General features: G+C 46.2%; 2 protein-coding genes across 2 annotated transcripts in view; both read right to left on the bottom strand.

Annotated features, from left to right (window-relative positions):
* LOC117039550 (semaphorin-4D-like) overlaps nucleotides 1–2,368 on the bottom strand; it is a 12,829-nt gene extending 10,461 nt beyond the window's left edge. The window contains exons 1-2 of the mRNA XM_033136704.1: nucleotides 2,235–2,368; nucleotides 1,786–1,962 (exon numbers count right to left, since the gene is read on the bottom strand). Of these exons, the coding sequence (XP_032992595.1) occupies nucleotides 1,786–1,962; nucleotides 2,235–2,360 (303 nt within the window). The 5' untranslated portion in view covers nucleotides 2,361–2,368. The remainder of the gene's footprint in view (nucleotides 1–1,785; nucleotides 1,963–2,234) is intronic.
* A 22,879-nt stretch (nucleotides 2,369–25,247) lies between these two features.
* On the bottom strand, nucleotides 25,248–49,616 carry SUGP2 (SURP and G-patch domain containing 2). The gene is given in 18 exon segments (XM_033136580.1): nucleotides 25,248–28,497; nucleotides 28,699–28,819; nucleotides 29,955–30,097; nucleotides 32,229–32,290; nucleotides 32,415–32,689; nucleotides 32,691–32,807; nucleotides 33,877–33,988; nucleotides 35,371–35,802; nucleotides 36,192–36,320; nucleotides 37,762–38,025; nucleotides 38,028–38,349; nucleotides 38,351–38,440; nucleotides 38,442–38,644; nucleotides 38,647–38,928; nucleotides 38,931–39,068; nucleotides 39,071–39,223; nucleotides 47,454–47,575; nucleotides 49,535–49,616. Coding segments are annotated over 16 exon segments (2,958 nt in total). The 5' UTR covers nucleotides 47,569–47,575; nucleotides 49,535–49,616; the 3' UTR covers nucleotides 25,248–28,497.
* Nucleotides 49,617–71,390: the final 21,774 nt, after the last annotated feature.

The raw sequence follows: 71,390 nt of genomic DNA, 5'->3' as shown, positions 1-71,390 counted from the left end.
CAGTCCTTCTTCATACAGCACACATTTAAACTATGAAACTGCCTGCCACAGGAGGCAGTGACGGCTGCCAACTTTGATGGCTTTAAAAGAAACTCACGGAGGAGAAGGCTATTGATTGGTCCTGGCCCTGATGGCCAGGCTCTGCCTCCAAATCCAGGTGCTGGAAAGTACAGGAGGGGAGAGGGCTTTTGCAGGGGCGTAGCAAGGGAGGGGGGAGTAGGGGGCGTACCGCCCCATGTTCCATGTGACAAATTATCAAGGAACAATCACTGCCCTACTAGGGCGGTACATAAAAAACTTTTTTTTAAATGCCTGCTCCAAAGGTCTTATCTTACTATACTAGGGATTATATAGCTATATATGAAATTTCATGCATATTGGTTAATATCTTGACCCTCCTCCAACAAAATAGCTGTTTACTAGGCTGTTTTCCTATGTTGTGAAGGCTGAAATTTCAGTTCAGAGAACACTTACTGTTCCCAACCCTAACCCTGTGGAAAGCCATCTAATTAGACTTTAATTTGATTTTGAGATGTTTTTAGGAGGTAATTTAATTATTGTTTGATTTTATACCAATGTTATGTATCTGATGTTAGCCAACCTGAGCCCGACTGGCCAGGGAGGGCGGGATATAAACAAAAGTTTTTTTTATTATTATTACTTGTTATTACCGTATATCGCGGCGTATAAGACGACTTTTTAAGCCCGAAAATCTTCTCTGAAGTCGGGGGTCGTCTTGTACGCCGGCAACATCATGACCCGGAGTTCCGCCACCGCCACTGGTTGCATGGAGCCTCTCCCCGGCGCTCCAGCCGCAACCGCTGCCTCAGCCGCCATGGAGCCCGGGCTGGGCGTGGGCGGCAAGCGCGGAGGCTTCCTGTGCGGCGACGGGGAGGTTCTCCCCGCTGCCCCAGGCGTCGCTGCCGACGCCTCAGCAGCCGTGGAGGCCGTCCTGCGCTTCAGCAGGAAGCGCGGAGGCCTCCTTTGCGGCGACGGGGAGCTTCTCCCCGCTGCCCCAGGCGTCGCTGCCGACGCCTCAGCAGCCGTGGAGGCCGTCCTGCGCTTCAGCGGCAAGCGCGGAGGCCTCCTTTGGGGCGACGGGGAGCTTCTCCCCGCTGCCCCAGGCGTCGCTGCCGACGCCTCAGCAGCCGTGGAGGCCGTCCTGCGCTTCAGCAGGAAGCGCGGAGGCCTCCTTTGGGGCGACGGGGAGCTTCTCCCCGCTGCCCCAGGCGTCGCTGCCGACGCCCTCAGCAGCCGTGGAGGCCGTCCTGCGCTTCAGCAGGAAGCGCGGAGGCCTCCTTTGCGGCGACGGGGAGCTTCTCGTCGCTGCCGCCGCCTCAGCAGCCATGGGGGCCGCTGTGCGCTTGGGCGGCAAGCGCGGAAATCTCCTGTGTGGCGCGGGGGACGCTCTCCCCGCCGCTGCCGCCGCCTCAGCAGCCATGGATCCCGGGCTGGTGAGTATACCCCAAACTCTGTTTTTTCACATTAAAAGTTGGGGGGTCATCTTATACGCCGAGTCGCCTTATACGCCGCGATATACGGTATTCCTTTGTAAGAAAATATGAAATAACGTAAAATCATTTTTGGAGGGGGGGAATCAATTGGGGGGGGGGTTGACAAGAAATTTTCTGCACCGGGTACCACCTGACCTTCCTATGCCTCTGGGCTTTTGTGCTCAGGTCCTCCATGAGGGCTTCCCTTTGGGGCAACTGTTTGGCCACTGTGAGGAAGGATGCTGCCTAGCAGCGTTCTTCTTATGTTCTTACGGCTGTGAGAAAATCTTACCACATGCTGGGTGAAAATCCCATAAAAGATGCTTTCCTGCCAGTTGGTTGTTTTGATCATGAAGACAGCGTGGAGGACATTGAACTGAAAATCTGATTCAGGAGCTGAGCAGACAAGGGTGGCCTTTAGAAACGAGGTCCACTTTTTCTTCAGGGTGCGCCTCCTACCGAGATCACCCTGTGGAAAATAACCCAACAAGATAGCAGCAAGCAACTCTTCCCCTTCCCTCTGAATGAGGGCCTCATTCCCTGGGCAGGGCTGGGGGAGCTTCATGCCAATCGTGGGCAAGGCCAGAGCTAAAGTGAATGGGGCCAGTCCTTTTCTTCCTGGCACCCCCTTTTCCTCTTTCTCCCACCCCCTTCCACACAGAACTTAAGTGCCAAGTTCTAGCCTAGGGATGGGGACCTTTTCCCACAGTGGTAAGACAATCAAGGGGTCCAGGTACGCACTGTACAGATCTGGGCTATCCGCGAGACCAGAAGTTTGTCGTAGAATTCAAACTCAACCGCCGCTTCTGTGAAGAAAACATAAACTGTCCGAGTCGGAGCCTGCCCCATTCTCCTGCACAAGATCATGTGAACGAAGGTGGCTCTGAAGAAGACAATGACACAGGGTTATTGTTCAATGTCAGGGCAGAGATCTTGCCACTCAGACTTCCAAACATCATGATTCTTTTGGGAGGGAATCCACCAAAATGGGGAGAGGGGGAAAGAGTTCTGCAGCACCTAACAAAACTGATTTTATAGCATCAATATATCGTCCCAAACCAGTTTGAAGTTCATATTGTGATATCAGTTTCATAATTTTTGACCTGGCAATATATAGTGTTGTATGTGTGTGTGCGCGCGCACGCATGCATGCATGCACAAAAATCACAATGGGGGAAAATTGTGAAGCCAGACAATGCTTCTACATAACTCCATTCTTATTTCAGACATTGGGATATATCAGCATATCGTGATGTTTAGCTGCTGATATATCACGAAGCTGAAAACAGCTCCATCCCCATTTCAGACATTCTGATGTATCAGTATATTGCGATGTTTAGCTGGTGATATACCGCGATGTTGAAAACCAGATATCACCCAGCCCTAATCAGTAGTGATAGCCACCAAACTAGATGGTTTCAAAAGAAGATGAGGAAGCCAAGTCTATCCATGGCTACCAGTCACGATGGCTCTGCCCTTCCTCCACTGTTGGAAGCAGGCAAGGGAAACCTCAGGAGGGGAAAGTTGCTCTTGTGTGTCCATCTTGCTTGTGGGCTTCGTGTTGGGGCACCGTGCGCCCATGGGGATGGGTAGGGCGGAAGTCAGGGAGCCCAACAGTAGACTGGTAAGACTCCCTGGAAAAGACCCTGATGTTGGGAAAGACTGAGGGCACAAGGAGAAGGGGACAACAGAGGACGAGATGGTTGGACGGTGTTCTCGAAGCGACTAGCATGAGTTTGGCCAAACTGCAGGAGGCAGTGGAAGACAGGAGTGCCTGGGGTCAAGAGGAGTCAGACACGACTAAATGACTAAACAAAAAAAAAGAAAAAGAAAAAAGAAACAAACAAGAAACAAGGCAGGCAGGTGGGGAACAAGTGAGGGAAGACTGAGGTTGGTAGGGCAGCACCCTATTCCTAAATGGATCATGTGAACATAAGAAGTGTATGTTGGATCAGCTCAGGCTCTTCTTACATTCCCAATCTCTTATGGAATGGAACACATGAAAGATCCCTCCTCTAGACGTTCTGACTCAGTGCAAGACTCCCAGGGCAGTGTACAGAAATGCAATAAAGCGCAATAAAATAACAATAAAACAGCGTGCAGCAGTCATCAAGTAGAAAAGGGGAAACATACCGGTAATCGTTCCATGATTTTCAAGAGGCCCTGAAACTGAATGAAAGCAGGGAGATGAATTCCCTATTTTAAAATTTTAAGTGTTTTGTGCATCCTTGCTTGGGTCTCTCTCCCCAAGCCCCTTCTGTGTTGAAACTTGCAAAAAAGCAAAAATCAGCATAGATTAACATCAGGCATCCAGCGGTACAAAGAAACCAAGGACGGTTTGTTATCACTCAGGCTAAATGAGAACATTCTTGCCCTCATTTAAATAAAGGGGCCATTTATAGAAATTAATTAAATTGCCTTGCATCTCCTTTCTGTTGCGACAAGGCAGAGTGAATAAAGCCTCTCTGATGGCAAGGAAAATGGGTGAAAATAAGCCTGTCAACAGATTAAAGAACTTTATTTATGGATTAATTATCTGATTTGGAAGCGCTTAATCACGGGGAGCACGTTTACAAATTGCAGAAACATCAGTGACAGAGCCCCCTTGGGAGGACCTTGATTGCAAGTTAAAAATTTAATAACAAAATTTAATAAGCTGAAAGATGGCACATTGTTGAGACATGAAAGGTCATCCATATTGTAGCATGCTTATTTGCAGCAGGGAAGCCTGCAAAGCTGATCGGCTGAGAGGCTGTGATAGCATCCATAGGTGGTTACATGGAAAGCAAACCCATTTGTGGTGTTTGTGTTTGTTTATTAAATTTGTATATTTCATCCTTTGTTCAAAGTTCACAGGGTGCTTTACAACATAAAATGCAAAACGAGAACACTAAATACATAATATAACAAAAACAAACTCATAGTTCTGTTAAGAATCATTCTGCAAAGAAACAGAAAAGGTGTGTGTAGCTTTAAGAACTGTTGCTGTTAAGTTCCGTGCTGTTTTGTGTGTTGTTTGTGCTGAAGGAGCAGTTTGAATTTGCCTGCAGGGAGATAACACCTACTTGCTTTAAGTTTGTTGTAATAAACCATCATTTAAGTCCAGTCTCGCTGCTTCGTGGGTTTGTTCTCTCTTCTCTACCACCTAAAAACGATGCCATCTAATAAATTCCCCATCCCACAAACAAATTGAAAAGACCATAGAATGTTAATCAGCCAAAGACCTGGTTATAGATACCGGTAAATGTTAAAGATATGTAATGAAGGCACAAAGTGAGCCTCCCTGGGGAGAGCATTCCACAAATGGGGAGCCACTGCAGAAAAGACCCGTTCTCATGTGGCTGTCCTCTGGACCTCTCATAGAGGATGAACACAAAGAAGGGCCTCAGAGGTTGAACACAGGATCAAGGTCAGTTCATATGGGGAGAGGTTGTCCTTAAGCATTGCAGGGGGTTGGACTAGATGGCCCTCAGGGTCCCAACTCCAGGATTCCACGCAGAGAAGACAGAGAATGAGGCCAAAGTGAAATGAAATTAGGAAGAAAGCAGGGTGAAAAATAAGGAGAGCCTTAGCTTTTATAATAATGCTCGGTGCTTTTACAAGTGCCTGTCCTTGCCAAACTGCTTTGTGAGAGGTGCAGCTGGGAAGAAGCTGGGTGGGTGGGGAGGCGATGGTTGTGGCTTGGGCAACAGGCAAAGGAGCCAGCCCAAATTGACTTCCATTTGCTCCAGTGTGCCTCTGTGACCTCATTAGCCATTGCACCAATTGCTGCTGTCACCTCAGCCCTATCTGCAGGGTTAACAGCATATGCACCATATGCACAGTAATGGGGCATAAGCAAATGTCAGCCGACTGTGGAGGACACAGTGACAACACGTATTTACTCACCCCAACCCAAATCTTTTCTGAACCAAACCTGTGCATCAGTTCCCTGGATCTCTTTCAATCTAAGGACTAGGATACTGTATTTTAAAACATGGACTTGTGCTACTTTTAACACCCCTCTAGCACTAGCATGGTTTGTTGGTTTATTTTGTTTTTTAAAGATGTCCCTTTAACAAAATCTGTTTGGTGTTCTAATGAAAACCTGCTTTTTAAGCTACCATGTAAAGAAAAGCTATGCATAGCATTTGGCTGCTGCGCTGCTTTCTCACCAGATGACGCTGAGGCAGGGTGTGTGTTTTCCAACAATGGCAGATTTAATTGCATGTGCAAAGTGCCCAGTACATGACAAGAGGCAAAGGCGGGCAGATGCTGCCACAAGATTGAAATAAGCACTGCAACTCCAAGCTCCATTAATTGGCAACATCTCTTTTTAAAAAGAGACTTACCGTTAAGCTATGACGCTTTAAATTCCGTCCTTAAAGGATTCCTCAAACTCCGTAGTATAATTGGCTCCGAACCCAAAAAGTTGTTTGAAGTGGCAGAATAAAGTGCACCGTCTGGGCAGGAGAATAAAGAGACAGGCTTTTAAAAAAATCTCTTGCACAAATTACAGAGAACAGGCAAGTATATTGTGTGTGCATGACAGGCCGATGGCTATACTCAGAAGCAGGACAAGCGAGTACATGGGCGTAGCCTGGGGGCAGCTGCCCCCCATCAAGTAAATAAATAAAAATACTTAACTAAATGTATAAATAACCAGAATATTTGAAATAATAATTTTATTATTTATACCCCGCCCATCTGGCTGGGTTTCCAGCCAAATGTTTTGACAGATTTTTCTGAGTGCTTGGGGTCAGAAGAAGACATTTCATTCCAAATCTGCTAGACAGAGCCAGACAGAGGATGATGACGGTGGGTGTCCTGCCCCCCACCTAACATAAATCCTGGCTACAATCATGACCCAGAATCATTCAAAATCTTAAGCACCCAAGAAGGAAGGATTAAAGGTGGGTGGAGCTGGAAAAATGCTGTTAGCATCTCAGAACTGTATCCAGTGTTAGCCCTACTCAGGGCAGATCCATTGAAATGGATGGACGTGACTAACTTTGGGAAAAGTCCACAGTTGAGGGGGGGAGGCTGGCTTTATGCAAGCAGACAGACTGGGCCGTGTGTAACAAAATAAAAATAAATCGGTTTTCTGATTGCCCTTTTCAAGCCAGTCTTTTGTTCAAGGCCTGAAATGACACACCAGATCCAAAATATCCCCAGACACATAATTGGAACAATTAGCAGCCATGACTAAGTGGGAAAGATCTCAGCTCCCTCTGTGGTGGTGTTGTGACAATGAGAAAACTCACCAACTACCAGAGACGTGTGTCCTCGGCTCAAAGGGGCATTTTCCCCGGCTTTCTACCACCTTGGACAGCAGCTTTAGCTTCCTATTGTCCATGACCTATTTGCAAACCAAGCAAAACCAAATGAGCGGAGCTTTTCTGTTTAGAGACAGCAGCCAGGGTGAGGCCCACATTCCCTCAGGGGGCCACATGGCAGGGATGGAAGGGGCAAGAGGTGAGAAGGCGATGGGCCAATAGATGCAGGCCTCTCTGTTCAACCATCAGGACTCTCCTAGGTTGCCCCAGCCACTCAGGGCAGCTACCGGCAAAACATAAAAACACAATAAAACATCAAGCACTCCTGCTACTGAAAGCTTTGCTCATATAACAGGGTTTTAGCTGCCAGAGCACTTTAATAGTCAAAACCTAAGAGAAGTTACTCTGAAGTAGACATATATGCTTTAAAGCAACATAAACAAATAAATAAGGCTTTTAAGGGGAACAGAACTCACAGATCATGGAACATAGAATCATAGAATTGTAGAGTTGGAAGGGACCCCAATGATCATCTAGTCCAAACCCCTGCAAAGCAGGAACAGAAGACCTCTTGGACCATAAGGGGACTGAACCCATGACCTTGGCATCATTAGCACCCTGCGCTAACCAACAGAGCTAACACAGGAAGCTGCTTTTGACTGAGGCAAGTGGTCCATCTGGCCTAGTATCACCTGCACAGACTGGTAGCAGCTACCCAGGGTTTCAGACAGGAAACTCTCCCAGCCCCAGCTGCAGGTGCCACTGGCGACTTGAACCTGGGGACCTTCTAAATTCAAGGCAGTTGCTCCCCCATTGCGCTATGGCCCTCCCCCAACTACACTATATGAGAAAGGGGAGTTGTCAGGGTGCGGTCGACAGCTCCTGGCTGATTGCCCAGGAAAGCAGAAAGACAGAGAAACACAGGCTTTTTAGTTCTTTTTACTATTATTCCAGGTGCCAAGGCAAGGCAACCAAGCAACTTTCAGTATCTAACCTTGCTCTGAGTGAAGTTCCACACCCCCTCCTTTGTACTTCCCTATTCATCAGACTCCTCCCCTCTCCTACAGTTGCTGTTGAGGGCCACCTACCTTCAAGCCCTCTGCTCTGCTATTCTCAGTGAACACCTGGTTTTGGGGGAGGGAGTCTCCCCAGTGACAGCGTGTCACTCAGCTGCTGCTCGGGCTCTGCCTGCTCAATGCTACCTAGATCCTCATCTCCCATTATTTCCCAACTTCTTCCCTCTAGTTCTTTCTCTGGGGTGTGCCCTGTGTCAAACCAGTCCTGTAGACCTACTATCTGCCCCTTCCTCTGGAAGGCTCCTGGGAGGTGGTCTCCTCCACTCTGCCCAGTCCCTGACAGTAGGACACGATACTTATAAGTGTTCCACGAAACGTATTTTGCAAACTTACCACGTAACGACAAGCAGGATAAAAAGAATTGTTTCCTCAAACATATAAGCTGGTGGCGTTTATCTTATGCAGAATGAGGATGTAATTCTGGCAATCTGCCTTAAAAAAAGCACACAAAATGAAACAGTGGAGGGAAGGGGAAAACAGATCAAAAGCACATTGCTCAGAAAGCTATTCTGCTACTGGAGTTAAGCAGCTAAGTCTAGCAGGGATTTGTTCATTCATTCAAAGACTCAGCAACTCCCTAAGGGAGATGCCTTGTATAAACCCTGGACAGCCGCTGCCAGTCAGGGTAGATGATGATGATGATGAGAATAATAATTCATTACTTGTACCCCAGCCCAGCATCTTAAAAAGCAGAGATATCACCTTGCCGACAAAGGTCCGTATAGTTAAAGCTATGGTTTTCCCAGTAGCAATGTATGGAAGTGAGAGCTGGACCATAAAGAAGACTGGTCGCCGAAGAATTGATGCTTTTGAATTATGGTGCTGGAGGAGACTCTTGAGAGTCCTATGGGCTGCAAAAAGATCAAACTTAAAGAAATCAGCCCTGAGTGCTCACTGGAAGGACAGATTCTGAAGTTGAGGCTCCAGTACTTTGGGCACCTCATGAGAAGACTCCCTAGAAAAGACTCTGATGTTGGGAAAGTTGGAGGGCACAAGGAGAAGGGGACGATAGAGGATGAGATGGTTGGACAGTGTTCTCGAAGCGACTGGCATGAGTTTGGCCAAACCGCGGGAGGAAGTGAAAGATAGGGGTCACGAAGAGTCGGACACGACTGAACGACTGAACAACAACAAAACCCCAGCCATCTGACTGGACAGCTTCCAAAAGAATAAAAACACAGCAAAATATCAACATTAAAAACTTACTGATATCCCTTTCAAATATCTTGGGTAAGTCTTATGGTTGTTTATTTCCTTGACATCTGATGGGAGGTCGTCCCATCTCGCCACCCTCCACCCGGCTCCCTGTAACCTTACTTTTCGCAGTGAAGGAACCGCCAGAAGGCCCTTGCTCCTTCAGGTCTACGGGCCGAGGCCTTTATAGGTCAGCACTAACACTTTGGATTTTGCTAGGAAATGTACCAGGAGCCAGTGTAGTTCCTTTAGGACTGGTGTTATGTGGCAGCTCCCAGTCACCAGTCTGGGTTAGATGGACCAATGGCTTGACTTAAGTGTATAAGGCAGCTTTCTAAAACTGGTGAGGGTCTTATCTTAAGAGATTTGCAGCCAGAGATCCCAAATCTGCCTCCGGAGAATTATCATCTCCAGGGAGGGGGAACAACAAGGCAGTTGGAGTCCGTGGATTGCACCCTGTTCCTGGACAGAGACCACATTGCTAAAGTGACCCAGAAGCACCACAGCCAAGACCTACTTTACTCTTTCCTCGTCGAAGGCACTCAAGCTTCCTGTCCTCTGGGGCAAACCAGGCCTCCTGGGAACCCAAAAGCAAATGAAACATTAAGATGAGTGAACGGAGACTGCAGACCAATTCCATTTTCTACTTTATAGTCACTAGTGTTTTTAGCTGAACACTTCCGGGGCTTACTTTTGGGGGCAAAGTGCAAAGTTGTTGAGCTTTTTTTTTTTTTTTAGCCCGCCCATAGATGCTCTTCCGGCGGCTCACCTTGCAAGGGGGCTCACTCGCATGCCACAAAGGCAGAAGGTTCTAATGGAAAAAAATAGCTGGGAACTGAACTAAAAGGTGCAAAAGAAGAACTTACACCCCAGTTAACAGTGGCCCATTAAAGTATGCTTCCCGCAGAGTTAAAGAATAAACGCAACAGAAAAATTAACTTGACTGAAGCAGGCACCAGAGGAAAAAAAAGGAAGGCTTTCTCAAACTAGCGTTTAATTTACATAAACAAAGTAAAAAACTCTCTGTCAGTTTCTAACCTTTTTCAGAGACGCTGTTACACTAAATCAACTGTACTTTATCTTCAGAACTTTCACTCCCATACTCCCAACCTTCAAACCCCCACCAACGCCCTAGGAGCACTAAACGTTTTGCAACGGAGCCTTATATACACAGAGTAACGCCCACGCTTCAGCCAATTAAGAACAAAACTCCGGCACCTGTTTCTTCTATTTCTTAAACAAACAGTACTGACATCAGACCGCCTTAGGTATAATTTCAAACCCAACAGGTTCCGTGTTCAGTCCCCGTCATCCCCAGTTAAAAGGATATCAGGTTAATAGGAAAGACATTCTCTCAGTCTGGAGAGCCACTGCCAGCCAGGGTAGACAATACTGCATTAAATGGACAAAGTTGTCTCACCCGGGGTGCGGCAGATTCCTATTTTCCACCTCCCAGCCCTGACATAAAAAGCTTTCAAGTTAGGCTTTAAAAAAAAAAAAGTAAAAGAAAACAAGGGTCTAGAAATAATCCGACAATTTGGTTTATTTGCAAAAAGTCTCCTGAAAGACACACAAGCATGAATATTTTAAGCACAGAAATAATATTAAATTAATTAATATTACATACCCTGGTTATTTCTTTAGAGATATCACTCAAGTCCAAAGCAAGGATATAGCCTTTGGCTCCCACATACAAAATGTTGGTTTCTTCACTCAGGAAGAGGGTGGAAAAATGGGACAGTCCTCGTTTCCAAAAAACGTTAAAATTCTCAGCTATAAATGGAAGAGAGAAGGCCTAAACATGACTTGAAAACGACTATTTGCATTCCTCTTTCCCAACAACGTTGAGCTCAAAATGGCTTATAATAATAGCGCTAAAAATTAGCAAACATTACTGTCACTATAATCATAATGATCTGATGTAGAATTATATAACTATATACTATATAATAATTCTATCTGCTGCAAAACAGAGATTTACTTACATAGTTTCTCTTGCATTGCTTTCTTTTGGGGGTCTACTCCGTGTGGAACAAAGATCCAACCCTTTGCTTTTCCATTTTGTTCCCTGCCAGGGGCATTTTAAAGTGGTAAATTGATCTATAAGTGATGGGTTGAATCCAGACTAAGTGAGCTGTCCCAAGTTTCTCATGGAAATGCACGGGACTCAGGTTCTGCTGTGCCTAAATGTTCACATTGATTTCGGTGGGGCCCAAGTTCAACAAATGCAAGTCTCTGGATTCAACCTGATGTAAATAAGTTAACTTTAGAATACAGAAGGGGCAATACCCTATGTGGCCTCCAGCCTTTTATGGACCCAATCTTGTGTGCCCTTACAGCTTTCTCACCTCAGGAGGAGCTTGTCCTTCCTATACTCCACCTCCAGCAAACATTTCGATTTCAAAAAGTACAAATTTTCCTGTTACATCACACCCACCACCACCTTGGCAACTTGCCAATTCTCTGACCACTCCTGGGGGAGTAGTTGTTGTTGTTGTTCAGTCGTTCAGTCGTGTCCGACTCTTCGTGACCCCATGGACCAGAGCATGCCAGGCACGCCTATCCTTCACTGCCTCTCGCAGTTTGGCCAAACTCATGTTAGTAGCTTCGAGAACACTGTCCAACCATCATCCTCTGTGTCCCCTTCTCCTTGTGCCCTCCATCTTTCCCAACATCAGGGTCTTTTCCAGGGAGTCTTCTCTTCTCATGAGGTGGCCAAAGTACTGGAGCCTCAACTTCAGGATGTCCTTCTAGTGAGCACTCAGGGCTGATTTCTTTGAGAATGGATAGGTTTGATCTTCTTGCAGTCCATGGGACTCTCAAGAGTCTCCTCCAGCACCATAATTCAAAAGCATCAATTCTTCGGCGATCAGCCTTCTTTATGGTCCAGCTCTCACTTCCGTACATCACTACTGGGAAAACCATAACTTTAACTATACGGACCTTTGTTGGCAAGGTGATGTCTTTGCTTTTTAAGATGCTGTCTAGGTTTGTCATTGCTTTTCTCCCAAGAAGCAGGCGTCTTCTAATTTCGTGACTGCTGTCACCATCTGCAGTGATCATGGAACCCAAGAAAGTGAAATCTCTCACTGCCTCCATTTCTTCCCCTTCTATTTGCCAGGAGGTGATGGGACCAGTGGCCATGATCTTAGCTTTTTTGATGTTGAGCTTCAGACCATATTTTGCGCTCTCCTCTTTCACCCTCATTAAAAGGTTCTTTAATTCCTCCTCACTTTCTGCCATCAAGGTTGTGTCATCAGCATATCTGAGGTTGTTGATATTTCTTCCGGCAATCTTAATTCCGGTTTGGGATTCATCCAGTCCAGCCTTTCGCATGATGAATTCTGCATATAAGTTAAATAAGCAGGGAGACAATATACAGCCTTGTCGTACTCCTTTCCCAATTTTGAACCAATCAGTTGTTCCATATCCAGTTCTAACTGTAGCTTCTTGTCCCACATAGAGATTTCTCAGGAGACAAATGAGGTGATCCGGCACTCCCATTTCTTTAAGAACTTGCCATAGTTTGTTGTGGTCGACACAGTCAAATGCTTTTGCATAGTCAATGAAGCAGAAGTAGATGTTTTTCTGGAACTCTCTAGCTTTCTCCATAATCCAGCGCATGTTTGCAATTTGGTCTCTGGTTCCTCTGCCCCTTCGAAATCCAGTTTGCACTTCTGGGAGTTCTCGGTCCACATACTGCTTAAGCCTGCCTTGTAGAATTTTAAGCATAACCTTGCTAGCGTGTGAAATGAGTGCAATTGTGCGGTAGTTGGAGCATTCTTTGGCACTGCCCTTCTTTGGGATTGGGATGTAGACTGATCTTCTCCAATCCTCTGGCCACTGCTGAGTTTTCCAAACTTGCTGGCATATTGAGTGTAGCACCTTAACAGCATCATCTTTTAAAATTTTAAATACTTCAGCTGGAATATCATCACTTCCACTGGCCTTGTTGTTAGCGAGGCTTTCTAAGGCCCATTTGACTTCACTCTCCAGGATGTCTGGCTCAAGGTCAGCAACCACATTACCTGGGGTGTATGAGACCTCCATATCTTTCTGGTATAATTCCTCTGTGTATTCTTGCCACCTCTTCTTGATGTCTTCTGCTTCTGTTAGGTCCTTTCCACTTTTGTCCTTAATTGTGGTAATCTTTGTACAAAATCTTCCTTTCATATCTCCAATTTTCTTGAACAAATCTCTGGTTTTTCCCATTCTGTTATTTTCCTCTATTTCTTTGCATTGCTCGTTTAGAAAGGCCTCTTGTCTCTCCTTGCTATTCTTTGGAAATCTGCATTCAATTTCCTGTATCTTTCACGATCTCCCTCGCATTTTGCTTGCCTTCTCTCCCCCGCTATTTGTAAGGCCTCATTGGACAGCCACTTTGCTTTCTTGCATTTCTTTTTCATTGGGATGGTTTTCGTTGCTGTCTCCTGTATAATGTTACGAGCCTCCATCCACAGTTCTTCAGGCACTCTATCCACCAAATCTAAATCCTTAAACCTATTCTTCACTTCAACTGTGTATTCATAAGGAATTTGATTTAGATTGTATCTTACTGGCCCAGTGGTTTTTCCTACTTTCTTCAGTTTAAGCTGGAATTTTGCTATAAGAAGCTGGTGATCTGAGCCACAGTCAGCTCCAGGTCTTGTTTTTGCTGAGTGTATAGAGCTTCTCCATCTTTGGCTGCAGAGAATATAGTCAATCTGATTTCAATGTTGCCCATCTGGTGATGTCCATGTGTAGAGTCGTCTCTTGTGTTGTTGGAAAAGAGTGTTTGTGATGACCAGCTTGTTCTCTTGACAGAACTCTATTAGCCTTTGCCCTGCTTCATTTTGAACTCCAAGGCCAAACTTGCCAGTTGTTCCTTTTATCTCTTGACTCCCTACTTTAGCATTCCAATCCCCTGTTGGGGGAGCAGACAATTCTTAATAGCTCAGTACCGTATTTTTCGGTCCATAAGGCGCTCCGGACCACAAGACGCACTTGTTTTTTAAAGGGGAAAAACGAGGAAAAATATTTTCCTGGTTTTCCTCCTCTAAAAAAACATGGAGGGGAGCGCTGGAGGGGAAGCCCCTTCTCCCTTCACAGCGGCTCATCCCCGCTTCCTTAAAGGGACATGGGGACGAGGGGAGAAGGTTTCTCCCCTCCTCCCCATGTCCCTTTAAAGCAACAGGGGATAAGCCTGCTTTTGGCGTCGGGGCGCAGGGTGGTGGAGAAAGCAGCAGCATCCCCGCTGTTTCCTCCACCATCCCATGCCTTGCACCGATCCCAAAAGCCTGCTTTTGGGATTGGCGGGCAGCGCGTGGGGTGGTGGAGGAAATCCTCTACCAACTCCCTGCCGCCCACCGATCCCAAAAGCAGGCATCGCAGCTGCCTCCCCCCACCTCCCGCCGAATACTGCGGGGGATGGGGGGAGGCAGCAGAGATGTTGGTGGTTCGTGCTAGCAGCTCCGTTCACGGAGCTGCTGGCACGATCCACCAACATCCCCTTCGCTTCCCGCCGCCTCCATCCCCCGCCGCGTTCGGCGGGACGTGGGGGGAGGCGGCAGAGGTGTTGGTGGATCGTGCTAGCAGCTCGTGAACGGAGCTGCTGGCACGATCCACCAACATCCCCTTCGCTTCCCGCCGCCTCCCCCCATCCCCCGTCGCGTTCGGCGGGACGTGGGGGGGCGGCGGAGGTGTTGGTGGATCGTGCTAGCAGCTCCGTTCACGGAGCTGCTGGCACGATCCACCAACATCCCCTTCGCTTCCCGCCGCCTCCCCCCATCCCCCGTCGCGTTCAGCGGGACGTGGGGGGAGGCGGTGGAGGTGTTGGTGGATCGTGCCAGCAGCTCCGCTCGCCGAAAGAAGCTTCTTTCGGTGAACGGAGGTGCTGGCATGATCCAGCAACATCGCGCTGCTCCCCCCACCTCCCGCCGAATGCGGCAGGGGATGTGGGGAGGCAGTGGGAGTGAAGCCTTCGCTCCATAAGGCGCACAGTGATTTCCCCTTCCATTTTAGGAGGGAAAAAGTGCGTCTTATGGAGCGTAAAATACGGTACTTGGTTCCCCATTGTTCCTTAACAGCTAGCCTTAGCTAGCCTGGCCAGGTTGGTTTGGATAAACTAACCCATTAACTCCTTGCCTGGCACAATTCTGAAGCTTGTATTTTCCCTTCATATACAAATATTATCTGAATACTACATTTTATTAGTTTCTAATATGCACTGTTACCCCAGCTATAACAATAATGAAAATGATCCCTTCTAAGAAAATAATAAGTTGCCCTGTTGTATCAGATCTCCCTAGCCCTGACTTCGTCAGCTGGTGCCCTCCAATTGATAGTTTTAGTCCAAAACCTCTGGAGGGCACCAGGTTGACAAAGGCTGACAGAGTCCGGCAGGCTGCCTCAGCACCCTTTTCATTAACGATTGTTGTGGGACACCCACAGTGGTACACCATCGTTTTTCTTGGTATACAGTCCAGAAGACCCTGCGTGTTGTTGAGTGACCGGATCGTTCCCCAGAGGGCAAGAAGGTGAAAGAAGGCTGTGATGACGTCCAGCATTTCGTTGCAGAGCCCTGGAATCTCTCCCGCGTTGGCTCAGTGGCCTTTAACAACCTGAGGTGCAAAAGACGGTTTCAAAGGTTTCATACGGCATCGGCAATGTTTGCAGTCTCTACAGTGGACTTTACAATAAACCCTAGACAATTTATTTCTTACCCACATTTGTATGTAAGCTGTGCATGGTTCTGTCCTGCCCCCCGTTTTATGCTCACAAGAACCCGGTGAGGCAGATTCAGCTGAGAAACAGTGACTGGCTCCAGGGCAGCTAGGAAGCTTCATGGCTGAGTGTGGATCCAAAGCCACGTCTCCCGGGTCCTAGCCAACCTATTATTACCTTTAGAACAGAGCCCTTACACGCATAGAAATACCAATCACCACTTTTGCTTCTTAAATTGTGGCGTCCAGAACTGGACACAGGACTCCAGGTGTGATCTGATCTGCAGAATGGAGCAGGATTATGACTTCCCTTGATCAGGACACAAGACTTCTGGTGATACAACCTAGAATAGCATTACTTCCCCCACCCCCTGCTGCATCACACTGTTGATTCATGTTCAGCTTGTGGTCTACTAAGACCCCTAAATCCTTTTCACATCTACTACAGGCAAGCCAGGTGTCCCAGGGCTTATATTTGTGCAGCTGGTTGGATACCATTTTCCAGAAGTGGAATCCAACAAATTCCAATAATAATAGTAATAAATGATTAGTGGGTGGCGCTGTGGGTTAAACCACAGAGCCTATGGCTTGCTGATCAGGTCGGCGGTTCGAATCCCCGCAACGGGGTGAGCTCCCGTTGCTTGGTCCCTGCTCCTGCCAACTTAGCAGTTCAAAAGCACATCAAAGTGCAAGTAGATAAATAGGTACTGCTCCGGCAGGAAGGTAAACGGCGTTTCCGTGCGCTGCTCTGGTTTGCCAGAAGTGGCTGTCATGCTGGCCACATGACCCGGAAGTTGTACGCTGGCTCCCTCGGCCAATAAAGCGAGATGAGTGCTGCAACCCCAGTCGTCCGCGACTGGACCTAATGGTCAGGGGTCCCTTTACCTTTACCATAATAATATAATAATAATAATAATAATAAAAATAAATATTATACCCCATCCACTCTGGGCGGCTTATACTCGGAACAGACCCATAACATGGTTACAAGTGCCACATAAAACTCCTTCCACAGCTGTAGGAAGACAACAATTTTAGCATGGCGGCACCTGCAGGCAACTCCACTGCACTTTTTTTGGCACTTGCTTAAAATATTTTTTTGTTTAGGCAAGCTTCTCCAGACATGTAGTTACATGCATCCTTGTTTTTAGCGCTACTGTTGATTTCAATCACCTTTGAAATACCTGTTTTTAATTGCTTTTATTGATAATCTAATTTTTCTTTTTGTGAACTGCTTTGGGGCTCTGTCATAATGAAGTTGTGCATATAAACCTTACAATAGCCTTGTAAAATAAGCTGACAAGATAATGTAAAATATTTAATGTCAGATAATGCTGACAAAGTGTGTTTTAATCTCTTGCTGTTAGTATTAATTACCTTTTGAAAGGTTTTAATTAGTTGTTTGGAACCGTGCTTTATTGATCATTTCAAAAAAAATTGCAAACCACTTAGAGGTTATTCTTATTATTCTTTGTAAGTTTATAAACTGGGCTACGTTGTTGAATTTCATCTGAGGAGGTCTGACATAGGAGACAATCCTTGAATCCTACTGTTGTGAGCTTCTTGCCAATCAGAACGTCGGCAGTCCGAATCCCTGCGGACGGGGTGAGCTCCCGTTGCTCTGTCCCAGCTCCTGCCAACCTAGCAGTTCAAAAGCATGCCAGTGCAAGTAACCCTAGCCCCCCCTCCAAAAAAATCACTTTGAGGTTTTGTTTCTTTGTCCTGTAATGACTCCCATATATGTACTGTACGTGTGTGTGTGTGTGTGTGCGCGTGCACACACACACACAGATCCTCAGGACATCTCCCCTCCCCACCAAATATCCCCATATTAACTCTCCATAATTGTCCCTCTAATGCCCTTCCTAGGAAAAGACACCCAAAATATTCCTCTCAGGAAACCCCATCCCTGGTCTTGAGTTGCAGCCTCCCCCTGCCCCCATAATTCTCCTCAGGATAGCTCCTCCCCTCCAATTTTACCAGGTCAAACACACACCTACACCCCAAATTTTTCTCAGGATACCCTTATTTTGGATGGGGTTGGATATCATGCATTGCAGGGGGCTGGACTAGAGGGCCTTTAGGATCCCTTCCAGCTCTTCCCCCCTATTACATCCCCCTCCCCAATTTCACCCTTATCAACCCCACCTTTTTATTCCCCTGCCACAACCCCCCATTTTCTAGGTGCCCTCAGGACGCCACCCCACTTTATTTTCAGCCCTCACCCCCCACCAAATTTTTAAACTTGCCAATATTATTATCATTACTATTATTCCCCTCACGAATCCCCCCCCCATATTCCGTCCTTCCCTCCCCGCCCCCCTTTCCCCTTCAGGTTCTATGCTGGCTTTCTCCGCTCCCCGTTCCTCAAATTACCTGGCGTGGGAGGGGGAAACGGCCGGGGGAAGGCGCTTTTATACGCCCACGTGACCTGCGCACCCACACTTGGCCCCGCCCCTCCCGAGCTCCGGAACGTGCGTCGCTCGAGGGGCTTCGGGGGCTGACGCTCGAGCAGGCGGGAAAGAAGCGCGCAGGCTGCAATTCTGGAGTTCGAAACAATCAGTCCATCAAATGGATTACTACCAATTGTTATTGGCAATAATTGGGGTCCCTCCACCCAACTCCAAGCTGGAGTTATGTATTTTGTAATAACAATAAGTAAATAGTAATAGTATTATTATTATTAATACGCAGCAGCAGCAGCAACTTCCAGGCTTCAGTTCTGAACTTTGAAACAAACAGATTGCCAATTATTATGATCTCCTTACACCCTACTCCCAGCTGCAATAATAATCATTGTCATCATCATCATCTTCCATATATCTCAGGGCAGTTTACAGCATTTAAAAAACGGGGGAAAACACAAAAAATAATGAAAACAAGAACAAAAATAATTCATATGAATTAGTTTTCTTACGAGCCTAAACTTCTATTCAGTAGATCCATCTGAATTAATGGAGCCATGTTAGACCTATCTATTTCATTTTAGTGGGTCTGCTTTCAGGAGGGCTTACCTATTGGTGTCTTGCACCACCTTCAAGTTCAAAGCAGCCTAAGCCAACCACACCACGCAACAAACAAGCAAAGGAGTGGAGAAGAATATAGAATCACATACAGTAGTTGGAAGGGACCCTGCAATAAAAAATAATGAAAGATCTATCCAAGATGTATGAAAGTTTAGTGAACATCAGTTGGAGGTGTGGTGGAAATAATGGTATCATATGTGGTGGACGCGTAGGAAGATCAAAGTATTTTGGGGTCTAATTTATGAAGAACTAAAAAAAATGGACTACAAGAAGATCAAACCTATCCATTCTCAAAGAAATCAGCCCTGAGTGCTCACTAGAAGGACAGATCCTGAAGTTGAGGCTCCAGTACTTTGGCCACCTCATGAGAAGACTCGACTCCCTGGAAAAGACCCTGATGTTGGGAAAGATGGAGGGCACAAGGAGAAGGGGACGGCAGAGGATAAGATGGTTGGCCAGTGTTCTCAAAGCGACTAGCATGAGTTTGGCCAAACTGCGAGAGGCAGGACTTCCGGCGAGGTCGCCATCACGGGCGGTCGTGGGTTGCCTCGGCAGCGAGGCGACCCAGTCCAGCCCGGGGGTTGGAGCCCCGCTACTGCTAAGCGGGGCTCCGGTGAGGCGCGGGAAGAGCGTCCCGCGTCGGGCTCCCCGGCGGGCCCGCTAAGCTCCGTACCCTTCCCTCGTTCCCCCTGTAAAGGGGGAGTGGGGGTGAAGGGAGTGCGGAGCTGGGCCATTAGGGGACATGCCCCAACCGGGCGGAAAAGCGACGAGTGCTGGCCGTGACGAGCGACAATGTTCTCCCTGCAGAAGATGAAAGGAAATGAAGCCCGGTGGTTGTGAGTACTGGATTGGATTAATTTGTGGACTTAACGATCCGGGAGGTTTCAGGGAAAGGAAGCCTGCCTCCCTCCCTTCGGTGGTAAGAAAATAACGGTTTTTGACAGACTGCTGCTACAATGATGGTTACATTGTTTTGTCTTTTTGATAAGTGAGACTATTGAAATTTCCCTTTGGGGAGGAAGATGATGGAAAATATCCCTTTTTAAAGTTGTGGTCTTTACGCCCCGGTTTCGGGGAAAATGGCTGCGAAAGCTTGAGTTGGAGTGGAAAATTACTGGCATTAAGATGGAGAATCATTGAAATAGAAACTGAAATTTGACACCTATGCCCGCTTCTACCATGTTGGGCTTTGTTTTTGAGCTTGTTTTGAACTCTGGATTAACTGATGAACAAAGGATTACCTTTTTGAGACTGGAACTGCTTAACCAGAAACTGATGGTCTTGAACTGGGGCATGAAGAAAAATGTGCTTCCCACAGAGGAGACCTTTCAGGTGATTGATTCTATGGAGAGCCTTGGCAAAGAGCTGAAGGGGATGATAGAAGAACAGAGAGAGATGGTTTGGCGACTCCGGGGAAAAGAAACGTCCTTTGGGGGTGGCAGGCCCGGGACGGTGAAGATTGTTATATCCAGCCCTCGAGGTGAGAGCTCGGGAGCGATGGGCAAAAAATTGAGATGTCTACAAATAGAAGAAGAATGCAGCATTGAACCGGAGAAGCTGGAAGAAGATCAATTGTGTACCCTGATGCTCGAGGCAAGGACTGTTATGGACTACGTGGATCTGTGGACTTATAAGAAAAGAGGACAATTCGAGGAGTGGTTCCGGTGTAAGGTGGAGAAGGACAATGGTTAGAGGGGGGATAGGGTGAACTGTATTAAGCGTAAAATATAAATGGTCTGTTATGGTAACCTGAAATCGGTGTGTCAAGATATTAAGTCGTTTTAAATAAGAAAGGGGATATTTTGAATTTTTTTTTTGTTATTAGCAGCAGTTTAAGGGAAAGAAGTTTGTTTTGATGTGATACAAGAATAATACGTTAAGATAGAAAGTTTTGCTATGAATCGTCATGAAGTTACAATATGATTTGATTTTATCCAAGATAGAAGTGAGATATAATTGTAAATTGAAAATAAGATTTTAAGAGGTTTGTTTAGATTTGAATTTTTTTTTTTTTTAAATGAATTTAATTTTTAGAGAGGTGAAGTTATTAAAGTAGAATCTGGATTTGAAACCAAAGGAGGAAGCAGGGGAAGTCAATTGTAAAGATTCGAAACAAGAATTTTGTGTGTGTGTGTGTATGTAAACAAGAAGAAGAATCTTGGTTATGTTTGTATTTGTCTGGTATAATTGTGGGTGGGTGATTGTTTGGGTAGATGTAGGTGTGGGTGTGGGATTATTCTTCGTTATGAAAAATACCAATAAATTCTTTATAAAAAAACAAACAAACTGCGAGAGGCAGTGAAGGATAGGCGTGCCTGGCGTGCTCTGGTCCATGGGGTCACGAAGAGTCGGACACGACTGAACGACTGAACAACAACAACAACAAAAGTTTGGAATTACCTTCTCCAAAAACCCAGAGGCTTTCCTATTGAGTATCATCGGTAAAGATATTCCAAGTAATCTAAGAGAGATTTCTACGGTATATGCAATGGCGGCAGCATGGACCTTGGTGGCAAAGGGGTGAAAAGAGCCAGAAGCCCCAACGTTAACAGATTGGCAAAATAAATTACAAGAGTTTGCCGAAATGGCACAGCTGACAAACAGCCTGAGTGGTAACTCCAAACAAAAATTTAAGGAAAATTTGGATAAATATAAATGGTGTGTCTGGAAATACAGCAAAGGTACGCTAACTATGCCAGCATTTGAGTGACCTTGGAGACAGAACAAGTTTGGTAATAGGAGCAAGGCTGCATGTTGATATAAGAATGTATTAGAAAATATATAAAGAAATGTGTAACAAATAGCACATTCGTTTGCATGATTGGAATATACAGTTAGGATTGACAGGAAGTCTAATTGTTTGGTTTATTTATGTTATTGGACAAAATTTGTTGTTTGTGGTAACTTTGTTTTTGTTATTTTTTCTTTGTTGTTATTCTTGTTTTTTGTTTTCTTTTCTTTTTCCTCTCTTTGAGGTGTAATACCTTTAGTATAAATGCACAAAAGTATTGTATAGTAAGAGACATAACGCAATGTATTGTAACATAATTTCATTTATTATTGTAACATAAGATTAATTAAGAAAAAAATATATACCACATTGCGTCTTGAATTGCAATGGACATACTTTGAATTTATGGGCAGTATGGGGTGTTAGGGGAGGGGTACTACCTCTGTTGGGGGATACCTGCTTCTTCTGGGATTTTTGTCTACCTTTGGTCCCCATCCTGCACTCAGCTCTCATCTGTGGCTCCTAGCAGCGGCCACAATCCCGGATACAGGCTCTGGCGGATGGAGAGGACAAGACCAAGAATGGGTCCAACAGGCAAGGAGGCAGTTTCTGCCCGTGCTGCAGAGAGTTTGTCCACCTGGGAAGGAAGCCCATCTAGGAGAAGGAAAACTCTGCTCCTAAACCTCTGCTGCCTAGCAGGATATCTTCAGAAGAAAGGCTCAAAGAGTAAACCCTACGCAAATCTGGAGTGGAGTCCCAAAGATGGTTGGGTAGCACCTTGTAAGCCTCCTTCCGGCAACTCCTGCTGCCAAGCAGGTGCCCAACGTCTTGCTCTGATTTCTTTTGGACCATCTCTGTAGTCCAACCCCCTTCAATGCAGGAATCACAGCTAAATAATCCCTGGCAGGTGACCATCCAACCTGTTTAAAAACCAGCAATGAAGGAGAGCCCACCCCCTTCTGAGGGAGTCCACTCCACTGTCAAATGGGTTTTACTATCAGAAAGTTCTTCCCCATGTTGAGTTGGTGTCTCCTTTCTTGCACTTTGAATCAATTGGTTTGGGTCCTCCCCCCTGTGAGAGGAGAAAACAAACTTGTGTGCATGCACACGAAAGCTCATACCAGGAACAAACTCAGTTGGTCTCTAAGGTGCTACTAGAAAGAATTTTCGATTTTGTTTTGACTATGGCAGACCAACACGGCTACCCACCTGTAACTGCATCTTCCTTGAGGCAGCCCTTCAGATTTTGAAGATGGCCATCTTATCTCCTCTCTGTCTTCTCTTCTCCAGGCTAAACATACCCAGCTCCTTTAAGGATTCCTCCTAAGGCTTGGTTTCCAGACCCTTGATCATCTTGGTCACCCTCCTCTGCACACATTCCGCTTGTCAATATTCCTTTCAAACTGTGTTGAGTTGTATATCCAACATCAATTCATGTGTAGTGCCGACCCACTGAAATGCATGGCTAACGTAGGTTTATTAATTTCAATAGGTCCCACTCTGCATAAATCTTAGGTTAGATATAGTGCCCTCCATAGGATGGTAACCCATAGACCTGTCACATAACCAGATGGTCACTGCTTTCCGCAGAAGAGCTTCTCTTCTATACCCCACAACGAAAGAGGTTAAATGTAAAAAGCAAAACATTTGACATATTAAGATCAAAAATATACACATTGGGTCTCTTAATTCTTATATCACGTGGAACAAGGCCTTTTCAGTGGTGGCTCTCTAGTTGTGGAATGACCTTCTCTAGGGAAAGAGTCTCCACCATTGTTATTAACTTTCAGGAGACATTTGAAAACATTCCTGTTTACACCCAGGCATTTGGTGGCAGAGAATATCACCCTTAGCAACCCCCAAGATCACTGAATGGAACAATGTTTTTACCCGAAACAGCTTGTAGTTGTTTTAATTGTTTTTAAGATTTAAAAATAAACTGCTTTAGATTTTCTTGTTTTTAAATGGCTGGTGTTTCCACGGACACAGCCAGGCTGTGGGAGGAGTGAGCAATCAGCAGCAGTCAAACTTAGCTCAGTGCAGATCCCGGGAGCTCTTGAGCAGACCTTGCAAACGGTCATTTGCGAAGGTATTTAGCAGGGGAGTTTAAGGGGGAGGCCCAGAGTTCTCTCTTGGTGTGCACATAGGACTATTGACATGGAGGGCAAGGGAGCTGCTGCTGTAACACCTGTGCCATGTTCTGCTAGAGAACAAGCAAGTGCAAGTTGGGTTGTCTTGCTGGAAGAGAAGGGGTAGCAACTTGAGGCCCTCCTCAAGTCACACCTCAAGCAACAGGACCACATGCAGAGTTACTTGATAGAACTGAGTTGACCGAGGCTGAACACCAAGAGAGATGGGGTGTTCCCAGGGTGGAGAAAGATTGCCCATTGCAAGAGTCTAACCCCTGAAGGAATGTGACACACAGAAGGAGGACAGTCACAAACTACACTTTGTCATTAGAGTTGCAAAATCGCTTCCATGCTCTCACCTTGGACACCGATTCTGGGCCAGAAGAGCTAGGACAGCAGTTTCCAACCTCAGAAGACACAAAAGTGGCTGTGAAAGGTACAGTGCACAGAACAATTATTTCCACCCCGAGGAGAAAGAGACAGGAGATGGATTTGGAGGATCCATTCTTGATCTAACCTAATCAGATCCAAGGCTACTGACCATGGATTAGTATGCCAATAACGCACCTGCTACCTTCCGTGAAGACAACACTGGAAAAAGCCTAGAGATGATAAGCTGGGAGGAAGGAGTAGGAAGTACTCAAAACTATAAGTTTCCTCTTGGTTTCGGCCTGGTTTTCTGTTCTGTTACGTGGAACAATTGTCTTGTTTTAGGGGTGGGGTGGGTCTGGCAGACTCAATAGACAGGCTGTGAGCTGGTGCAGGTGTTGCCTCTATTAAACATGCTCTAGTTATCTCCCACTAGGACTACTGCAACACGCTCTACATGGGGCTACCTTTGAAGGTGACCTGGAAACTACAACTAATCCAGAATGCGACAGCTAGACTGGTGACTGGGAGCAGCTGCCGAGACCACATAACACCAGTCTTGAAAGACATACATTGGCTCCCAATACGTTTCCGAGCACAATTCAAAATATTGGTGCTGACCTTCAAAGCCCTAAATGGCCTTGGCCCAGTATACCTGAAGGAGCGTCGCCACCCCCATCATTCAACCTGGACACTGAGATCTAGCGCCGAGGGCCTTCTGGTGGTTCCCTCACTGCGAGAAGCGAAGTTACAGGGAACTAGGCAGATGGCCTTCTCGGTACTGGTGCCCACCCTGTGGAACGCCCTCCCATCATATGGTAAAGAAATAAACAACTATCTAACATTTAGAAGACATCTGAAGGCAGCCTGTTTAGGGAAGTTTTTAATGACTGATGTTTTAATGTATTTTTAATCTTTTGTTGGAAGCCGCCCAGAGTGGCTGGGGAAACCAAGCCAGATGGGGGGTATAAGTAATAAAGTAGTATTAGTATATATTATTATATTATTTATTATTATTATTATTATTAATTCCTGACTCCTGTCCTTGCTCATGGCTAGAGTTTCTGTGTGTTTCTTCCTGTTCATCACCCTCCTGTCTCCCAGCACTCAGTATTTCCCAGCTCTCCTCCTCCTCTGGGGTGTGTCCTGTTTCCCACCACCATGAACCTGGGTCCAAACTGTACTCTCCTGCCATTTCCCTGGAAGCCACACTTCCTCATCTAGCCAGTCCCTGACACCTACGACAGCTAGAAGTAACAGTCAGGACCTGAAATGAGGCTAATAATCAGGTTCATGTTTATTGAAGGCTTTTTTGTTAAAAAATAAAATAAAGCAAAAGGATTACATGCCGTTAAACATTTAAAAAAGAAATGATGAATCAGCTAACAAACTTCTCTTTCCACTATGGGTCAATACTGTTCAGGTGACACAGTAAAGGGAGAAGGGGTGGGGAATCCTTATCAAGAGCCACTGAAAAAACACCATCCCCAAACGGAGGGTTGGGGGAGAGACACAGGATAAAGAATACACATGCCCTAGTGACTGCAGCAGGAAAGTGTTCATGGATGCTTGTGGTCTTCGTGAAAGAGCCTGGAAACTAGAATGGGGGGGGGGAACCCAGTGAATCAAACTGGCTACCAAGTGGCCAATTTTGCTCTACATTTGAAAATATTTTTGCAGACCCATTAAAGATGTTCCCCGGAAGTTGCCCAGTGAAAAGCAGACTGTTAGAAGATGTCACACACAGGAAAGGAGCGAATCTTGGTTTTAAAATAACCCCAAAAGATCCTTGGGCGAAAGCAACAATGGGAATTTAAATAACACCAGTGTTGCTCAGTTCAATGCTGTCCTAAAACAAATATTAGCATAAAAGAAGACTGGCTGTAATCATGGTTATCTTGAAGGGTTGGAGAAGATTAAAATCCTCTTTGGCCCCATCCCAAGAAAAACAGTGTTCCATCTTTAAATAAAAAAATCAAAGTTTGCTATGTACTCCTGCAGCTTTGTAGAGTCCAGAATCAGCAGGACCACTCCACCAAAATTGGGTTTAAACACACAGCTATTTATTCCCCCAGCCTGGATATGAACATTCCTAAGTTGACCCCAAGAATTGGGTTCAAGCCACAAAGGCAACAGAATCAGCTGGAAGAGAGCAACCCACCACTCCCACAAAATGCAAGAGAAAACGAAAAAAGGTTCTAGCAACTCGAAAGACACAAGAGTTGGCTGTAAATATGGGGTGGGGTGAAAAACAAAACTGTGGCTGAACACAGAAGCTTCACATCAAAGAAAATGGGCTATCCAAACAGCTACAACCCATTTAGGGCCAGGGGAATCAGCAATCTGACTCACAGAAGGCCAAAAGGCCAGGTTGGGGTGAGAGCCATTTAAAAAATAAAATAAAAAATGCAACGCTCAATTATGAAAGAGAAACCAAAACTCCCCTAGAAATTAAGTAAGAGGGTGGTTTTAACAGGACGGTGGCCAGACCCTTGTGGCAGCTTCAGCTTGACAGAACTGGATCCTGCAGGCCGAAGGAAGGGGGTCTCGTAGGGTTCTTCAACATCTTGCTATCAGCAAACTTCCTGGCTCAAACGGCAAGAGTCCCACCGATTCCCATGAACGACTCTTGCATTTCTCAGAAAGGCAGAGAAAGAAGTTCCCCATCGCATGCGCCTGATGACAGCATGAAGCTCAAGCTGACTTCAACACCACACTCTTTGATTCGGAGTTTCGTGGGGCAGAAAAGCTTGTTCTGAGCGGGAAGGAATGCACCAAACCAGAGTGGAGGGTGGTTTCCCACTGAAAAGTCCACTTTGGCTATGAAGGGGGAAGGAGGTGCAAATGATCCTGCACATCACAAGACCCCCACCACAAATGGGTGACTGTTAGAAACCAAGGTCCACAATGGACAGAATGTTTCAGAGTTAACAACTAGTTTGTGTCCGGTCACCAAGATGAAGTAGCCTTTTGCGGAAAAGCCGGGAGAGGCTGGGTTGCAAATCGTTATTGGAGAACTCCAGAGGGAAAATGGATTAAAGAGAGTATGTGGACACTCATCATTCAGAAAGCACTGTCAAATTCAAATCGGGTGCTGTCGAGATGGTCGGTTTGTAAGTAGAGTTCATGCACATTCTAGAGGGGTCCTATTCAGCAATGGAGTGAATCCCAAATTTCAGACAACCTTGTACCCCCCACAAAAAAAGCTATCCAGAGACCTTCCTGCAAGAAAACAGCACTAAGGTTCCTTGCAAAGGAAAAGGTAACCAAGACTGTTAAAGAAGACTGAAATGCAGGCCAAGCAAAATCCTGCATGCCTGGCATTGGCACTGATCGTTGATAACACAGACCTCAGAAACAAAAGTGATATTGTATCTGCCCTACATGGTATCAGTTTCTACATACTGTTTGTATTTTATTTAAAGCAAACAAAGCGATGGTTCAATAAATCGAACAAGTAGTTAAAAAGAAAATACATCAAATTGTGTAAAGGTGGAATTTCTGAATCTTGCGGAAGGCAGGACGATCACATAGTCCACATAGAGGACAGTCCATTTTTTTGTCCTGTCTGGAATGGATACAGGCACCCCCCCACACACCTATGCAGGGGTTATGCTCTGGGGCCCCCACATGCAGAAGTGAAATTGTGTAAAGTGGGGGGCATGCTGCTTTAATAGGGAGGGCACACAGGGAAGAGACAGACTCACATGCGTCGATGGGGCTGCTGCCTTCTCTCGCTTGGGGCTGCTGCCCTGAGCCTTCCGTCTCTTCCCTCCCGGGTAGCAGTCCTGAGAGACTTCCAGGCCACAGTTGTTCACTTCCTTTGATTTCCTCCTCCCCTCCCCTTACTGCTTTCACCCACGGCGCCCCGATCAGCTCAGCTACTCACACTCTCCCCCTGCCACTCCTTTTCTCCTCTGAGCACTGACCCTGCCTTGTTGGGAGATGGATTTGTGCCTCACCCACTGGTTCAGGGCCGCACAGCTAGTGGGGCACTGAGTTGCCCATCCTCTAGGGTGCCCTCAAGAGGTGCTTTCGGACCCAGCAGTGCAGTGCCCAAACGTTGATCCCATGTGCTCCAGTCCCCTCCCTCTGCCCGCTCACACCTTGGGTTTGTTGCTGCAGCCAGGACCAGGCTGGTGTGTGTGTGTGTGGACATGTGCCCCACAGCACTCGGAGTGGGGATCTGAGCCGCAGGTAGGAGCAGCCAATTGATTTATTATTTCCCGGGACTGCATGCACACGTGGTTGTACGCAAGTTGGCCTTGCGTCAGTGGGGGGGGGGAGCCTGACGTCCTAGGTTCTCGTTAAGAGATTTGATCAAAAAGTAGACCCAGCCGTTCCTGCATCCAAAGAATGGCAATGTTTGTTTTGATTTGTTTAGATTACTGATTCTTAAGAGCAATTTGCTCTTCTAATTGCTCCAAATTTAAAAGGGGTGGGGGTTCTCAGAAGATGGCCTGTTCTCTCTCCAGACCTCTCTCCAGCACAATGATCTTCGCTTCTTTGGTTCAAAGCTCATTCTGGTCATTCAAAATGGAAACAAACAGGAAAAAAACGGTTAAAAACAAATCCAGATAAGCTTTGTGCACACACAGTAAATATCTCCCTGGTCAAAGAAGAAGAAAAAACTTGAAAACAGAAGAAGAGAGAAACACTTATTTAAATCTTGCAATTAATTCAAAGGGGGGGGGGATAAAGCTGACTTGCTGCATACGACCTACCTATTTATTACAGGCTTTTTTCAGATAGTACATCTGGATCATCTGGCGGAAGGTGGCAAAGGTGTCCTCCTTGTTCTCATCCCCCACCACACCCAAGCCCTCCCCCGCTGAGGTGGAGCCCCTAAAAGGGAGGCAAAAGCAAAGAGAGAGTTAGCACGCACATGCCCAGGCACCGGCTTCCTTGACAAAAGCGCAGGGCCAACTTGGCCATTGTGTTTCCAAAGAGGCGACTGAGCTCTGGGTCACTCTGAATTGGACCGGACATGGGTTAGAGCTCAACTTCGAGCCTACCAAGTGGCGATGGTGATGGCGAACAGAACCTTCACCACTGCCTCTATTGCATCTGCAGAAAACAGCAGCAGGAGACTCTTTCAGGTGGTTTGCAATCTATCGGAACAACCTTCATCACTGGGGCCTCGTAGGGACCCCGAGATCTCCTGCAATGCTTTTGCAAAGTTTTTTGCAGATAAAGTCACTGAGATTCGGAAGGAGGTAGACTCCACCGTGGGAGCAGGGCCGGGGTGGGAGAGTACCGGAGCCCTGTCTAGTCATGTTATAGGGATAAATTTCAATCTGTTACCTCTGAGGATGTGGACAGGCGGCTTGGACGAGTGAAACCAACCACCTGTCTTCTTGATCATTGCCCATCCTGGCTAATAAAACCAAGCCAGGAAAGGCTGGGCGATGGGCTCTGGGTGATGAATACTTCCCTCTGTGAGGGAGCCCTTCCCAGGCCCACTGAAAGAGGCAGTCATGAAACTGCTTATTTAAAAAAATCTTAAAGCTTCAATATTAAAGGCATAAACGTAGATTATTCCAACCAGAAAGAAAAGTGGGAGGCCCAGCCTCATGCTTTCTGTGGCAAGTAACCTGTGTTCTTCTGGTATATACTGCAAAGATCACAGAGTATCAATTTGACACACACCGTGATGCTGTCAACACCTAACAGAAATAGGGAGCATTCCTTAGCACCATGAAAAATAAGCAAGGTCGCTGCACCAGAACTCCCAGAAATCACTTAGAAGGTACCTTCAAGTTTCTTTTTGGGAGGGCTAAAGTCTTTGGTTTTTTTGTTTTCTGTTTCTAAACGACAGCTCAGAGCTGAGGGTGCCTGCCCAGGGGCACCATTGGAAGCCTTTGTGGGCGGAATGGTGCCCGCTGGCGCTCAGTTGGCGACCTCTGCAGCAGGGAATAACTGTGGTGAGATATCAAACCATTCCAGAACGGAGTGTGCCACTCGCTCACGCGCTACGTACACTTTGACGGGGTCCTTGATGCCCTTTCCATGGGCACCAAGCCCAAGACCTTCCTTCCAGCCCATTTTCTGCAGCATCTGGAAGCCAATGTTCTTCTGGTTCAGCCGCTTGTGGGAAAACTCCAAATCCTTTGATTTCTGCCACTGAGAACAAAACTGATCATCATCATCATTATCATAAACACCTGGCTCGGCTATTGCATTAAGGCAACAGAATGCTGTGGCAGGATTGTTGTTGTTCATATTTATTATTATTATATTATTATTATTACGCCCTATACCAGCAGGTCTCATGATGGTTTGCAAACAAGAATGCCATAATGCCCCCCTCAGCAACACATTTTAAAAGGGCATCAGATGTTAATCAACCCAAGCCCTGAGTAAAGGGAACATTTTTGCCTAGTGCCTAAAGGTATATAATGAAGGCGCCAGCTGAACCTCCCTGGGGAGAGCATTCTCACAGATGGGGAGCCACTGCAGAAAAGGCCTGTTCTTGTGCTGCCACCCTCTGGATAAGGCACACAAAGAAGGGCTTCAGATGAGAATCTCAGGAAACAGAGGTTCATATGGAGAGGCGGTCCTTGAGGTATTGTGGTCCTGAGCTGTTTAAGGCTTTATAGATCAAAACCAGCACTTTGAATTGGGCCCAGAAAACTAATTGGCAGCCAGTGCAGTTGGACCAGGATCGGTGTAATATGCTCAAAACGTCTTGCTCCGGTGAGCAACGTGGCCACTGAATTCAGGTGCAACACACTCTGGCTAGACCAACGCTTCCCAAAGGGGCAAAAGGATTACAGTGGTACCTCGGGTTACAGACGCTTCAGGTTACATACTCCGCTAACCCAAAAATAACACTTCGGGTTAAGAACTTTGCTTCAGGATGAGAACAGAAATCTTGCGGTGGCAGCACAGCGGCAGTGGAAGGCCCCATTAGCTAAAGTGGTGCCTCAGGTTAAGAACAGTTTCAGGTTAAGAACGGACCTCCGGAACGAATTAAGTTCTTAACCCGAGGCACCACTGTACCTTGAGGGGGTGCCAAGAGAAAATAGAACAGCGGGGGGAGGGGTTGCTGGAGGCGAAAATGGCCACCAGGCTTTGAGAAGCTGGTATCAGTGGATCAAATCCATCCATTTGTTCAACCAATTATTCAACAGCTAGAGCCATTCATGGGCTGCAGGAGCCAGGCTACAGCAGCTGCTGCACTGCTTACTTCAAGACTGGATTACTGCAATGCGCTGCATGTGGGGCTTCCCTTGCACTCAACCAAAAGGTGCAGTTTGCACAGGATGCTGCAGCATGATTGCTGACAGGAGTAAGGCCTTGTCAGAATGTGACGCCCCTGCTGAGATCTGTACTGGTTGCCGTTTTGCCACTGGGGCAAGTCCAAGGTGTCGCTATTAGTATAGAATACCCCAACCAGCTTGGGACCAGCTGACCTACGAGATCGCCTTGCCTCACATGTGCCCACCCGACAGGTGCTGCCTAATAGGTCCTCCACATTTTAAAGAAATTGATCTTTTAGTGTGGCAGCACCTAAAATCTGGAACTCCCTGCCTATTGATGCAGGCAGGCACTTTGACGCCTGCTAAAAACATTCTGATTTAGACAAGCCTGTCCATATGCTGAGGTGGATGCGAGTTTTAATTTGTTTCAGTCTATTGCAGTGTTTCCCAAACTTGGGTCTCCAGCTGTTGTTGGACTACAACTCCCATCATCCCTAGCTAGCAGGACCCACGGTCAGAGATGATGGGAACTGTAGTCTAAAAACAGTTGGAGACCCAAGTTTGGGAAGCCCTGGTCTATTGTTTTAACATTTTGTATGTTTTAAATTATGCTGCAAGATTTTTTTAGTGATAATTTTGCCTTTTCATCGGCTTAAAAAAAAAAACCCCACAAAAAACAACACCACAACGCTTTGAGGTTTCATCTGTAGTCAAGCTGTGGGTAAATTTGATGAAGAAAAATAAATAAATGCACTTTGAATAAACGGGCAATTAATTGATCTTTTTAAAATTTTATTGTCTTCTTCAGAGATTTGTGCGAGCCACTCCTCTGAACAATGCTTTTTATAGGGTTGGGGTCATTGGGGATCAGTTCAGGGAACCGCTGGGCTGAGGTTATTTCCAGTACCTAACTGGTGAACAGAACCTCACACATTTTATGGAGGTTTCAAGCTGGCTTTGAAAGCTGCACTGGGAGGCCTCCGCCTGGAAAGCACAGTTCATTCAATCTCTTAAAGAATAAATGCATGTATTATTATTGTGCGCCTTCTCACCTTATTTTTGTGGGACTGATAGCCGCAGGGTCGGTCATACGCAATCCGGACGGGGTCGTGGACTGTAATGCAAAAAAAGCAAACCCAGAGGTCAAAGGTCAATCCAGACACAAACAAAATTTGACAAAGAAATACCTGCCTGGCTTAAAGAGCGCAACGCCCCCACCACCGCCCAGCTGCACTCACCTTTCGGTTCATCGATGAGACAGACCCTTTTGGAGGCTGGGATCAGGCCCACCTTCAAGGACCTGCTGCTGGCCCTCTTGCGCCCAAAGGCACTGCCCCGCAGAGGACCCTGGGCAGATGCTTCTGAGGTAGTGCCCTCAGGCTGCCCTTCTCCAGCTGTACTTGAGGCTCCCACGTTGGCAGAGCCTGCTTGAGCTTCCTCTTCTTCCATTCCAGACTGGGGAGCTTCTCTTCTTCTTCTTCCTCTTCCTCCTCCCTCCTCCTCATTGTTCTCTGGGTGCAGGGCTCTCACTGGAAGGCCCTGGGAAGGCACTGAAGTTGATGGAGGGGCACAGCTCGTGGACTTTCATCCGGTAAAACCTGAAGGCCGAGCTCTCACGGTCATGCAGGAACCTGAGAGAGAGCACAGGACGACTTTATTGCACTGTTGCTCTGTGACATTTCTGCGTTGCCTCCCCATGAGGACCCTGAGGTGGCCCATACAAGTATCTGGGAACAAGCTGCAGCTCTGAGCTTCACACGTAGAAGGAACTAGGCTTGTTTAATTTCTAAAAATATTTAGATACCACTGTATCAAAGAAATATATCACAGCGGTTTGCAACAAAACTATGACGCATCTGCTGCACTGACTGAGACCGTGCCTGCCTGTGCACTGTCTCGCCAGAATGGGGTAACTGTGCCCCTAAAGGACCAGGTGTGCAGCCTGAGGGTCATTTTGTATCCACAGCTGTTCATGGAGGTGCAAGTCAATTCTATATCCAGGGCAGCTGTCTACCAGGGCATATCATCTGGTATGCCAGTGGAGACCCTACCTGCCTGTGCATTGTCTCGCCAAAGTGGTCCATGCTCAGGTTATCTCCCGCTTGGACTACTGCCATGCGCTATGTGGGGCTACCTTTGAAGGTGACTTGGAAACAACAACTAATCCAGAATGTGGCAGCTAGACTGGTGACTGGGACCATAAACTCCAGTTCTAAAGGATCTACACTGCCTCCCAATACGTTTCCAAGCACAATTCAAAGGCCTGGTGCTGACCTTTAAAACCCTAAGCAGCCTCAGCCCTGTATACCTGAAGCAGCATCTCCCCATCATTCAGGCCAGCCACTCAGGTACAGGCTCTGAGGGCCTTCTGCTGGTTCCCTCCCTACGAGAAGTGAGGTTACAGGGAACCAGGCAGAGGGCCTTCTCGGTGGTGGCGCCTGCCCTGTGGAATGCCCTCCTATCAGATGTCAAGGAAATAAACAACTATCTAATTTTTAGAAGACATCTGAAGGAAGCTCTGTCTAGAGAAGTTTGTTATGTTTGATGTTATATTACGCTAATAATATAATAATATAATAATAAGCCACCACTTTACAGATGTTGAGTGTTGTTACTGCAACGCCTGGCTCGTGCAATAACGCTCAAGGTGCTCCATGAGCATGCCACATGATTTTGCTGGGGAGGGAGAGGGGAGCTCACCATAGATCCAGGTTATCTGTGCTGTTGTCAATGCTGAACTGCTCGATCTCGGGTCCTACTTCCGCCACAAGCTTGGCCAGCCTCTCTGCTGTCACCATCGTTTTGGGATCCACTGGAAAGCAGGGGGTGGGAAAAGATAACAAAATTATTCCTGCTCCATTTTAAACAGGGCGTATATTGCTGAAACACTGGCGGGATACAGCCACAAACACAGGGATACAGGACAATAGCTAGGGATGATGGGAGTTGTAGTCCAAAACAACTGGAGACTAGAGTTGGACGATATCTGGTTTTCAACACTGTGATATAACAGCAGCCAAAGACCGCAATATGTAGATATATCACGGTGTCTGGAATGTATCTCGGCTGCAGAAAATAATAAAAAATTAGCACGTGCACTGCTAACTAGGCTCAGTGGCACGAAGTGCCTTCCATCAGGTTCAGGTGGTGGCCCAGCTATGCCCTTAACTTCATCTATGCTCTAGTAACCTCCAGGTTAGATTACTGCAGCACATTATATGTGGGCTGATTCTAAACAGTTCGGAAACATCAGCTGGTGCAGAATTTTACAGCCAGGCTGCTCACCAGGGCAAGGTGGTTTGAGCATACTGCATTGATCCTGGCCTGCCAACAAGTTTCTGTGCTGTTTTTTGACCTCTAAACCTTAAATGGCTCAAGGACTGCCTCTCCCCATATGAACTGACACAGATCCTGCCCTCATCCTCCGAGAGGTCCGGATGGTGGCAATACGAGAACAGGCCTTTTCTGCAACATGGTCTGACTCGTGATAAGACAGCTTCCTATATTCCTGTGTAATAATGTTAAGAAGAGCCCGCCAGAGAGGTCAACCTCCTAAGTGTCCCCATAAGCTACCCACATCAAAGATCCCAGAGAGAATTATGGGAGCAAAGGCCAGCTAAGCAATCCTTTGGATTCAAAAGCCCCTGGGCACAAAATGCCCACTCCCAATGAAGGAGCAGAGGAATAAAACACCATTGGCTCAAGGCAGCTGTTCATTGGGCCAAAGGATTTGACTCAGTGGAAGGCAGCTCAGCAGCTCAAGGGTCACAGCTAAAAAGGAGGGGAAAGAACTTCTCTGTCCAGGACCCTGCAGAGGCATTGGCAGGCAATGCAAAGCAAGAGCAGGCTAAGGCTAGACAATATGTGGTTTTCAACATTGCAATACAGGTGATACTCAAAAACTTAGAATATCATGGAAAAGTTCATTTATTTCAGGAATTCCACTTAAAAGGTGAAACTAACATATGAGATAGACTCATGACAGGCAAAGCGAGAAATGTCAAGCCTTTATTTGTCATAATTGTGATGAATGTGGCGCATAATTGTGAATGTGGATTTCATATTGTGGCTGGGGAATCTCAGCCAGATGGGCAGGGTACAAATAATAAATTATTATTATTATTCATTGATATATCGCCCAGACCTAGACCAGGCCACATCCCGCCTGCCTTGTCCCCCCTGAAATTCACCTACCGTCAGAGAACTGGCATGCTAGCCCAATCAAGCTTCCAGCACCCAAACCTTCCCTGGGCGCACCTTCTGGGTCGGTGGCTGAGTCGCAGACTCCCGCCTTTTCCAAGGAGGTCTCTGCTGGGTGGGCTTTGGGCTCTCCAGCAGGTGCTGCTGCTTGAGCATTGTCCCGTGGACAGGAGCGTCTGGTCCCCACGGTAGCCCGCTTCAGCCTCTGGGCTCTCACCACCCGCCGCTGAAGTATCCTGGGCCTCCTCTTCCAGAAGAGCCGCTTCTTGATGTGGAGGACCTTGCGGGCGCGCAGCAAGGCCCGCACGACAGCCAAATCCTGCAGCTCAGGGGTCTTCTCCTGCTTGGGCTTCTCCTTGGCTGCCGACTTCAACCAATACATCTCGGACAGCTTGAGCTTGTAATATTTGTGCTCCAGGCTGTCCTCTTCTTCAGAAACCTGATTCGATCAGGGGGAAAGGAGCAGCTAATCAAAATAGCAGAATTATCACTAGAAACAATTTACAACAATAACATAAAATGTACAAAAAGTTAAAAAGAATAGACCAAAACCAGTTAAAACTCACATCAACTTCTAAAACATCTGGGTAGGCTTTTCTGAACAAGAATGTTTTCAGCAGGCACCGAAAATGATCAGTGAAGGCACCTGCCTGCTATCAACAGGCAGGGAGTTCCAAAGTGCAGGCACTGCTTTGTGGAACGATTTGAGTTATACAAAAGGAGCGGGTATTAAAAAGGTAAGTTAGGCTGGCCCACAAAGCCCTGTTCCTGGCAGGCTCTGAGTGTCAAGGGAGCAGAAAAAAACACAAAACTACCAGAAGATATTTACCAGTACTCTGGGTTGTCCAACTGAGCTCTCTCTTCCATTTTCAGAGTGCCAGAAATGATGCCATCCACCATCTTCTCGATCGTCTCGGTGACCTTCCGGTCAGCACGTTGTGGAACTAAGAGGACAAGAAACAGGGGTGGGGGTGGGGATAAAAAGAAAACCTCCCTCATGGAAACTTCACAATCACAAAATTACAGTAGGGCCGCAACTCATGTGTGACTTACTTATGCATTTGCAGCTTTGCATTGGAGGAGGCGGGGATAATAAATAAATGGAGAGCTGGGGAGGGTGGTGGGCAGTTGGGAGAGGCCGTCTGAAATCTCATGAGACCTTTCCAGAGCCCAGCAAAGCAGAAGCCATAAAAAACTATTTCCGCACCAGGTTTTCCTGCTGCAGAAAAAACTTTCAAGCTTACTGGGCTCCAGGAAGGTCACATGAGACCTCTAAGAGACTGGTGGGGGAGGGGGGCTGTGAGATGTCAGATAGCCCTGAAAGCCTCCAACAGCCTTCCAGATGCTGGTTCTCTGCTGCAGTGTTGAGGAGTCCATGGGGCAAATGAGGAAATTATTCCCAAGCACAGGCTGAACGTGAAAGTAAAGTAGACAGATGTGGGGTCAGTTCCCAGGGTCTCACTGACTGTGTGTGATTTTGCCTTTGCACATGAACCTCTGGTAAGTAACTCCGCATAGGTTGCAGCCCTCCCATATTACAGATCCTGCCAATAAGACAACCCTCATTTTTGCAGCTGCCTGAGGAAAAGGACTTTAAAAAAAAACAAACCACAATCATTAAAATTATTGGCAATTTTGGGTGTGGGTTTTTCCTTTGGGTATATTTAATTTTGGGGAGTGGGAAGGCAGGGCAGACCAAGCCCCCCTCATGCGACAAGCCCCAGACCCAAACTATAACCCTGACAATTCAAAATGTTGGTGCTGACCTTTAAAGCCCTAAACGACCTTGACCCAGTATACTTGAAGGATTCTCTGCACCCCCATCATTCAGCCCAGACAATGATGTCCAGCAATGATGTCAAGCTCAGCCTTCAGGCGCTTTCCCTCCCTGCGAGAAGGGAAGTTACAGGAAAACAGGCAGAGGGCCTTCTCAGTGGTGGCACCCATCCTGTGGTACGCCCTCCAATCAGATTCAAGGAAATAAAGAACTATCTGACTTTTAGAAGACACCTGAAGGCAGCCTTGTACAGGGAAGTTTTTAATGGTTGATGTTTTATTGTTTTTTAGTATTTTGTTGGGAGCTGCCCAGAGTGGCTGGAGTAACCCAGTCCATGGAAAGCATATGAATCGTAACATCATCACCAACACCATCATTATTAACCCTAAGAAATAAAATTAATGCTCACAGGGGCCCAAACAACAGAAGCAAGGTGGGAGCAGCGGACAAAGACTCACAAACTGAACAACGTGAACACTAGAAAGTCTATAGAGTGGAATATACTTCCCCCAAAGAAAAAGGACCCAACCATAACTGACAACAGGCAGAGGTCAGTTTTAAAGTAGCACCCCCTTACTCCTTAATCTTCGGCCTGGGTTCCGGAACGCCCTGTGGGCTCGGGGTCTCCGCACTTGGCCTCTTCAGCTGCATCTGGTACCCGCTTTTCTCCAGCCAGCCCTGCAGGTGTTCAATGTACTCCCTCCCAAACAAGGCCGAGGTGTCAAAATTGGGGAACAAGATGGGCAGAGGGGCTACCTCCTTCAGGCCCAATGGCCTCCAGGATCTTCTCCTGCCGAAGGAGGAGGCCAGGGCGAAGGTCTGGCCGAGGAGCACCAGGGACTTCCGGCAGAGGGAGGCAGTGGTCTCAAAGCGGCCGCCATCTGCCCCGGGTCGCTGAAGCTGCTGGCTTTCAAGCCCAGCTCATAGGCATTGCAGGCCATCAGGAGTGGGACGGTGCTCTTCAGGAGGCAGGCCTGGAGGTGCATCATGTACCGGTCAAAAGGTTTGATGAGCTGGAAGAAGCCATTCTTGGTTGCCACCAGCTTCTTTTCCAGGAGCAGGTTCAAGAACTGGCCGTCCACTTTGGGTGTCTGCAGCGCCGGGTGTTGCAGAGTCCGCACAATGGAATAGCAGAAGTCCTGGTGCTCCATCTTCAGCGAGCACTTGAAGGAGGCCAGCATCTTGGCACACGTCTCCGCTCTCCAGCTTGAAGAGGACGCGGTACATTTCCATGTACTCCAGATCCTTCTTAATCTTGTGGAAGCCAGCCCAGTTGATGATCTCCACCACCAAAGGTGGTGAAAACATCCAGCGGTCCGCTAAGGGCCAGCTGCGGCTCTTTCCTCATGGTTTCCGGTTTGTCATACTGCAGGGTGCCCCTCAGGGACAGGGATGGCCGCTGGCCAAGCTGCAGGTGCTGAGCGGGGAAGGCCCCCCTCTTGGAGGGATCAGCGGGCTCCCCCAGCAGGTCGTGTGAGGACAAAGCCTGGACCATTTCTTCATGGGGAGGACCGCATCTGTCTTGCTTTTGACCAGGCCCTTTGGTGCCAGGATGTGCTTCGCCGTCAGGTCACTCCCCGCATATAAAGAGGGGGCAAACTCTCTCTCAGCCTGCAGGCCATACTCCAGGTTGTAATCCTGACTCCTCACAGTCCCAAACTCCTCTTCCAATAGCCCTGGAGAATGGAAGCCACTCAACAGCTCTGCTGAACTGTAGTCAGCATCATGGAGCCTGGAGGTCTCTCGGGAGGAGACACGGCCATAGTCCCTTTCCGAGAGGCCAGGCGACCGTAACTCCGCTCCCTGGTTGATGGACCGGCGAGCTCCCTTTCCGCGGAAGACAAACGTCCATAGTCCGGGTCACGGGAAAGGGCCTGGACATAATCTTGGTTCCGTGAGCGTGTGTGTGTAGTAAATCCTCCTCCTCTGACTGATAGGGAGGCACCGAATAGTCTTCATTGGAGGCTTCTCGGGCTTCTCCCCTCCAGTCACTGTGCAGGTACTTTCTCTCCTCATGGAAATCCCCATCCTCATCCTCGTACTGAGTTCGCTGGGCTGGGTGCGAATGAACTGCAGGGGGAAGAAAAAAAGAAAGCTATTTCTTATGGCATAAAACCAAGGACACCAGGATAAATCAACAGGTGCTTCTTCAACTAACTAGTGCAACCTGATGGCACCTGTGTAAAAACTAAGTAAAACAAAATTGGTGCAAATACTCTTTGTAATAGAATGGCATGTCTTTATTATATACATTGTTAAAGGATTAAAATATAAATCTTCTGGATAACTTTGATAAACAGTTTATTGCCTTCTACACAAATATAGTTTGATATAAAAACTGGGGAGGTTTTGTGTGCACGGCAAATGCTCCACTACTGAATCACAGCCGTTCTCAAGCAAGCAGGATTTCCAACAGGAGCCAAAACCCAGAGGTAGAAAACCTGTGTTGTGCACATTCTTAATCTCAAAGTTGTGGGTTCGAACCCCATTTTGGGTAAAAGATTCGTGAATTGCAAGGTGTTGGAATAGACGACCCTTGTGGTCCCTTCAACTCTACAATTCTATGATTCTATGAATGCAAGAGGGTATTATTTGCAAATTTACAGAAAACTGAAAGTCTAAAGGTCACCAAAGGGATCTGGAAAGGTATCAGTTGAAGGATGGAACTGGAGGGAGGAGGAGAAAAAAAGGAACAGCAGGAGAACTTGCTTCCTTAATCCAATAATAATAATATAATATAATAATAATGGAAGACCTTTAGATCACTGGCCTTAACTGATGGGTTGGGACCCACGAGCACAGCGGTTCCATCTTTTTGGGGCCACCACTCCCTTGGTTCTATAACTCATCCCCAGCACCCCCTAACCTACCCTCTAAAAAGCATTTGAAAAGCAGTTTGTATTACCCACTAAAGAAAATAAAAATGCCATAAAACTCAAAACAGTTAACACTTAATTGCACATTTTATAAATAATAATAATAATAATAATAATAATAATAATAATTTATTTCTACCCCAGCCACCCTGGGCGGCCTTCAACAGAACATTAGAAACAAAATAAACTCCAAACATTAAAAGCTTCCCTAAACAGGGCTGCCTTCAGATCCAATTAATTAGTTTAATTAATTCAAGAACTTTAATGAACTTTTCAAAATCTGATAGTCACCCCTCAAGTACTCCTGCCTCTTAGTGCACCCTCTAAGTTATCCCCCTGCCCCCCAGGGGACACTAACGCCCCCTTTGGGGGTCACTGCACTTGTAGGTGACAGCCTGGCCCAAGGTGGGTTGCAACAGGAGCACTGCCACCATATAAACCCATGAAAGATTAAGAAATGCATGTTTGGGTTAAAAGTGAATCCTAGGGTCTGGAAAAGTTGAAGAATACTGCTCTAGGTGATGTTGGTTGGGCCCCATAAAATACCAGCCTCAGGCATCCTGGCCGACGGACAGGGGTGATGGGGATGTGCACTCCAACAGCATTTGGAAGGGCCCAGACTCAGCATTCCTGAACTGGAGAAGTTTTCAACTTCACATCCACATCAGCCTGGATAGCTCAGTTAGAGCATGGTGCTGATAACGCCAAGGTTGCAGGGTCAATCCCCATATGGACGCTGCATATTCCTTTATTATTAAATTAGTATACCGCTCTGTACCGCAGGTCTCAGGAGAGTTCACAAGATAAAATCACAATATAAAAACACAAAACACCATAAAAATAAAAACAAGAACCACCCAATAACCCCACACCAACACCTTTAAAAGGGCTTGGGATGGCAATCAGCCAAAGTCCCTGGTTGAATAGGAACATTTTTTGCCTGGTGCCTAAGATGCTACCTGGGAGAGCATTCCACAAACAGGGAGCCACTGCAGAACAGCCTGGTTCTTGTGTTGCCCGCCCTCCAGACCTCTTGTAGAGGAGGCACATGAAGAAGGGCAACAGAATATAAGGTAATCTCAATATCAGGGTCAGCTCATATGGAAAGAGGCTGTCTTGAGGCATTGCAGGGGGTTGGACTAGATGATCCCCAGGTCCCTCCCAACTCTACAATTCTATGATCATTGGATTGTTAATGAGGTTAGCAGCACACTCCACTTGGGGGCTGGCCACTAACCACAAAACCCTTTAATGCCAGGACAAGGGAACCTTTTCTGGCTCAATGGACGTATCCCATTTTGGGCAGACTTCTGCACAAGGGTCGAGGCTGAAGGGTTGTGGCAAAGAAGGTGAATCCAACCTTTTGACAGTACGCTAGTTGCTGCAGTGTCCCCAAAGCCTTAGAAATAATTGAACTTTTTGGACCGTGTAGCCGGCTTAAATTAAATAGGTGAAGACCAAAGTACTGACCAAAAACTTGAATCCTGTGCAGACACAGAAATTACAGGATCGTACTGGCCTTAATTTCGTTAAAAAACGTAAAATATCTAGGTGGTTAATTTAACTGCAAAAAAATCTAAACCTGTTCAAGGACAATTATGAAAAAGTGTGGGCCGAGATAAAAAGAGACTTAGAGACATGGACAAGATTGAAACTCTCATTGATGGGCAGAATAGCTGCCGTTAAAATGAACGATTACCAAGGATGTTGTTTTATTCCAAGTGATTCCAATTTTAGATAAACTAGACTGTTTAAGATATGGCAAAAGGACTTGACGAAGTTTATCTGGCAGGGGAAGAAGCCAAGAATTAAAATTTAGATATTAATGGACTCTAAGGAGAGAGGAGGCTTCGCCCTGCCAGATTTAAGGATTTATTTTGAAGCGGCGGCCTTTTGCTGGCTGAAGGACTGGTTTAAACTAGACAATACTGACGTGCTAGACTTGGAAGGTTATGATAACGTGTTTGGGTGGCATGCGTATCTTTGTATGATAAGGTAAAGGCCCACAAAGCCTTTAAGAACCATATAGTTAGAAAAGCCCTTTATCAGGTTTGGATGAGAAACAAAGACTTATTAGAGAAAAAGACTCCTAGATGGATTTCACCTGTAGAGGCCAAGGCGTATAAAAGACCTAATATGTCTGCAAGATGGCCAAGATATGTGGATATACTGCAGCAAGAAGGTGAGAATTTTAAGTTGAAAAGTTATGATCAAATGAAAGAAGAAGTCACCGACTGGCTGCAGTATCATCAAATCTATGAGACTTTTAGATTAGACAAAAAATTGGTTTTCAAATAGAAAAATCAAAGCTGGAAACAGAGTTAATTGAACCGAACTCTAAAAACCTCTCCAGGATGTACAATTTGTTGCTAGAGTGGCATACAAAAGACGAATTGGTTAAATCTGCAATGATAGACTGGGCAAAAGATGTTGGACATAATATCATGATGGATGACTGGGAGAAGTTGTGGAAGGAAGGTATTAAATTTACTGCTTGTAATGTATTAAGAGAAAATATATGAAAATGATATACAGATGGTATTTGACACCAGTGAAGTTAGCCAAAATATATCATGTTACAAGTAATATGTGTTGGAATGCAAAACTGCGGAAGGTACCTTTTATCATATGTGGTGGACATGCCCAAAGGTTAAGGCTTTCTGGGAGAAGATTTATAATGAACTTAAGAAGGTAATGAAAATTACTTTTAGTAAGAAACCAGAGGCCTGCCTTTTGAGCATGACCAATCATGAGATACCCAGTCAGGACAGAGTGTTTTTTATGTATGCCACAACAGCTGCTAGAATTTTACTTGCAGAAACTGGAAAGGTGAAGAGATCCCGACAGTGGAAGAATGGCAGATGAAGTTAATTGGACTTTATGGAACTCGCTGAACTGACCGCGAGACTCCGAGACCAGAGGGAGGAGAAGGTGCACAGGATTGGAAGAAATTTAAGGATTATTTAAAAAATCGTGAAAGCTAGATATTGAAGCAGAACTGGTTGTTTAATTGGCTTTAGCTAGTTGATGTTAGACGAAATAGTATACAAGAAGTAATGTTATGAATGGTTTAAAATATTTAGAAATGTCTAAGGATATGTTGTTTAAGTAATGAATTATATATGATTAGTTAGTATCTTAGAGATTATTAAGAATAGTGGTGAATGTTAAGAAAATAGTTACAAAGTTACCAAAGTATATTAATATTGAACGCAGTTGAGGGAACGGGGGAAGTCCCTTAAAGAAGATAGAAACTAGAATTAAACAATGATTATGTTCCAGTCTAGGTATGTATAAGTTTTCTTTTGTTGTTTTTTACGTTGTTGTAACGTGTCACTTTCTTGAGTTCCATGATCACTGCAGATGGTGACAGCAGTCACGAAATTAGAAGACGCCTGCTTCTTGGGAGAAAAGCAATGACAAACCTAGACAGCATCTTAAAAAGCAAAGACATCACCTTGCCGACAAAGGTCCGTATAGTTAAAGCTATGGTTTTCCCAGTAGTAATGTACGGAAGTGAGAGCTGGACCATAAAGAAGGCTGATCGCCGTAGAATTGATGCTTTTGAATTATGGTGCTGGAGGAGACTCTTGAGAGTCCCATGGACTGCAAGAAGATCAAACCTATCCATTCTCAAGGAAATCGGCCCTGAGTGCTCACTAGAAGGACAGATCCTGAAGTTGAGGCTCCAGTACTTTGGCCACCTCATGAGAAGAGAAGACTCCCTGGAAAAGACCCTGATGTTGGGAAAGATGGAGGGCACAAGGAGAAGGGGGCGACAGAGGATGAGATGGTTGGACAGTGTTCTCGAAGCTACTAACATGAGTTTGGCCAAATTGCGAGAGGCAGTGAAGGATAGGCGTGCCTGGCGTGCTCTGGTCCATGGGGTCACGAAGAGTCGGACACGACTGAACGACAACAAATGTGTTTGATGTGTTTTCTTTTCTTTATTATTTGTTAATTGTTTTGTTTTATTTGCTTGTTATGTTTGTTGTTTAATGCAGAAAATAAAAATTTTATTAAAAAGAAAAAGAAAATAAGGGATCAGCACCCTCACCTGTCCTGGGGACAGTCTACGGTTCTCAGGGACAGTCCACGCCGCAGTAATCCCCCCCCCCCAGGCTACAAATAATTTGTGCCAGGAAAGAGCTCTCAGGAAAGAGAAATCAGGGCAGAGAAAAGAAACTACTTATTCACGCAGCACACAGTTAACCTCTGCCACAGGGAGCAGCAATGGCCACCAACTTGGATGGCTTTAGAAAAGGATTAGGCAAATTCATGCAGGAGGAGAGGACACTGCAACCAGGTCCCATTTGTAAAAGAATAAAAACAAAACGATAATAACCTCAATGAACAATTGTGTGCCATCCCAAAGCTTGCCTCCTGCATTTACCAAAAAAAGTTTAATTTCCTCCCCAATCCGTTTTAGAAATTAAGAAAAGTTAAGAGAGCAGCATCTCTTAGAGGTGACATAGGTGTTCCAGAGAGGAATTCAATTGCCCACTCAGCCACGAAAATCCCAGAAGGCTGTTGGCCAGTCACTATCTCTCAGCCTGTTGTTGTTGTTGTTCAGTCGTGTCCGACTCTTCGTGACCCCATGGACCAGAGCACGCCAGGCACGCCTATCCTTCACTGCCTCCCGCAGTTTGGCCAAACTCATGTTAGCAGCTTCGAGAACACTGTCCAACCATCTCATCCTCTGTCGCCCCCTTCTCCTTGTGCCCTCCATCTTTCCCAACATCAGGGTCTTTTCCAGGGAGTCTTCTCTTCTCATGAGGTGGCCAAAGTACTGGAGCCTCAACTTCAGGATCTGTCCTTCTAGTGAGCACTCAGGGCCGATTTCCTTGAGAATGGATAGGTTTGATCTTCTTGCAGTCCATGGGACTCTCAAGAGTCTCCTCCAGCACCATAATTCAAAAGCATCAATTCTTCGGCAATCAGCCCCATTTTTTTTATTAAAGATTTTCTTGCTTTACAAAGTGTGTGTAATGTCTCTTGTATTTTTCCATAAAACATTTTTACAAATCAATTTTAGTTGTTGAGACATTAGGGAGAGAGGGGGGGAGGAAGTGGGTGGGATGGGGAGATGATGTTTCTATTTTCCTTAATATATGTAGGATTTGGTATCAGCGTCGCTTGTGTTGGTTCTCTGTTGTTTGCTTGTGTTTCTTTGGCGGTGAGAGGTCACGATTGGCGTAGGGTTTGATTGTTCATTTGTGGTTGGCTGTGATGATCTTCGGTTTCCTGTGTGAGTGGGGTGGGTGGGTGTTTGGATCAGGTTAGCCATATTGATTTGTATGCTGTAGGTAGATTTTTGTCATTGTCTTGTTGGGCTGTGTGTGCAATGAAGGGGGACCATACAGGGGTGAAGGTGTCTTCTTCTGTTTGTCCCCGTGCTAGTTTTAGGTTGCTGGTTAATTTTCTAGTAGGGCTGTTTCCCATACTACTTGGTACCATTGGTCCATGTTGACTCCTGACAGGTCTTCCAGTGTCTGGTTATGATGTTTCTGGTTGCTGAGAGTAGATGGATTATGAGTTCCTTGTGTTGTAAGTGGGCATTATTGTCTTGGAAGATGTTTAGTAGAGCCAGTTCTGGGGTGGGTTCTAGCACTTGTTTGGTTATTTTGCATATTTCTTGTATGGTCGTTGTCCAGACTGTTTGGATTTTGGGGCACTCCCACCACATATGGAAGTATGTGCCCGTAGAGGTGCATCCTCTCCAGCATCTTGGTGAGGTTCCTGGGCGTATTTGTGCTAATTTTCTTGGTGTTAGATACCACCTGTAGGTTAGTTTTAGGGTGAGTTCCCTTCTCACCCTAAAACTAACCTACAGGTGGTATAGTGGTTAAGAGTGGTAGACTCGTAATCTGGGGCCAGTGTGGTGTAGTGGTTAAGAGTAGTAGACTCGTAATCTGGGGAACCGGGTTCGCGTCTCCGCTCCTCCACATGCAGCTGCTGGGTGACCTTGGGCTAGTCACACTTCTCTGGAGTCTCTCAGCCCCACTCACCTCACAGAGTGTTTGTTGTGGGGGAGGAAGGGAAAGGAGAATGTTAGCCGCTTTGAGACTCCTTTGGGTAGTGAAAAGCGGGATATCAAATCCAAACTCTTCTTCTTCTTCTTCTTCTTCTTCTTTTTGTTGATATGGATTTGAAGGGGGGTTTGGACCACATTCTGGTCCATTGGGTGGGGTTGATTTTGTATCTTATGTCATCTTCCCATTGTCTTTTGATTGTGTCTAGGGGGTTTGTGGGGTTCTTTAGTAGTATTTTGTATATTGCGGATACTATTCCTTTGCCGTGTCCCTTTGTCATTAGGATGAGGTTTTCAAAGGTTGTCAGGGGTCTAGTTGCTGTTGATTTTACTGCTGGGTTGTTTAAGAGGGCATGTAATTGGTGTTGTGCTAACCAGGGTATTTGGGTGTCTTCTAAAGCCTTCTTGATGGTCCAGCTCTCACTTCCGTACATTACTACTGGGAAAACCATAGCTTTAACTATACGGACCTTTGTCGGCAAGGTGATGTCTTTGCTTTTTAAGATGCTGTCTAGGTTTGTCATTGCTTTTCTCCCAAGAAGCAGGTGTCTTCTAATTTCGTGACTGCTGTCACCATCTGCAGTGATCATGGAACCCAAGAAAGTGAAATTTCTCACTGCCTCCATCTCTCAGCCTACCATACCTCAAAATAGTGTTGTATGGGGGCGCATGAGAACCATGCTTTTGAACTCCTGAACAACAACAAAATATGGCTCTGAGGTTTCAAAAGCAACTTAAAAAAACCCAAACCAAAAGCTTGTTTGTTACAACAAATGAGGAGGAGCAGGAGTAAGACTGGGCAGGGAGGAAAGGCAGAGAGAGTATGAAAAGTTTTGAGAGAGCAGAGCGAGAGAGAGATCGATGGTGGAGGAAATGTTTAAGAGAGGAGAGACGAAAAAAGAAACTTTTGTAAAAAAAATCGGCACTGATCGAGGGAGGACCTCCAGGGTCTTTCCAGCGCTCCCCCCCCCCGCACACCCTTGCTTTCTTTGAAAGGCGTTCGGAATGATTGGAAAGTAATCACCGTGTCAGTTTCACCTTTTCTTATGCAAAGTGAGTGTCGCAGGGAAGGCTCCTGGGGGAAGGAGGGGGGGAGTAAGCGAAAAGTGTGGAGAGGTGGGATCGTTCGAGGCACAAATCGGAGAGAGACTGGAGGGAGAGGAGCTTAAAATCCCTTAAAATCGGGAATTTTAAGGGATTTCAGCAAACCGGGAGAGCAGCGGGAAACAGCTTGGAATAACGGGGTTTCCCACGAAAAAACGGGAGACTTGACAGCTCAGGTCATAACGCTCACCTAAAAGAACTTGAGTCTCTGAGGCCAGAAGCAGGAATGGGGTCAAAGGCTGACGAGCAGCAGCAACAAATAGCTCAGGGGCATTTGGACCAACCATACCTCTAAGCTGGTGGAGGGCCTCATCGATGGGGTCACTCCTGTCCAGACGATGCCGTTTCGCCTTGACTTGCATGAGGGCATCAAAAGACTCCTGCGTCATCCGCCGAGCAGCCATCTGGGCTCTGTAATGAGAAAGGAAGAAGAGCTAGGGAGGAGGAGGAACAGTTGGTATCCATATCACCTAGTGATCCTTTAGCATGATTCTTAAATCAGGGAGACTCAGCACAGATAAAATAAAGCGAGTAAGTCCCTTCTACTACATGCCCTGAATCTTCCAACATTCAGCTTCACTGGATGCCCAAGTGTTCTACTGTTAGGAGAAAAGGAGAAAAACCTTTTCTCTATGCACAGCAGAGGGGGAGAGCCATGGTCCTCGCATTCTTGTTTCTGGGCTTCCCAGTGGCATCTAGGTGGCCGGCATGAGGACAAGGGTGGTGGATGCAGCAGAGCTTTTCTTATGCTCTACCTGCTCTCAAACGCATCAGGTGACTTACGCCACTTGTCTTCAACTGCTGGGTAGCGACCCACTACCAGACCAATGCCTAATCTATGGTGGGTCACAAGCAGCAGCATTGCCTAATGATATTAATAGTAATATTTTTTATTATTTATACCCCACCCACCTGTGTTATATGTAATTTTTTATTTTATTTTAACAAGTGGGTCCCCAAATGCATGTTGAAGACTAACCAACTTACACCTCTGTTACCAGATGCAATATTCAAAGCTGCATTACTCCTGTTTCCAACTTTCTTCCAATGAAAGGAAACAGTAACTTTCAGCTCACTGAGACTACAGAGTAGTAGGCTGGAGTTTTCATTTTTAAGTTTCAGCGAAGTTGAGGTTCTACTGCAAGTCTGTTTGTGGATTTTACTTAGAAATCAGGCATTCAACGAAGCTGTTCAGGAACAATGCATAGTTTTTCCTTCCCATGAGAACCACAGCAGCCTTCCTGGCATGAGACCCTCTGCTGCGGTACCCCTCAAGTTCCTCTCCTAGTTTCTCAGGGGTGGGGCTCACCATTAGGAGTTTTCATTTTTAAGTTTCACGAGACTGGCCAAACATGTTAAGAAAGGAGCCTCTGGGGTGGGGTCAAAGGAGTAGCCTACTCTTCTCTTTTCCTTGTTTCTCTTGAAAAGCATCCACCCAGCCATGCTGAGAGGTAGAACTGGGTATCATCAGCATACTGGTGAACACCCAGCCCCAACCCCCTGATGAACTCTCCCAGCCATTTCATGTAGGTGTTAAATAGTATGGGGGAGAGGATGGAGCCCTGAGTGGTCCAAACACTCATCTCCCACCACTACTTTCTGGACACTGCCCAGGAGGAAGGAGCAGAACACCTGCAAGGATCGAGAGGACAGGTTTTGCTCATCCTAGCTGCTTGTTTGCACCCTTTGCCGGGGGGGGGGGGTTAACCAGTTGAAACTGATCCCATAAAACTTGACTAGACAGAGAGCCGGCACTCCCATGATTTTATCTGCAAAATAGCTGCAAAGGGGGATGTTGAGGTCCAGCTGCCGCCTCTCAGCCTAGCCTACTTCACAGGGTTGTTGTGGGGATTGAGGGAAAGGGGAGTGCCACATACGCCACCTTGAGCTCCTTGGAGGGGGGAGGGGGGCTATCGATACCGTAATATGTATATATTTAAATTCCTTTATTGCACAAATAACATAAAGTTACAAACAATACAAACATTTACACATTACTGTACAAATAATCCAAGAAATTACTAACATAGAAAAGAGGGGGAAAGAAAAGAAAAAGAAATAAAAAATGAGTTTGTTTAAAATAAAAAGAACCTTCTGACTATACCTGTTGTAGTATTTTGCGATTTAATTTTACAACAAGACTCATTCGCTATCTGCCAGGAGACTTGTGTTACCGTAATAATTTAAAATATCCCCAAATAATGGGGAGAGAGTCCTTTGCACAGCACTAAAACCAGTTAATAGTGGTAGTAGCAGGAAAGGTTATCCAAGTTAGCCAGCGTACAACCAAGAAGTCCCTCTTTTTAAGGCACCTAAAAGGGAAGGAACCTCGGGAGCGGAGGGTTCTTTTGACAGAGGTTGCCAACTTACCAGGATCTCCCTTTGCACCGTTGAAAGGAGGCAGGCACAGGCATCAGTTCGCAGGCTGTTTCCAGTGCTTTTAACTGCTGGGCTGTGGAAAAAAATAAAAGCCGCGTTTACTGTTTGCCTGGGAAAGGGGCAGCAAATTGGCTTCTAAAAGGCAGAAGAGGAGGGTGCCTGAAAGTCAGTTGGCAACCTCTGCTCTTCCTGCTCCCCCCCACCAACTCCCCCTATTCTTTCTTTCTTTCCCCCCCTCAGAGCTTTCACTTACCAAAGGCGGAGTTCCCCACTTATTTAAATTAATACAGAATCTCCCCAGCAACACAGTCTTTAAGCCAGGCAAGCAGGATGTGGCTGCCACTACGCATGCGCAGAGATTCCACTGCGCACGCGCGTGGAGATTCTACTGCGCGCACGCGCAGCGGCTTTCTACCCAAGCCCCGCCCTTTTTAAAAAGATCTCGCGCCTCCACCCCTTCTTCCCTCCCTCTTGTGCGCACGCGCAAAAGAAACACACAAACAGAAAAAAACACAAACCCCACCCCCCGCAGGCGTTTAACCAGCTCTAGTTATGCGCAGCCGCGGTAAAGTGCACTCGGCCCACCTTCCGCCGCAAGGGTTCTGCCGTGAGGCGCATGCGCACAACTTGCTTGTAAAATTTTCTCTATTGGGCTCAGCTGCTTTTGCAGACTGAAGCGCTTCTTTTTCTTTATGCTCCAAACGAACGAATAATTAGTAAATCTGATTGTTGTAGTTTCATGTTGTAAACAGCCCTGAGCTCTACGAATGAAGGGCGGTATGCAAATTTAATTAATAATAAGTAGACTAGTAGTAGTAATAATTGCTTCATTTTCAACGGAAACGAGGAAAAGAGAACAGCAGGCTGCTCCTTCATCAACACCGCAAAAGCTGCTTTCCAAACGGGCAAAATTTAGACATGAATGCTAGGATTGTAAAGTTGGAAGGGACCCCCAGGGGTCATCCAACCCCCTGCAATGCGGGAATCTCTGCTCCAGCCTCCATGAAGGCTCCTCTGCCCTCCGGTCTTACTGCCCTTAAGTCTCTCAAAACACAGTATCAAAATCCAGTGCGCCACCGGCGAAGTCAGTCCTCTGTTATTTTCTCCGGTTACAGCCTCCCTGGTTTCAGAATGGGGGGAGGGACACATTTATAAGCCCCCCCCCCCATGGATCAGATGGGCATAAGACCCCCAACCAATTTCAACCCAGAGGGGAGGACAGGACAGGAAGCAAGCCGTCCCCTCCCCTCAAGTGGAACGGGCCTTTAAAATGGGGAGAGGCCAGAGCCACGGACTTTGAGCCCCCTAAGCTATTGGAGACAAACTAGGGAGGGGGGAGCAATAAGTTTTCAACTCCCCCCCACCCCATATTAACTCCTTTAACAATAAAGATAATTTTATCTGGTTTTTTTTTAAAAGGCGGGGGTCCAACTCTGTTGCTCCTCCCAACATTTCCCCCTTGGTTGAGGAGGGGGCAGTTGCCCCATTGCACGTCCAGCTGCCGACCGCGCTGAGGACTCAGCCCCTCCTCCCAGGTGCGCTCGCTGGCGCTCCAGCTGCTTCAGACGCGTTCGCCACGCCTCCCGCTGGGCTGGTCCCCCCCTGAACACGCCCCTTACGCCCCCCCCCCGGTGTAGGCCAATCAGCGCAGGGCAAAGGGCGAGGGGCGGGGCGGGCGAGGCAAATAGGGGGGAGGGGAGCTCCTGTGCTCGCGAGAGTGGCAGAACACCTGCGCCAATCCGGGAGAGCCATGGGGAAAGGAGGCGGGGAGAGTGGAGCTGGGGAAGGCAATAGGTCCCAAAGGCAGTGTCGGAAAAGGGGGAGAGGGGGCGGGGTTTAGTGGGGAGTGGTCACGCCCACTGGGTGGGGCAAGGCAAAGCTGGGAGGAGCCTCTGGCTTGACTTATTTCATTATTGTTACTATTATTAATGAGTAAAGAAGTATTAATTTGGGGGGAGGGGAATACATTACATTACTGCATTTCAATCCATCAAATCTTTATTACGGTAGTAGACCAGCATCAGTAAAGTGGGGTACAGTCATTTTCAATCTGTAAAACGTTTTGGAAAGCTAAAAAGTAAAGTATATATAAAAGTCTAAAAGAAGGGTTTAGGAACATTCAATGGATGTGGAAGAGAATAAAAGGTTCGTATTTAAAGACTATGGCTATCAATTTACAGAGCACTTTCATATGAGTGTTCATTAAATCTAGTTTAATAATAATAATAATGAAAAGGTGTTGCAACGCAGGAATGCAGGGAAAAGAAAACTCCTGGCACTCATTTTTTCTTGCTACAGAATTAAAAGATTTCTCCGCTTTCCTCCTTTTTCTCTTGGGGGGGGGTGCTAAGTGGTCACCCGAAGGGAAAACAGCCCCCCCCCCACTTAGAGAAAATGGACTGATCGGAACCTGTCTGTGACATCGGCTCAGAATCCCCACCTCACTTTGCAGTTGAAGCCAACCCCAGCCTTGGCCCAACCGCCTTTGGGTTGCTTAACTGCTAATACGAGGTTTTAGCGAGAAAGACTCTCAGCAAACTCCGAAATGGTGAGGGGACCAACAGGAAATTGCTAAGGGAGTTTTGAGTCCTTTTATTCTGTTGCAGTTGCAGAGAAAGGAGGGTGGGGTGTCATTACTGAGGGGGGTGGCAAAATGACAAAAAGCCAAGCTTAAAAAATAAATTGGGCTCACCAAACTTTTAGTTTTGGCTGGGGGGGGCAGTACTTACCGGGGAGCCTGCGTGTCCCAGCCATGCGTCTCTCCTGGGAGTGACGTGGTGGCTTGGGAGCCTGAGGGGGCGGTGGCAGAGGGAGGCCCCAGGCAGTGCCCCCCACCCGCAGGACCCCCGTGTTGAACCGGGCACCTGATCAACTAGCTATGCCGCTGTTCTGTTGTTTCAATTGTGGGTGCCTTGAGAGTTAATGTGCTGGGCTTGCTGCCCCACTCGTCCTGATGGACCAGCCCCCCATGGCGCCAGGGCTGTAGGGCTTCCCTGGCTAGCGACTCAAGGTGGGCAGGAGAGTTTGGCTTCTGGGTTCCTCCCTGTCTCATTTTGGGATGCTCTCTTTCTCCTCTCTCCCCACCACCACCGCCACTACCTCTGGGGTCCTGTCACTGCCAACAGTCAGCCTCTGAGGGTCCAGAATCCTGTGGCAAAGTGGCTAGCATGGACGAGCCACAGGAAGAGCCATGCAGCCCCCTGCAGCAGGAAGACGGTGGCAGGGAGGAGACCCCCAGACAACTTGATCTCCTGAGTCCTGATTGGGTAAGTGGCAGCGGCCTAAGCGACGATTGGCAGAAGGGGAGGAGGGCCTTTTGAGGGCGACCTTCCCCCCCCCCCCGGTTATATTAATGGGTGCCTTGAGATTTAATGTTTGGTTGTGTTAATTGCTTGTCTTCTGCATCTTTTCATTGCAGGTGCCAAAACTGTCGCCATTTAGCTCAGTAACTTCCCTGAGCTCAACTGAATCCTTGTCCTCCTTGGATTCCTTTTTTGATTTGATCAATGAGGTACGTAGCAGACAGAACTGGAGGGAAGCCCTGCCGAGTTGCACAAGGGCAACCCTGAGGCTGGGGAGGGAGGAGGAGGAAGCTGGCCGGCCGGCCGGTTGTGAGCATGGGGGCAGATAGGCAGGGGGCTGCTAAGGGCAGGCTGTGCTTGCTGCCCCACTTGTCCTGATGGACCAGCCCCCCATGGCGCCAGAGCTTTAGCCTTTAGGACTTCCCTGGCCAGCGACTCAAGGCGGGCAGGAGAGTTTGGCTTCTGGGTTCCTCCCTGTCTATTTTGGGCTTCTGTCTTTCTCCTCTCTCCCCACCACCATGGCCACCACATCTGGACTGGTTCCTCTATCCTGTCTGTGCCAACAGTCAGGGTCTGAGGACGAAGACCCCCTGAAGGAGGTCGCTTCCAATGAGGACAAGGCAATTGAAGAACCAGGCACCCCCACGGAGGAGGAAAGTGACCAGGAGTCAGAGGATGATGAAGACCAGCGCTCTCTGCCCCCTGGCCCAGAGGAGGAAGCGGGAGAGGGGAAGGAGGTAGGGTGTGGTGTGAGTGCGGATTCTGGGAGGTGCCTAGCGGGGCTCATAGCACAATGGCAGTGGCCCTGAAAGGCAGCAGAATGCTCTCTCCAGGGAGGCTCATCTGGCGCCTTCAATACTTATCATTAGATGCCAAGCAAAGACGTTTCTCTAGAACAGAGCTTTCCAAACTGTGTGTCATGGCACCTTAGTGCTCCTCCCAGGGCTGGAAAAGGGTTCGTTTAATTGAATCGCTGTGTTGCAAAATGAGGACTGTGTCCATAGTGTGTCCCCAACATGAAAAGCTTGGAAAGTTCTGCTCTAGAACCAGGCCTTTGGCTCATTGAACAATCCATGGCCTTTTAAGCATTCTTGTGCATTGGGAGGTTGGCTTAAGAGTTCGTTTTCATTTTTAATACATATGCTGTGTTTTTATTTTGTGTTTTTATGCTGTAAGCCGCCCTGAGAGCTTCAGGTGAAGGACGGCATACAGATTTAATTCATCTGATTGATTGATTGATGATCATGGCAGTTTCCAAGAATCTGGAGGTGAATTGTTTACTTTTCTCACAGGTCTGCGACAAAGAGAGGCCTCCGAAGACCCCCAGCTGCCTCCCCCTCCGGTCGCTCTGCTCATGGGTCCGGAGGGTTTTCTGAATATCATCACTGCCAGCAACACCAGGGCAGAGGAGGCTCTGCACATGGCTCTGACGCTGGATGCTCCAGCACCAAAGCTCTGTGCATCCTGGGGTGGGAGGGAATTTATAAAGGGAACTATTTTTGTTTGAAATAAAGAAGTTGATCATTTAATCTGCGTGGACCTTAAAATCATTTCGTGGAAGGTTAATGGGCTAAATTGTAAGACTAAATGAAACCAAGTCGAACACTAATTACTTAAAAACAAGGGGGATGTAATATGTCTTCAAGAGACACACATAATTAGGAAACATAAAAGCCTGCTAATTAACAAAAAGCTGAGAGATTAATTTATTTCCTCAGATGTGGTTAAAAAGAGAGGTGTAATTATTTATGCAAATCCAAGACTAAATTCAGAGCAGGTATTTAAAGATGACGAGGGAAGAATAATGGCAATACAGATTAAAACTCAAAAAGAAAAGATAATTGTAGTTGGAATATAGGTGCCAAATGACAAAAATGCAGTATTTTATCAAAAGTTGGATAAGAAACTATTGGAATATAGTGACGAAAAGATTATACTAATGGGAGACTTAAACAGAGTTACATCGTTAGAGGTGGATAGCATGGCACAGGAAACATATAGTAATGAAGGAAGATTAAAGGTACCCCTGACCATTAGGTCCAGTCGCGGACGACTCAGGGGTTGTGGTGCTTTACTGGCCGAGGGAACCGGCGTACAGCTTCCGGCTCATGTGACCAGCATGACTAAGCCACTTCTGGCGAACCAGAGCATAGAATCATAGGATCATAGAATCATAGAGTTGGAAGAGACCACAAGGGCCATCTAGTCCAACCCCCTGCCAAGCAAGAAACACCATCAAAGCATTCCTGACAGATGGCTGTCAAGCCTCTGTTTAAAGACCTCCACCACACTCCTTCATAGCAAATTCCACTGCCGAACAGCTCTCACTGTCAGGAAGTTCTTCCTAATGTTTAGGTGGAATCTTCTTTCTTGTAGTTTGAATCCATTACTCCGTGTCCGCTTCTCTGGAGCAGCAGAAAACAACCTTTCACCCTCCTCTATATGACATCCTTTTATATATTTGAACATGGCTATCATATCACCCCTTAACCTTCTCTTCTCCAGGCTAAACATACCCAGCTCCCTAAGCCTAAGCCGTTCCTCATAAGGCATTGTTTCCAGGCCTTTGACCATTTTGGTTGCCCTCTTCTGGACACGTTCCAGCTTGTCAGTATCTTTCTTGAACTGTGGTGCCCAGAACTGGACACAGTATTCCAGGTGAGGTCTGTCTGACCAGAGCAGAATATAGTGGTACTATTACTTCCCTTGATCTAGACAATATACTCCTATTGATGCATCCCAGAATTGCATTGGCTTTTTTAGCTGCTGCATCACACTGTTGACTCATGTCAAGTTTGTGGTCTACCAAGACTCCTAGATCCTTTTCACATGTACTGCTCTCAAGCCAGGTGTCACCCATCCTGTATTTGTGCCTTTCATATTTTTTTTTGCCCAAGTGTAGTACTTTACATTTCTCCTTGTTAAAATTCATCTTGTTTGCTTTGGCCCAGTTGTCTAATCTGTTAAGGTCATTTTGAAGTGTGATCCTGTCCTCTGGGTATTAGCCACCCCTCCCAATTTGGTGTCATCTGCAAACTTGATCAGGATGCCCTCAAGCCCATCATCCAAGTCATTGATGAAGATGTTGAATAAGACTGGGCCCAAGACAGAACCCTGTGGCACCTCACTAGTCACTTCTTTCCAGGATGAAGAGTAACCATTGGGGTTTGGTCAGTCAGCCAGTTACAAATCCACTGAATGGTAGCATTGTCTAGCCCATATTTTACCAGCTTCTTTACAAGAATATCATGGGGCACCTTGTCAAAGGCCTTGCTGAAATCAAGATAGGCTATATCCACAGCATTCCCTTCATCTACCAGGCTTGTAATTCTGTCAAAAAATGAGATCAGGGTAGTCTGACATGACTTATTTTTCAGAAACCCATGCTGACTTTTAGTTATCACAGCGTTCCTTTCTAGGTGCTCACAGACCGTTTGCTTAATGATCTGCTCTAGAATCTTTCCTGGTATTGATGTCAGGCTGACTGGGCGGTAATTGTTTGGGTCCTCTCTTTCCCCCTTTTTGAAAATAGGGACAACATTTGCCCTCCTCCAGTCTGCTGGCACTTCGCCTGTTCTCCAGGAATTCTCAAAGATTACTGCCAGTGGTTCTGAAATCACCTCCGCCAGTTCTTTTAATACTCTTGGATGTAGTTCATCTGGCCCTGGAGACTTGAATACATCTAAATTAGCCAAGCATTCCTGTACTACCTCCTTACTTATTCTGGGCTGTGTTTCCCCTGCTGAATCATCTGCTCCATATTCTCCAGGTCGGGCATTGTTTTCTTTTTTGGAGAAGACTGAGGCAAAGAAGGCATTGAGGAGTTCTGCCCTTTCTCTGTCCCCTGTTCGCATTTCACCATCTTCTCCTCTAAGTGACCCCACTGTTTCCTTGTTCTTCTTTTTGCTACGGACATACCCCAAAAAGCCCTTTTTGTTGCTTTTAACCTCTCTAGCAAGCCTGAGTTCATTCTGTGCTTAAGCTTTTCTGACTTTATCTCTACACGTGCTGGCTATTTGTTTGAATTTCTCTCTGGTGGTTTCCCCCTTTTTCCATTTTTTGTACATATCCCTTTTGAAGCTTAACTCAATTAAAAGTTATTTAGATAGCCACCCTGGCTTCTTTAGGCACCTTCCATGTTTCCGTCTCACTGGTATTGCCTGAAGTTGTGCATTTAATATCTCCCTTTTAACAAGCTCCGAACCATCATGAACTCCCTTCCCTTTTAGTATTTCTGTCCATGTGATTTCACCCAGCATTTCCCGAAGTTTTCTGAAGTCGGCTTTCTTAAAGTCTAGAATTTGAGTCCTATTATGCTTGGTTGCTCCTTTCCGCTGTATAATAAACTCCAGTAGAGCATGGTCACTCCCACCTAATGATCCTGCCCCTTCTACCCCACTAACCAGGTCATCACTATTGGTTAGGACTAGATCTAAAATGGCTCTTCCTCTTGTTGCTTCTCCCACTTTCTGGACAATGAAATTGTCTGCAAGGCCAGTGAGGAATCTGTTCGACCTTATGCTCTTGGCTGAGTTTGACATCCAACAAATATCAGGGTACAGTGGTACCCCGCAAGACGAATGCCTCGCACAATGAAAAACTCGCAAGACGAAAGGGTTTGCGATTTTTTAGTTGACCTGCAAGACGAATTTCTCAATGGCCGTGCTTTGCAAGACGAGGCATTCATCTTGCGAAGTACCACTGTAACAAGAACCCGCCCCACTCGCCCTCCCCGCTTGCAGCTCATTAACCGCTCTCCCTGCTCGCACTCCCCACGCATGGCTTCCTCCCGTCTTGCCCTCCCCCTCTCCCCAATCGTGCTCCGACACGCGGCTTTCTGATTTCTTTGCACAGAAAGCAGACGAGCCAGCTTTGATCATGCTTCCTTCACGTACTTTGGTCTTGTGCAGGTGCCAAAGTGTAAGCACGCTTCATGCGCTTAGTTTGGTGTTGTGTTGGTGCCAAAGCGCAGTCACGCAAATCGGGCAGATGGAAACCTAGGAAGTCCAAACGTAGCCTAACGTGCCGCTTTCTGGTTTCTTTGCACAGAAAACAGACAAGGCAGCTTCTATCATGCTTCCTTCACTTACTTTGGGTCTTGTGGAGGTGCCAAATTGTAGTCACGCTTCCTGCGCTTAGTTTGGTGTTGTGGTGGTGCCAAAGCTCAGTCACGCAAACCGAGCCGGAAGAAACCTAGGAAGTCCAAATGTAGCCCAACGTGCCACTTTCTGGTTTCTTTGCACAGAAAGCAGACAAGCCAGCTTCGATCATGCATCCTTCCCTTACTTTGGTCTTGTGGAGGTGCCAAAGTGTAGGCATGCTTCCTGTGCTTAGTTTGGTGTTGTGGTGCTAAAAAAGCGCAGTCACGCAAATCGGGCAGATGGAAACCTTGGAAGTCCAAACGTAGATTAACGTGCTGCTTTCTGGTAGCTTTGCACAGAAAGCAAAGAAGCCTACACTTTGACACCGCCACAAGACCCAAGTAAGTGAAGGAAGAATGATCGAAGCTGGCTCCTTTGCTTTCTGTGCAAAGCAACCAGAAAGCAGCATGTTGGGCTACGTTTGGAGTTCCTAGGTTTCCATCTGCCCGATATGCGTGACTGCGATTTGGCAGCACCACAACACCAAACTAAGCGCAGGAAGCGCGCCTACACTTTGGCACCCACAAAAGACCAAACTAAGTGAAGGAAGCATGTCCGAAGGTGGCTCGTCTTCTTTCTGTGCAAAGCAACCAGAACGCGGCACGTTGGGCTACGTTTTGATTTCCTAGGTTTCCATCTGCCCGATTTGCGTGAATGTGCTGTGGCACCACCACAACAACAAAAAAAGCGCAGGAAGCGTGCCTACACTTTAGCACTTCGACAAGACCCAAGTAAATGAAGGAAGCATGATCAAAGCTGGCCCGGCTGTTTTTGCGCAAATCAACCAGAAAGCAGCACGTTGGGTTACGTTAGGACTTCCTAGGTTTCCATATGGCCAATTTGCGAGACTGTGCTTTGGCCCTACCACAACAACAAACTAAGCGGAGGTAGGATGCCTACACTTTGGCACCCCCACAAGACCAAAGTAAGTCAAGGAAGCATGATAGAAGCTGGCTCCTTTGCTTTCTGTGCAAAGCAACCAGAAAGCAGCACGTTGGGCTACGTTTGGACTTCCTAGGTTTCCCTCTGCCCGAATTGCGAGAGTGCGCTTTGGCATCACCACAACACCAAACTAAGCGCAAGAAGTGTCCCAACACTTTCGCACTCCCACAAGAACAAACTAAGTGAAGGAAGCATGTCCGAAGGTGGCTCGTCTTCTTTCTGTGCAAAACAACCAGAAAGCAACACGTTGAGCGACGTTTGGACTTTGTAGGTTTCCCTCTGCCCAACTTGCGTGAGTGCGCTGTGGCACCACCACAACACCAAACTAAGCGCAGGAAGCATGCCTCCACTTTGGCACCTCCACAAGACCAAAGTAAGTGAAGGAAGCATGATTGAAGCTGGCTCGTCTGCTTTTGCACAAATCAACCAGAAAACAGCACGTTGGGCTACGTTTGGACTTCCTAGGTTTCCATATGCCCGATTTGTGAGACTGTGTTTTGGCACCACCACAACACCAAACTAAGCGGAGGTAGGGTACCTACACTTTGGCACCTGCACAAGACCCAAGTAAGTGAAGGAAGCATGATCGAAGCTGGATCCTTTGCTTTCTGTGAAAAGCAACCAAAAAGCAGCCCATTGGGCTACGATTGGACTTCCTAGGTTTCCCTCTGCCCGATTTGCGTGAGTGCGCTGTGGCACCACCACAACACCAAACAAAGCGCAGGAAGCGTGCCTACACTTTAGCACCTCCACAAGACGAAACTAAGTGAAGGACGCATGTCCGAAGGTGACTCGTCTTCTTTCTGTGCAAAGCAACCAGAAAGCAGCACATTGGGCTACGTTTGGATTTCCTAGGTTTCCCTCTGCCTGATTTGCGTGAGTGTGCTTTGGCACCACCACAACACCAAACTAAGCGCAGGTATCGTGCATACACTTTGGCACCTCCACAAGACCAAAGTAAGTGAAGGAAGCATGATGGAAGCTGGCTCGTCTGCTTTTGCACAAATCAACAAGAAAGCAGCACGTTGGGCTACGTTTGGCCTTCCTAGGTTTCCACCTGCCCAATTTGCATGAGTGCGCTTTGGCACCTCCACAACACCAAACTAAGCGCAGGAAGCGTGCCTACACTTTGTTTTTGTTTTGTTTTTTAGAAGAATTTATTAGCATTTTCATAATACAACACAAACCCAGACCCACACCTACAAATACAAAACAATTACAAATACACATAATGCCAGGATTCTTCTTCTTGTTTATATACCTAGCAAAAAAAAAAATTTCTATTTCCGAATCTTGACGTTTGACTTCCCCTGCCTTTTCACCTTCGGTTTTAAATCCATATTTTACTTTCTTAACACCTTTTCTCTATAAAAAAGAATTTAACTTAGATTAAAGATAACACAATTATCTTCATCATCCTATTATATCATAAATCTTAACAAAATATTCTTATAAAAACTAAACTTATTTCTTCTGTCCATTATCATGCTGCTTTAACTTAAAATCCAATATCCCCTTACTTATTCAAAATAAACTTATAATTAACAAACTTCACTCTCCGATTTCAGATACCATAGCAGACCATTTGAATTTAACATTTAGTACTTCATCCCACCCCCCCTCTGTCCATTGTCTTTCTCTGTCTTTCGCCGGAACCAATCCTCGAGATGTCTTCTTTTACCAAATGTCCACAGATCCAGGCAGTATTCACAACAGACCTTGCATCAAGTTTCAGGGTACACATCACATCATTTCTAGGCTCCTCCGTTTCTTTGTACCATACTTCTTCTTCTTGTAAATATCTTAATTCCATGTCCCATGCCCCCGAGCTCCCACCTCGGGGTCTGGATATTGTAAATTTTCCCGTTCCGGGGCTGCCACCCCCAGAAAACGGTTCCTTTTCCCGGAGTCGCCCAGCCATTTCAGACCATCCTTCAAGTACCCCTTCTAACTTTCTGCCAAGGTTTGCTTCCATTGTGTAAAACTTTTGAAAAGCCTCCTCTGTGGGAAGTAAGTTCTTTTTATTTATAATCCCACTCAAGACTTGCAATTTCCGATTAAGCAGTTCCAGCCTCAAGACAGCAAACATTTCTTCCTCCTTTAGACCAGAGTTCAAAACAAGTTCAAACACGAAGTCCAGCATTTTGGAGGGGATGGTGAGTGTCAAATTTCAGTTCCTGTCTCTTCCTTCCTTTGTTTCAATTGTTCCCCACGTCAGTCCAAATTTCCCATCGCCATTTTTTCTGAAGCCAGAGTGTAAAGATCAAAACTTTAAAAGGAGATATTTTCTGCCCACTTAATCCCCAAAGGGAAATCTAAGCAGTCTCAGTTTTCAAATTCCAAACACTTTGTATCCATTATTGTAGCAGCAGTCACTCAAACTGGTTATTTTCTTTCTCTCCCGAAGGGAGGGAGGCAGGCTCCTTTTCCTCTTCCCCCCCGGATCGTTCCAAAGATATAAAAGTCAATCAAAGTCAATCAAATACTCACAACCACCGGGTTCTTTCAATTCATTAAGGACAGGTAGAACTTAGACGCTCATCACAGGCTTTGCCGCCGCATTTACATCCCGGTTGGGGCATGTCCCCTATAGCCCGGCTCCGTCGTCCCTTCACCCCCACTCCCCCTTTACAGGGGGAGCGAGGGAAGGGTTCGGAGCCACAACGGGCACAGCCGGGGAGCCCAGGGTGCGGGACGCTCTTCCCGCACCCCACCAGAGCCCCGCTTTGCGGTAGCGGGGCTCCAAACCCCCGGGATGGACTGGGCACTTCGCAGCCGAAGCAGCCCACGACCACCCGCAATGGCGTCACCGCCGGAAGTCGCGTGCCTACACTTTGGCACCTCCACAAGACCAAAGTAAGTGAAGGAAGCATGATCGAAGCTGGCTCGTCTGCTTTTGCACAAATCAACCAGAAAACAGCACGTTGGGCTACGTTTGGACTTCCTAGGTTTCCATATGCCCAATTTGTGAGACTGTGATTTGGCACCACCACAACACCAAACTAAGCGGAGGTAGGGTACCTACACTTTGGCACCTGCACAAGACCCAAGTAAGTGAAGGAAGCATGATTGAAGCTGGATCCTTTGCTTTCTGTGCAAAGCAACCAAAAAGCAGCCCATTGGGCTACGATTGGACTTCCTAGGTTTCCCTGTGCCCGATTTGCGTGAGTGCGCTGTGGCACGACCACAACACCAAACAAAGCGCAGGAAGCGTGCCTACACTTTAGCACCTCCACAAGACCAAACTAAGTGAAAGACGCATGTCCGAAGGTGACTCGTCTTCTTTCTGTGCAAAGCAACCAGAAAGCAGCACGTTGGGCTACGTTTGGATTTCCTAGGTTTCCCTCTGCCCGATTTGCGTGAGTGCGCTTTGGCACCACCACAACACCAAAATAAGCGCAGGTATCGTGCATACACTTTGGCACCTCCACAAGACCAAAGTAAGTGAAGGAAGCATGATCGAAGCTGGCTCATCTGCTTTTGCACAAATCAACCAGAAAGTAGCACGTTGGGCTACGTTTGGCCTTCCTAGGTTTCCACCTGCCCGATTTGCATGAGTGCGCTTTGGCACCTCCACAACACCAAACTCAGCTAAAGGTAGCGTGCCTACACTTTGGCACCTCCACAAGACCCAAGTAAGTGAAGGAAGCATGATCGAGGTTGGCTCCTTTGCTTTCTGTGCAAAGCAACCAGAAAGCAGCACGTTGGGCTACGTTTGGACTTCATAGATTTCCATCCGCCCGATTTGTGTGACTGCGCTTTGGCACCACCACAATACCAAACTAAGTGCAGGCAGCGTGCCTACACTTTGGCACCGCCACAAGACCCAATTAACTTAAGGAAGCATGATCGAAGCTGGCTCCTTTGCTTTCTGTGCAAAGCAACCAGAAAGCAGCACGTTGGGCTACTTTTAGACTTCCTAGGTTTCCATCTGCCTGATATGCGTGACTGCGATTTGGCAGCACCACAGCACCAAACTAAGCGCAGGAAGCGCACATACATTTTGGCACCCACAAAAGACCAAACTAAGTGAAGCACGCATGATCGAAGCTGGCTCGTCTCCTTTTGCGCAAATCAACCAGAAAGGAGCATGTTGAGCTACGTTTGGATTTCCTAGGTTTCCCTCTGCCCGATTTGCGTGAGTGCGCTTTGGCACCACCACAACACCAAAATAAGTGCAGGAATCGTGCATACACTTTGGCACCTCCACAAGACCAAAGTAAGTGAAGGAAGCATGATCGAAGCTGGCTCGTCTGCTTTTGCAAAAATCAACCAGAAAGCAGCACGTTGGGCTACGTTTGGCCTTCCTAGGTTTCCACCTGCCCGATTTGTGTGACTGCGATTTGGCAGCACCACAACACCAAACTAAGCGCAAGTAGCGTGCCTACACTTTGGCACCCCCACAAGACCAAACTAAGTGAAGGAAGCATGTCCGAAGGTGGCTCGTCTGCTTTCTGGGCAAAGGACCCAGAAAGCAGTACGCTGGGCTATGTTTGGAATTCCTAGGTTTCCCGCTGCCCGAATTTCGTGAGTGCGCTGTGGCGCCACCACAACACCAAACTTAGCACAGGAAGCGTGCCTACACTTTGGCACCTCCACAAGACCAAAGTAAGTGAAGGAAGCATGATCGAAGATGGCTCATCTGCTTTTCCACAAATCAACCACAAAGCAGCACGTTGGGCTACGTTTCGACTTCCTATGTTTCCATATGCCCAATTTGTGTGACTGTGCTTTGGCACCACCACAACACCAAACTAAGAGCAGGAAGCGTGATTACCCTTTGGCACCCACACAAGACCAAAATAAGTGTAGGAAGCATGTCCGAAGGTGGCTCGTCTGCTTTCTGTGCACAGCAACCAGAAAGCAGCACGTTGGGCTACGTTTGGACTTCCTAGGTTTCCCTGTGCCCGATTTGCGTGAGTGCGCTTTGGCACCACCACAACACCAAATTAAGCGCAGGTAGCATGCCTACACTTTGGTCCCTCCACAAGACCCAAGTAAGTGACGGAAGCAATGATCGAAGCTGGCTCCTTTGCTTTCTGTGCAAAGCAACCAGAAAGCAGCACGTTGGGCTACGTTTGGACTTCCTAGGTTTCCATCTACCTGATTTGCGTAACTGCGATTTGGCAACACCACAACACCAAACTAAGCGCAGGAAGCTTGCCTACACTTTGGCACCCACACAAGAACAAACTAAGTGAAGGAAGCATGTCCGAAGGTGGCTCGTCTGCTTTCTGTGCAAAGCAACCAGAAAGCAGCACGTTGGGCTACGTTTGGACTTCCTAGGTTTCCCTCTGCCCAAACACACAAAAAGCAGAGCTTCTACCATGTTTCTTTCACTTAGTTTGGCGCATTTGAGTTGCAAGTGCGTTGTTTCGCCAATTAAGCAAAACTAAGCAAAACTAACCGTAGGAAACCCAAATCTAGCCCAATGAGCTGTTTTCGGGCCCAAACGCACAAAAAGCAGACCAATAAGCTTCTACCGTGCTTCTTTCACTTAGTTTGGCGTTTTTGAGTTGAAAGTGCGTTGTTTCGCAAATTGAGCAAAACTAAGCGTAGGAAACCCAAACTTAGCCCAATGAGCTGTTTTCGGGCCCAAACGCACAAAAAGCAGACCAATAAGCTTCAACCATGCTTCTTTCCCTTAGTTTGGCGTTTTTGAGTTGCAAGTGCGTTGTTTCGCCAATTAAGCAAAACTGAGCAAAACTAAGCGTAGGAAACCCAAACCTAGCCCAATCAGCTGTTTTCTGGCCCAAACGCACAAAAAGCAGACCAATAAGCTTCTACCATGCTTCTTTCCCTTGGTTTGGTGTTTTTGAGTTGCAAGTGCGTTGTTTCGCCAATTAAGCAAAACTAAGCGTAGGAAACCCAAACCTAGCCCAATCAGCTGTTTTCTGGCCCAAGCGCACAAAAAGCAGACCAATAAGCTTCTACCAAGCTTCTTTCACTTAGTTTGGCGTTTTTGAGTTGCAAGTGCGTTGTTTCACAAATTAAGCAAAACTAAGCAAAACTAATCGTAGGAAACCCAAATCTAGCCCAATGAGTTGTTTTCGGGCACAAACGCACAAAAAGCAGACCAATAAGCTTCTACCATGCTTCTTTCACTTGGTTTGGCATTTTTGAGTTGCAAGTGCGTTGTTTCGCAAATTAAGCAAAACTAAGCAAAACAAAGCATAGGAAACCCAAACCTAGCCCAATGACCTGTTTTTGGGCCCAAAAGCACAAAAAGCACACCAATAAGCTTCTGCCATGCTTCTTTCACTTAGTTTGGCGTTTTTAAGTTGCAAGTGCGTTGTTTTACAAATTAAGCAAAACTAAGCAAAACTAAGCGTAGTAAACCCAAACCTAGCCCAATGAGCTGCTTTCGGGCCCAAACGCACTAAAAGCACACCAATAAGCTTCTATCATGCTTATTTCACCTAGTTTGGAGTTTTTGAGTTGAAAGTGCGTTGTTTCACAAATTAAGCAAAACTAAACAAAACTAAGCAAAACTGAGAGTAGGCAACCCAAACCTACCCCAATCAGCTGTTTTCAGGCCCAAACGCACAAAAAGCACACCAATAAGCTTCTACCATGCTTCCTTCACCTAGTTTGGAGTTTTTGAGTTGAATGTGCGTTGTTGCGCTAATTAAGCAAAACTAAGCAAAACTAAGCACAACTAAGCATAGGAAACCCAAACCTTGCCCAATGAGCTGTTTTCAGGCCCCAACGCACTAAAAGCACACCAATAAGCTGCTATCATGCTTATTTCACCTAGTTTGGAGCTTTTGAGTTGAAAGTGCGTTGTTTCGCAAACTAAGCAAAACTAAGAACAATTAAGGGTAGGAAACCCAAATCTAGCCCAATGAGCTGTTTTCGGGCCCAAACGCACAAGAAGCACACCAATAAGCTTCTACCATGCTTATTTTACCTAGTTTGGAGTTTTTGAGTTGAAAGTGCGTTGTTTCGCAAATTGAGAAAATCTAAGCGTAGGAAACCCAAATTTAGCCCAAGGAGCTGTTTTCGGGCCCAAACGCACAAGAAGCACACCAATAATCTTCTACCATGCTTATTCCACCTGGTTTGGAGTTTTTGAGTTGAAAGTGCGTTGTTTCGCAAATTAAGCAAAACTAAGCAAAACTAAGCGTAGGAAACCCCAACCTAGCACAATCAGCTGTTTTCAGGCCCAAACGCACAAAAAGCACACCAATAAGCTTTTACCATGCTTCCTTCACCTAGTTTGGAGTTTTTGAGTTGAATGTGCGTTGTTGCGCTAATTAAGCAAAACTAAGCAAAACTAAGCAAAAGTAAGCGTAGGAAACCCCAACCTAGCCCAATCAGCTGTTTTCAGGCCCAAACGCACAAAAAGCACAGCAATAAGCTTCTACCATGCTTCTTTCACCGAGTTTGGCGTTTCTGAGTTGAAAGTGCGTTGTTTCGCAAATTAAGCAAAACTAAGCAAAACTAAGCGTAGGAAACCCCAACCTAGCCCAATGAACTGTTTTCGGGCCCAAACGCAGAAAAAGCAGACCAATTAGCTTGTTCCATGCTTATTTCACTTAGTTTGGCGTTTTTGAGTTGAAAGTGCGTTGTTTTGCAAACTAAGCAAAACTAAGCAAAAGTAAGTGTAGGAAACCCAAACCTTGCCCAATGAGTTGTTTTCGGGCCCAAACGCACTAAAAGCACACCAATAATCTTTTATTATGCTTATTTCACCTAGTTTGGAGTTTTTGAGTTGAAAGTGCCTTGTTTCGCAAATTAAGCAAAACTAAGCAAAACTAAGCGTAGGAAACCCAAACCTAGCCCAATGAGCTGTTTTCAGGCCCAAACGCACAAAAAGCACACCAATAAGCTTCTACCATGCTTCTTTCACCGAGTTTGGCGTTTCTGAGTTGAAAGTGCGTTGTTTCGCAAATTAAGCAAAACTAAGCAAAACTAAGCGTAGGAAACCCCAACCTAGCCCAATGAGCTGTTTTCAGGCCCAAACGCACAAAAAGCACACCAATAAGCTTCTACCATGCTTCTTTCACCGAGTTTGGCGTTTTTGAGTTGAAAGTGCGTTGCTTTGCAAACTAAGCATAACTAAGCAAAACTAAGCAAAACTAAGTGTAGGAAATCCCAAACCTTTCCCAATGAGCTGTTTTCGGGCCCAAACGCACTAAAAGCACACCAATAATCTTTATTATGCTTATTTCACCTAGTTTGGAGTTTTTGAGTTGAAAGTGCGTTGTTTCGCAAATTAAGCAAAACTAAGCAAACTAACGTAAGGAAACCCAAACCTGCCCAATGAGCTGTTTTCAGGCCCAAACGCACAAAAGCACGACCAATTAGCTTGTTCCATGCTTATTTCACTTAGTTTGGCGTTTTTGAGTTGAAAGTGCGTTGTTTCGCAAATTAAGCAAAACTAAGCAAAACTAAGCGTAGGAAACCCAACCTAGCCCAATCAGCTGTTTTCAGGCCCAAACGCACAGAAAAGCAAACCAATATGCTTCTACCATGCTTCTTTCACCTAGTTTGGAGTTTTTCAGTTGAAAGTGCGTTGTTTCGCAAATTAAGCAAAACTAAGCAAAACTAAGCGTAGGAAACCCAAACCTAGCCCAATGAGCTGTTTCGGGCCCAAACGCACTAAAAGCACACCAATAACTTCTGTCATGCTTATTTCACTTAGTTTGGAGTTTTTGAGTTGAAAGTGCGTTGTTTCGCAAATTAAGCAAAACTAAGCAAAACTAAGCGTAGGAAACCCAAACCTAGCCCAATGAGCTGTTTTCAGGGCCCAAACGCACTAAAAGCACACCAATAAGCTTCTACCATGCTTCTTTCACCGAGTTTGGCGTTTCTGAGTTGAAAGTGCGTTGTTTCGCAAATTAAGCAAAACTAAGCAAAACTAAGCGTAGGAAACCCCAACCTAGCCCAATGAGCTGTTTTCAGGCCCAAACGCACAAAAAGCAGACCAATTAGCTTGTTCCATGCTTATTTCACTTAGTTTGGCGTTTTTGAGTTGAAAGTGCGTTGTTTGCAAAACAAAGCAAAACTAAGCAAAACTAAGCAAAAGTAAGTGTAGGAAACCCAAACCTTGCCCAATGAGTTGTTTTCGGGCCCAAACGCACTAAAAGCACACCAATAATCTTTTATTATGCTTATTTCACCTAGTTTGGAGTTTTTGAGTTGAAAGTGCCTTGTTTCGCAAATTAAGCAAAACTAAGCAAAACTAAGCAAAAGTAAGTGGAGGAAACCCAAACCTAGCCCAATGAGCTGTTTTCAGGCCCAAACGCACAAAAAGCAGGCCAATTAGCTTGTTCCATGCTTATTTCACTTAGTTTGGCGTTTTTGAGTTGAAAGTGCGTTGTTTTGCAAACTAAGCAAAACTAAGCAAAACTAAGCAAAAGTAAGTGTAGGAAACCCAAACCTTGCCCAATGAGCTGTTTTCGGGCCCAAACGCACTAAAAGCACACCATTATCTTTTATTATGCTTATTTCACCTAGTTTGGAGTTTTTGAGTTGAAAGTGCCTTGTTTCGCAAATTAAGCAAAACTAAGCAAAACTAAGCAAAACTAAGCAAAAGTAAGCGTAGGAAACCCCAACCTAGCCCAATGAGCTGTTTTCAGGCCCAAACGCACAAAAAGCAGACCAATTAGCTTGTTCCATGCTTATTTCATTTAGTTGGCGTTTTGAGTTGAAAGTGCGTTGTTTGCAAACTAAGCAGAACTAAGCAAAACTAAGCAAAAGTAAGTGTAGGAAACCCAAACCTTGCCCAATGAGCTGTTTTCGGGCCCAAAACGCACTAAAAGCACACCAATAATCTTTTATTATGCTTATTTCACCTAGTTTGGAGTTTTGAGTTGAAAGTGCGTTGTTTTCGCAAATTAAGCAAAACTAAGCAAAACTAAGCAAAGTACGTGAGGAACCCAACCTAGCCCAATGAGCTGTTTTCAGAGGCCCAAACGCACAAAAAGCAGACCAATTAGCTTGTTCCATGCTTATTCACTTAGTTTGGCGTTTTTGAGTTGAAAGTGCGTTGTTTTGCAAACTAAGCAAAACTAAGCAAAACTAAGCAAAAGTAAGTGTAGGAAACCCAAACCTTGCCCAATGAGCTGTTTTTCGGGCCAAACGCACTAAAAGCACACCAATAATCTTTTATTATGCTTATTTCACCTAGTTTGGAGTTTTTGAGTTGAAAGTGCCTTGTTTCGCAAATTAAGCAAAACTAAGCAAAACTAAGCGTAGGAAACCCCAACCTAGCCCAATGAGCTGTTTTCAGGCCCAAACGCACAAAAAGCAGACCAATTAGCTTCTTCCATGCTTATTTCACCGAGTTTGGCGTTTTTGAGTTGAAAGTGCGTTGTTTTACAAACTAAGCAAAACTAAGCAAAAGTAAGTGTAGGAAACCCAAACCTTGCCCAATGAGTTGTTTTCGGGCCCAAACGCACTAAAAGCACACCAATAATCTTTTATTATGCTTATTTCACCTAGTTTGGAGTTTTTGAGTTGAAAGTGCCTTGTTTCGCAAATTAAGCAAAACTAAGCAAAACTAAGCAAAAGTAAGTGGAGGAAACCCAACCTAGCCCAATGAGCTGTTTTCAGGGCCAACGCAGAAAAAGCAGGCCAATTAGCTTGTTCCATGCTTATTTCACTTAGTTTGGCGTTTTTGAGTTGAAAGTGCGTTGTTTTGCAAACTAAGCAAAACTAAGCAAAACTAAGCAAAAGTAAGTGTAGGAAACCCAAACCTTGCCCAATGAGCTGTTTTCGGTTCAAACGCACTAAAAGCACACCAATAATCTTTTATTATGCTTATTTCACCTAGTTTGGAGTTTTTGAGTTGAAAGTGCCTTGTTTCGCAAATTAAGCAAAACTAAGCAAAACTAAGCGTAGGAAACCCAAACCTAGCCCAATGAGCTGTTTTCAGGCCCAAACGCACTAAAAGCACACCAATTATCTTTTATTATGCTTATTTCACCTAGTTTGGAGTTTTTGAGTTGAAAGTGCCTTGTTTCGCAAATTAAGCAAAACTAAGCAAAACTAAGCAAAAGTAAGCAAAAGTAAGTGGAGGAAACCCAAACCTAGCCCAATGAGCTGTTTTCGGGCCCAAACGCACAAAAAGCAGGCCAATTAGCTTGTACCATGCTTCTTTCACCCAGTTTGGCGTTTCTGAGTTGCAAGTGCGTTGTTTCGCAAATTAAGCAAAACTAAGCAAAACTAAGCGTAGGAAACCCCAACCTAGCCCAATGAGCTGTTTTCAGGCCCAAACGCACAAAAAGCAGACCAATTAGCTTGTTCCATGCTTATTTCACTTAGTTTGGCGTTTTTGAGTTGAAAGTGCGTTGTTTTGCAAATTAAGCAAAACTAAGCAAAACTAAGCAAAAGTAAGTGTAGGAAACCCAAACCTTGCCCAATGAGCTGTTTTCGGGCCCAAACGCACTAAAAGCACACCAATAATCTTTTATTATGCTTATTTCACCTAGTTTGGAGTTTTTGAGTTGAAAGTGCGTTGTTTCGCAAATTAAGCAAAACTAAGCAAAACTAAGCGTAGGAAACCCAAACCTAGCCCAATGAGCTGTTTTCAGGCCCAAACGCACAAAAAGCAGACCAATTAGCTTGTTACCATGCTTATTTCACCTAGTTTGGCGTTTTTGAGTTGAAAGTGCGTTGTTTCGCAAATTAAGCAAAACTAAGCAAAACTAAGCAAAAGTAAGTGTAGGAAACCCCAACCTAGCCCAATGAGCTGTTTTCGGGCCCAAACGCACTAAAAGCACACCAATTATCTTTTATTATGCTTATTTCACCTAGTTTGGAGTTTTTGAGTTGAAAGTGCCTTGTTTCGCAAATTAAGCAAAACTAAGCAAAACTAAGCAAAAGTAAGTGGAGGAAACCCAAACCTTGCCCAATGAGCTGTTTTCGGGCCCAAACGCACTAAAAGCACACCAATAATCTTTTATTATGCTTATTTCACCTAGTTTGGAGTTTTTGAGTTGAAAGTGCGTTGTTTCGCAAATTAAGCAAAACTAAGCAAAACTAAGCGTAGGAAACCCGAACCTAGCCCAATGAGCTGTTTTCAGGCCCAAACGCACAAAAAGCACAGCAATAAGCTTCTACCATGCTTCTTTCACCGAGTTTGGCGTTTCTGAGTTGAAAGTGCGTTGTTTCGCAAATTAAGCAAACTAAGCAAACTAAGCGTAGGAAACCCCAACCTAGCCCAATGAGCTGCTTTCAGGCCCAAACGCACAAAAAGCAGGACCAAATTAGCTTGTTCCATGCTTATTTCACTTAGTTTGGCGTTTTTTGAGTTGAAAGTGCGTTGTTTTAGAAACTAAGCAAAACTAAGCAAAAGTAAGTGTAGGAAACCCAAACCTTGCCCAATGAGTTGTTTTCGGGCCCAAACGCACTAAAAGCACACCAACAAAACTAAGCAAAAGTAAGTGGAGGAAACCCAAACCTAGCCCAATGAGCTGTTTTCGGGCCCAAACGCACAAAAAGCAGGCCAATTAG

This window comes from Lacerta agilis, chromosome 18 (genome assembly GCF_009819535.1).
Source record: "Lacerta agilis isolate rLacAgi1 chromosome 18, rLacAgi1.pri, whole genome shotgun sequence".
In the NCBI taxonomy this organism is placed as follows: Eukaryota; Metazoa; Chordata; class Lepidosauria; order Squamata; family Lacertidae; genus Lacerta; species Lacerta agilis.
The sequence above is the reverse complement of the archived record's forward strand: the minus strand, read 5'-3'. Positions and strand labels throughout refer to the sequence as shown.